This window comes from Dendrobates tinctorius, unplaced genomic scaffold, assembly GCF_039654945.1.
Source record: "Dendrobates tinctorius isolate UK_male_01 unplaced genomic scaffold, ASM3965494v1 ptg000145l, whole genome shotgun sequence".
In the NCBI taxonomy this organism is placed as follows: domain Eukaryota; kingdom Metazoa; phylum Chordata; class Amphibia; order Anura; family Dendrobatidae; genus Dendrobates; species Dendrobates tinctorius.
Genome location: NW_027361812.1, coordinates 5,841,398 through 5,913,486, shown reverse-complemented (window position 1 = coordinate 5,913,486; position 72,089 = coordinate 5,841,398). Strand labels below are relative to the sequence as shown.

The 72,089-nt window shown below is 43.8% G+C and overlaps 1 protein-coding gene across 1 annotated transcript; it reads left to right on the top strand.

Moving 5' to 3' along the window:
• The first annotated feature begins 17,448 nt into the window (after positions 1-17,448).
• Positions 17,449-64,064, top strand: LOC141049575 (aquaporin-5-like). The gene is made up of 4 exons (XM_073546138.1): positions 17,449-17,982; positions 21,617-21,778; positions 32,869-32,949; positions 63,168-64,064. The coding sequence occupies exons 1-4, from the start codon at positions 17,620-17,622 to the stop codon at positions 63,384-63,386; spliced, it is 825 nt and encodes a 274-aa protein (XP_073402239.1). The 5' UTR covers positions 17,449-17,619; the 3' UTR covers positions 63,387-64,064.
• Positions 64,065-72,089: the final 8,025 nt, after the last annotated feature.

Genomic DNA, 72,089 nt, shown 5'->3' with positions numbered 1-72,089 from the left:
TAGGAAAACTGTGAAAGCTGATGACAAACCACCACTGCATGTCATTGTGAGTCGACGTCCATAAGAAATGGAAGCCATTGATCATCTGAAGCTGGAGCCCGGCCAGCGGGACAGGGCATAGCTACGTCTTAACCATCATCTATCAGTTCAACAAATTTGTAGTGGCAGTCTCAGTGAAGGATTTGACAGCCCAGACTACACAGTGGAGGAGCAGGGAGAGGTAAACATTGCAAATGCTGTGGCCCTGCCCCAGCAAGGGGGGCACACTCGTGGGTGTCGGTACTGGCGTTGGGCCCCTCATAGTACGGCTGTGTGTCTGACGGCGGGTGTGCACCCCCACCGTCAGAGACACATAATTGCACTATGAGGGACCCTGTGCCTGTGCCCGTGCCTAAGAGTCGACCCACCCACCTGTCCAGGGGAGCGGCACTCGCACAGTTGGATGCGCTAGGTGGTGACCCCGGCCATAGGGGGGAGGCAGCCCAGTTAGGGAGGTTTACAAAATGGCATATGCTGATGTTGGACATTCAGCTGCTGCAAAAGGCGAAATTGGGCAAGTGCGAGGAAGAGGAGGACCAAAGCAAGTCATTTTTCTGGCAACTTAGGTGTCATCAGGGGAAGGTGGGACAAAATCCTTGGAAACCCATGCATGGTTCATTTTAATGAAGGTTAGATCATCCACATTTTGGGTCGACAGACGGGTCCTTTTTTCTGTCAGGATTGATCCAGCTGCACTGAAGACTCTTTCTGATAGCACACTTGCAGCTGGGCAAGCGAGCTCCTGTAAGGCATATTGTACCAATTCAGGCCAGGTGTCCAGTTTAGCGTCCCAATAGTCATAGAATCATAGAATCGTAGAGTTGGAAGGGACCTCCTGGGCCATCTGGTCCAGCCCCCTGCTCAAAGCAGGATTCGCTAAATCATCCCAGTCAGATGTCTGTCCAGCCTCTGTTTGAAGACATCCATTGAAGGAGAACTCACCACTTCTCATGGCAGCCTGTTCCACTCATTGATCACTCTAACTGTCAAAATGTTTTTTCTAATATCTAATCTGTGTCTCCTCCCATTCAGTTTCATCCCATTGCTTCTAGTCTTTCCTTGTGCAAATGAGAATAAAGTTGATCCTTCTACAATGTGACAGCCCTTTAGATATTTGTAGACAGCTATTAAGTCTCCTCTCAGTCTTCTCTTTTGCAAACTAAACAATCCCAAATCCTGCAACCTTTTCTCATAAGACAGGGTTTGCAGACCGGTCACCATTCTGTTTGCACTTTTCTGAACTTGCTCCAGTTTGTTGATGTCTTTTTTAAAATGTGGTGCCCAAAACTGGACACAATATTCCAGATGAGGTCTGACCAAAGAGGAGTAGAGGGAATTAATGACTTCACGTGATCTAGACTGTATGCTTCTGTTAATACATCCTAGAATTGCATTTGCTTTTTTTGCTGCTGCATCACACTGTTGACTCATATTCAGTCTGTGATCTATTAGTATACCCAAGTCTTTTTCACATGTGCTGTTGCTTAGGCCTATTCCTCCCATTCTGTATATGCTTTTTTCATTTTTATAGCCCAGATGTAGTACTTTGCATTTTTCCCTGTTGAAAACCATTCTGTTAGTTGCTGCCCACTTCTCCAGATTATTTATATATTTTTGAATCCTCTCTCTCTCTCTCTTCTCTAGTATTAGCTATCCCTCCTAGCTTTGTGTCATCAGCAAATTTAATCAGTTTACCCTCAATTCCTTCATCTAAATCGTTGATAAAGATGTTGAACAATACAGGGCCCAGGACAGAGCCCTGTGGTACCCCACTTGAGACATTCTTCCAACTGGATGTGCAGCCATTTATGACCACTCCTTGGGTCCGATCACTAAGCCAGTTATGAATCCACCTAACAGTTGCCTTGTCCATTCCATACTTAGTCATTTTTTCAATAAGGATTGTATGAGATACTTTGTCAAATGCTTTGCTGAAGTCAAGATATACTATATCTACAGCATTTCCTTGATCCACCCAATCAGTGATTCCGTCATAGAAGGAAATTAAGTTAGTCTGACATGACTTATTAGTTACAAACCCATGCTGACTCTGTTTAATCACTTCATTCTTATCCAGGTACTGACATACATGTTGTTTAATAATTTGTTCAAAGATCTTTCCAGGTATAGAAGTCAGACTCACCGGCCTATAGTTGCCTGGGTCCACCTTCTTCCCCTTTTTGGAAATAGGAACAACATTTGCTCTTCTCCAGTCTTCTGGGACTTCTCTTGTTCTCCAAGAATTTTCAAAGATTATGGAGAGGGGTTCAAAAATTTCTTCTGCTATCTCCTTCAGTACTCTGGGGTGTAATTCATCTGAAACTGGAGACTTGAATTCATTTAGGTTAGCTAAGTGTTTCCACACTATCTTTCTGTTTATAGATATCCTGGATTCTTCTATTCCCTTAATAGGACAGTGAAGAACAGTTGATGTCACATTTCCTTTCTGATAGAAAACAGATGCAAAATAGGAATTTAAAAGTTCGGCCTTCTCAACATCCTGTCTTACCATTTCATCATTTTCATCCTGTAAAAATCCTATAGCATCTTTGACTTTTCTTTTACTTTTGACATATTCCTTTTATTATTGCTTTTGACATCTCTTGCAAGCCTCAATTCATTGTCAGGTTTAGATAATCTGATTTGTGCCCTGCAGGTTCTGCAGACAGCATTATATTCTTCTTTAGATATGCCTCCCTCTTTCCATTTTATAAACATTTTATTCTTCCTTTTTAGCATGTGCTTAAGTTCTGTGTTCATCCATCCTGGCTTCCTTAAATGCTTCCTATTCTTCCCTCTTTTCGGAATTGTTAACAATTGTGCTTTGAGAATTTCATTTTTCAAGATTTCCCATCCTTCCTGGACATTTTTGTCTTTAAGGATATCCAGCCATTGGATCCCTCCAATTTTCTTTCTGAATCTCTTAAAATCTGCCTTTCTGAAATCTAACTTTGACGTCTGAGTCTTCACAGGTCTTCCTCCTCTAGTTATCCAAAATTCTAAAATAGCATGGTCGCTACCTCCTAGGGTCCCAGCCACTTTTACTTCCTCAACCATTTCCTCCCTGTTTATAAGGATTAGATCCAAGGTAGCAGTTCCCCTTGTTTTCTCCCCTACCTTTTGTAAAATAAAGTTGTCAGCAAGAGAGGATAAGAATTTCCTTGACCTGTTAGTTTTGCCTGTGAGAGATTCCCAACAAATGTCTGGATAGTTGAAATCTCCCATGACAACTATGTCATATTTTTGGGAGAACTTGGCCATTTGATGCATAAAGAGTTCATCCATATCTTCAGCTTGCACAGGCGGCCTGTAGTAAATGCCTACAATGGTGTCCTTTCCATTGTTCTGTCCTTGTATTCTTACCCAAACAGTTTCCACAGAACTCCCAGTCTCTGAAGCTTCAATCTCTGTGCAGATATACGCGTTTCTAACATACAATGCGACACCTCCTCCTCGTTTATCAAGTCTGTTTCTTGCAAATAAGTTGTATCCTTCTAGTTTTGTATTCCAATCATGTGTATTGTCCCACCAAGTTTCAGTGATTCCAATGACATCATATTTCTTTTCCTGTGTTAGTAGTTCCAATTCTCCTTGTTTGTTGCATTAGTATAGAAACATTTTAGTTTAGTTTAGTTTCTCTTTCTCCAATATTTTTATTAATTAGATTCTTTTGTCTTTGTTCTTCCTTTCCACTTCTAATAGTAGAGTTCTCAATAGCATTTGTCAGGTGTATGGCTTTTTCTGGTCTTTTGCTTCCCTTCCCATGTTGTTCTAGTTTAAAGCTCTCCTTACAAGTGTAGCAAGACGACTTCCAAATACATGTTTTCCAGTCTTCGTAAGGTGCACCCCATCTCTAGCAAGTAGTCCATCGTAAAGGTAACTCACTCCATGATCCAGAAATCCAAATCGTTGCTGATGGCACCATCGACGTAGCCAGTTGTTCACCTGCAGAATCTTATTCCACCTCCTTGTTCCATGGTCATCCACTGGGAGGATGGAAGAGAAGACCACCTGCGCTCCCAGTTCTTTCACTTTCTTGCCTAAGTCTTCAAAGTCTCTGCAGATAGTCAAATGGGAATGACCTGTGAGGGAGAACATCGATATGGGATGAGAAGTAGTTTGTAACCATAGTTGACAACTGCTGTCTCTTGTCACTTTCAATCGATGCAGTATTACCAGTCGTGTGAGCGGGACTTGAAAAATCAGTCCACAACATTGTCATGAAACCCCTGTCTCCAATGCCACTTCTGATGTGTGCACCACGAACACCTCTTCCAAGCCGCCCCCAGCCCCTACGGCTCGTGTGAGAACCATCACCGCTGCTGTGTGCTGGGAATGCCTCAAGCAACCGGTTTACCAGAGTTGCTTGTTTGTTAGCCAATATCAGGTCAAGGTTCTCCTGTGGCATTATGTTTTGGAATTTGCCTTTATAGCGTGGATCCAGGATGCTGGCCAACCAGTAGTCGTCATCGTTCATCATTTTGGCAATGCGGGGGTCCCTTTTTAGGATCTGCAAGGCATAAACTGACATGTGGGCCAATGTTCCCGGTGTCAATGATGCACTGGGAGTGCTGGGTGGAGGAGCACTTTCTGGCAAATCCACATCCCTCCAGTCACGCACAAACCCTGTACCAGACCTTGCCACGCCAACATTTTCTCTTGCCCCACGAGAAGCATCCTCCTCCCCTAAATAATCATCCCCATCATCATCCTCCTCCTCTTCCTCTTCTTCCTCCACCTCATCCAGGAGAGGTCCCGGAGCAGACAATGGCTGACTGTCATCAAGGCTTCCCTCCTCCTCTTCCTCCTCATCTACCTTGGCTGCAGACGCCTGCTCCTTAATGTGCGTCAAAGTTTGCATGAGCAGAAGCATAAGTGGGATGCTCATGCTTATGATGGCATCGTCTGCGCTTACCAGCCGTGTGCATTCCTCAAAACACTGAAGGACTTTACAGAGGTCTTTCAGCTTCGACCACTGCACCCCTGTCAACTCCATGTCTGCCCTCAAAGTGCCTTCCCGTGTATCCTCCCACAAATGCATTATGGCCTGCCTCTGTTCGCACAGCCACTCAAGCATGTGCAGGGTGGAGTTCCACCTTGTTGCAACGTCGATAATCAGGCAGTGCTTGGGAAGGTGGAGCAATCGCTGCAGCTTCTGCATACGACTGGAGTCTACCGGCGAACGGCGGATGTGCGAGCACAGTCTTCGAACCTTATGGAGCAGGCCTGTTAACTCCGGATAATTATTGAGGAAGCACTGCACCACCAGGTTCAAGGTGTGAGCCAGGCAAGGTATGTGTCTGAGTTTTGAAAGAGCTGTGGCTGCCACAAAATTCCGGCCGTTATCACTAACTACCTTGCCTGCCTCAAGATGTAGACTGCCCAGCCATGACTCAGTTTGTCGCTGAAAGTAGTCGGCCAGTACCTCCGCGGTGTGTCTGTTATCGCCCAAACACATCATCTGCAACACAGCCTGCTGACGCTTTCCACTAGCTGATCGATAGGGGGACACCTCGTGTGCAACACTGGCAGCTGCGGATGGAGTGCTTGTGTGACTGCGCTCTGTGGATGAGCTTTCGCTTCTGGAGGAGGAGGAGGCGGGTAAAACGCCTACAGCCAACTGTTTCCTTTACCGTGGGCTAGGCAGCACTGTCCCACCACCGCTGTCCCCTGTGGACCCTGCATCCACCACATTAACCCAGTGCACAGTGATGGACACGTAATGGCCCTGGCCATGCCTACTGGACCATGCATCAGTTGTGAGGTGCACCTTCCCACTCACTGAGTGCTTGAGTGCATGGACAATGCGGTCTTTCACATGCACGTGGAGGGCTGGGATGCCTTTGCGAGAAAAGAAGTGGCGACTGGGTAGGTCATAGCGTGGTACTGCATAGGCCATGAGTTTGCGGAAAGCTGCGCTTTCAACCAACCGGTAGGGCATCATCTCTAATGAGATTAGTTTGGCAATGTGGGCATTCAAACCCGCGGATGAGAGGATATGTACTTTCTTGTCCTACTCAGAGTCTCTGGTAGGGTGAGCTGGACTTCAGAGCTGCATATGGTGGAACTAGCGGTGGACATGGCGGACTGAGAAAGGGTTGATGATGGTGATGGAGTTGGTGTTCTTTCTGATGGCCTAGATTCAGTCTTTCGTTGATATAACATTGTGATTCCCTGACTGCTTTGGCCTTGCGATGACACCTCAACATTTGCTGCTGGTGGTGTGCTAACCGGTAGGCTTACAGTGGGGGAAACAATGTAGCGTTGCTGACTACCTTCTCTGGGAGCAGTTGCACATGTGGTACGTGAGGTTTGGTAGTCCGTCCTCGCTTGCAAGTGCACGGTGGTTAAATGTCTAAGCATGCAACCGGTATTCAAATTTCTCAGATTTTTCCCTCGGCTAAAGGTCTTTGTGCACTTCCTACAGATAACCTTTGCCTGATCATTAGGATTTTGTTCAAAAAAGTGCCACACTGCACTCTTCCTACTATGGAAGACATTTTGAGGCCTTGCACGCTGTGCTATTTTGACCGCCTGGCCAAGCTGTCCTGCAACTCTTTTGCTTTTTGTAACCCGTTTTTGGACTGCTCCGGGCCTGCCAGATAACAGCTGTTGCGATGTCGATGCCTGCTGCGGATGCTCCTCCTCTTCTGAGCTATTGGCAGCGGCACCCTCTTACCCCAATGGATGCCAATCTGTGTGAACAACTGGGTCATCCATCACCTCCTCTTCAATGTCATGTGCACCATGTGCACCTTCCTCTGTGTCACCGTGTATGGTGGTATAGTATGCGGGAAGGGGCACCTAAGTTTCATCAAGGTCAGATTCTGGCTCAGTACACTGCGAGGACAATGTAGTGCTCTGAGTGAATGTACCAGCAGATAAATCTAGCAGTGGCTGTGCATCAGGGCACTCCATGTCAGATTCATCTTGGACTGGGGAAGTCACGATTTGACTTGATTACCCAGGCATGGTATGAGAAAAGAGCTCCATGGAGTAATCTGTAGTGTGGCCTGCCGCATCCTTCACTTTTGGTAGGGGTGAAGGACACAAGGAAAGGTGTTGTTCCTGACCAGGAGCCTCCACTGACGACGCAGTGCTTTTATTTTTTGAAACTTCAGAAGAGGAGGCGATAGAGCTGGAGGCTGTGTCAGCAATGTAAGCCAAAACTTGTTCCTGAAGCTCTGGCTTTAAAAGCGGTTTACCTACTCCCAGAAAAGGGAGCCTACGAGGCCTTGTGGAGCCAGACAATGGCGCAGGCTCACCACCTCCTGCCTTAGGTGCTATTGTGCTTTTGCCACAACCAGCTGAAGCACCACCACCAACACCACCATCAGGACCAGCTGGCAATCCCCGCTCACTTCCACGGCCTCTTCCACCATACTTCTTCATTTTTTGAAAAAGGTACCCAAAATAACAACAGCTATAAGGTCTGTAAAACAAGGTAAAGGGTCTATAGAGTATTGGTGAGAGTTTGAATCTCACTGTAGATTGGAGGATGCTGAACTATTGTCTCAGGCCCAGTAGAGATTACACTGCAATGTGACAGGCAGAAATTGGCTGGTGTATGAGAAGACAGAAGCTGTATAGAGTTTTGGTGAGAATTTGAATCTCACTGTAGATTGGAGGACGCTGAACTATTGTCTCAGGCCCAGTAGATTTTACACCGCAATGTGACATGCAGAAATTGGCTGGTGTATGAGAAGGCAGAAGCTGTATAGAGTATTGGTGAGAATTTGAATCTCACTGTAGATTGGAAGATGCTGAACTATTGTTTCTGGCCCAGGACAGATTACACCGCAATGTGACAGGCAGAAATTGCCTAGTGTATGACTAACTACAAGGTGTATATAGAATTGGGCAGAATTGGAATCTCCCTAGAGTGTAGGTCTGTAAGAACGGACAAACTCCTCGGCTTTTTCTTACAGAGTTACACACGTAGATAGCTTCAATTTGGCCGTGATAACAGCCGGTACACGGTACTGTGTGAGGAGCGTACACCGCTGTACGATGTGTGAAAAAATGAACGCTCAGTAACTCACCAGGACAAAACAATAAAATTTGGATTGCTTTGAAAAAAGCAGTTTGCTCAGCAGTGTGAAAACAGCAATGCAGCTATCAGGGAGTCTTAAAAGGCAGCCTAATAACCAACAGAGCTGATGCACAAAAATATAGCCTCCCCTTGCACTGCACAGTAACTGGTGTGTTGTACAGGCAAAATCGCTAGCAGCAGAAGTAGTTTTTGGTATCTTCTTCCCTGCATAACGCTCTCCCTACAGAATCAGCAGCAGCAGCAGCTCTCCCTATTCTGAGATCAGCATAAGCAACATGGCGGTCGGTGTGCACACCCTTTTATACCCCCTGTGACACCACACAAAGCAAGCCAATCACTTGCATGCCCTTCACAAACATGGTGGTAACCGCTGCCTATGTCATCACGTTGCCCTCAGTGTCCGTTCTTCCTGATTGGCTGAAAAAGGGCGCAAAAGCATCTTTTGAAACGCGACTTTGGCACGATGGTAGCCGACCTCATGGCCGACCTCACGCTAAGGTTGGGTTTCGTTTCATGAAACCCGACTTTGGCGAAAGTCGGCGACTTTTGAATTTTTTAGACCCGTTTCGCTCAACTCTATTTACTACCTATTACCTTTAAGGAGTTTCTACATTTTTTAATAAAGGAATTTTCTCTGAACTGCATCTGATATTTCAGTCAATATATATATAGAGAAATATATAGAAGTATGAAGAAACAGAATGGAAGAAAAATCAATGCCTTTGAAATGTGGAAGCTGTCAATATAGTGGATGTCAAGCAGAACAAATAAATCAGTTTTGGAGCAAATCAAAGTGGACATGTCGCTGGAAGAAAGAATCACCAAGCGACAAATTATCTATTTAGGACATAACATTCAAAGAGTGAAATTGCTGGAGAACGACATGATGGTCGAAAGAACAGAAGGAACAAGGCGAAGAGGAAGATCAGCAACTCGGCGGCTGGATACTATCAAGATAATGGCAGAGAAAACTCTGGTGGATCTATCTAGGCTTCTACAAGATTTACAGTGGGGCAAAAAAGTATTTAGTCAGTCAGCAATAGTGCAAGTTCCACCACTTAAAAAGATGAGAGGCGTCTGTAATTTACATGATAGGTAGACCTCAACTATGGGAGACAAACTGAGGGAAAAAAATCCAGAAAATCACATTGTCTGTTTTTTTTCATTTTATTTGCATATTATGGTGGAAAATAAGTATTTGGTCAGAAACATAATTTCATCTCAATACTTTGTGATATATCCTTTGTTGGCAATGACAGAGGTCAAACGTTTTCTGTAAGTCTTCACAAGGTTGCCACACACTGTTGTTGGTATGTTGGCCCATTCCTCCATGCAGATCTCCTCTAGAGCAGTGATGTTTTTGGCTTTTCGCTTGGCAACACGGACTTTCAACTCCCTCCAAAGGTTTTCTATAGGGTTGAGATCTGGAGACTGGCTAGGCCACTCCAGGACCTTGAAATGCTTCTTACGAAGCCACTCCTTTGTTGCCCTGGCGGTGTGCTTTGGATCATTGTCATGTTGAAAGACCCAGCCACGTTTCATCTTCAATGCCCTTGCTGATGGAAGGAGGTTTGCACTCAAAATCTCACGATACATGGCCCCATTCATTCTTTCATGTACCCGGATCAGTCGTCCTGGCCCCTTTGCAGAGAAACAGCCCCAAAGCATGATGTTTCCACCACCATGCTTTACAGTAGGTATGGTGTTTGATGGATGCAACTCAGTATTCTTTTTCCTCCAAACACGACAAGTTGTGTTTCTACCAAACAGTTCCAGTTTGGTTTCATCAGACCATAGGACATTCTCCCAAAACTCCTCTGGATCATCCAAATGCTCTCTAGCAAACTTCAGACGGGCCTGGACATGTACAGGCTTAAGCAGTGGGACACGTCTGGCACTGCAGGATCTGAGTCCATGGTGGCGTAGTGTGTTACTTATGGTAGGCCTTGTTACATTGGTCCCAGCTCTCTGCAGTTCATTCACTAGGTCCCCCCGCATGGTTCTGGGATTTTTGCTCACCGTTCTTGTGATCATTCTGACCCCACGGGGTGGGATTTTGCGTGGAGCACCAGATCGAGGGAGATTATCAGTGGTCTTGTATGTCTTCCATTTTCTAATTATTGCTCCCACAGTTGATTTCTTCACTCCAAGCTGGTTGGCTATTGCAGATTCAGTCTTCCCAGCCTGGTGCAGGGCTACAATTTTGTTTCTGGTGTCCTTTGACAGCTCTTTGGTCTTCACCATAGTGGAGTTTGGAGTCAGACTGTTTGAGGGTGTGCACAGGTGTCTTTTTATACTGATAACAAGTTTAAACAGGTGCCATTACTACAGGTAATGAGTGGAGGAAAGAGGAGACTCTTAAAGAAGAAGTTACAGGTCTGTGAGAGCCAGAAATCTTGATTGCTTGTTTCTGACCAAATACTTATTTTCCACCATAATATGCAAATAAAATGAAAAAAAAACAGACAATGTGATTTTCTGGATTTTTTTTTCTCAGTTTGTCTCCCATAGTTGAGGTCTACCTATGATGTAAATTACAGACGCCTCTCATCTTTTTAAGTGGTGGAACTTGCACTATTGCTGACTGACTAAATACTTTTTTGCCCCACTGTATCTTCCTACAGATCGTTAATCCATCAAGTTGCTAAGGATTGAGATCTAGCCGAAGGCAGTTAATTAAAAATAATGACATATATACCATATATATATATATATATATATATATATATATATATATATACACTCACTGGCCACTTTATTAGGTACACCATGCTAGTAAGGGGTTGGACCCCCTTTTGCCTTCAGAACTGCCTCAATTCTTCGTGGCAGAGATTCAACAAGGTGCTGGAAGCATTCCTCAGAGATTTTGGACCATATTGACATGATGGCATCACACAGTTGGCGCAGATTTGTCGGCTGCACATCCCTGATGCGAATCTCCCGTTCCACCACATCCCAAAGATGCTCTATTGGATTGAGATCTGGTGACTGAGGAGGCCATTTGAGTACAGTAAACTCATTGTCATGTTCAAGAAACCAATCTGAGATGATTCGAGCTTTATGACATGGCGCATTATCCTGCTGAAAGTAGCCATCAGATGTTGGGTACATTGTGGTCATAAAGGGATGGACATGGTCAGCAACAATACTCAGGTAGGCTGTGGCGTTGCAACGATGCTCAATTGGTACCAAGGGGCCCAAAGAGTGCCCAGAAAAAATTCCCCACACCATGACACCACCACCACCAGCCTGAACCGTTGATACAAGGCAGGATGGATCCATGCTTTCATGTTGTTTACGCCAAATTCTGACCCTACCATCCGAATGTCGCAGCAGAAATTGAGACTCATCAGACCAGGCAACGTTTTTCCAATCTTCTACTGTCCAATTTCGATGAGCTTGTGCAAATTTTAGCCTCAGTTTCCTGTTCTTAGCTGAGAGGAGTGGTACCCAGTGTGGTCTTCTGCTGCTGTAGCCCATCTGCCTCAAAGTTCGACGCACTGTGCGTTCAGAGATGCTCTTCTGCCTACCTTGGTTGTAACGGGTGGCAATTTGAGTCACTGTTGCCTTTCTATCAGCTCGAACCAGTCTGCCCATTCTCCTCTGACCTCTGGCATCAACATGGCATTTCCGGCCACAGAACTGCCGCTCACTGGATTTTTTTTCTTTTTCGGACCATTCTCTGTAAACCCTAGAGATGGTTGTGCGTGAAAATCCCAGTAGATCAGCAGTTTCTGAAATTCTCAGACCAGCCCTTCTGGCACCAACAATCATGCCACGTTCAAAGGCACTCAAATCACCTTTCTTCCCCATACTGATGCTCGGTTTGAACTGCAGGAGATTGTCTTGACCATGTCTACATGCCTAAATGCACTGAGTTGCCGCCATGTGATTGGCTGATTAGAAATTAAGTCTTAACACACAGTTGGACAGGTGTACCTAATAAAGTGGCCAGTGAGTGTATATATATATATATATAGTCCTCAAGATGAAAGCAGCACACCAAAAGAGTTCCAGTCAAAGTGCTACTTATTAGCCCATCTGGTGTGCTGCTTTCATCTTGAGCACTATTTTTGAGGTTTGGTATATGCCTGGAAGGCTTGCACCCGTATTGTCTGTTCATTTTTTGTGCCGCTTTTTCCCTTTTTTCACACACACACACACACACACACACACACACACACACACACACACACACACACACACACACACACACGCACACATAGAGAGAGAGAGATGGATAGGTTGATAGATATACAGCTCTGTCAAAAATTTAGAGACCACTGCAAAATTATGTTCAGTTTGTCGCATTTTTCTCTTAGGTATATTTTTGAGTAAAATGTAAATTGCTCTTTTATTCTATAAACTACTGACAGCATGTCTTCGAATTTCCAAGCACTAAATTTTGTATTTATTTTCAGAAAATGAGAAATGGTCAAAATAACATAAAAAATGCAGTGCTTGCAGACCTCAAATAATGCTAAGAAAACAAGTTCAAAATCATTTAGAAACTACAATACTAATATTTTAACTCAGGAAGAGTTCAGAAATCAATATTTTGTGGAATAACCATGACTTTAGTCACAGCCTTCATGCGTCTTGGCATGCTTTCCACCAGTCTTTCACACTGCTTTTGGGTGATCTTATTCCACTCCGGTACAAAAATGTAAGGAGTTCTTCTTTGTTTGATGGCTTGTGACTATCCAGCTTCCTCTTGATTACATTCCAGAGGTTTTCAGTGGGGCTCAAGTATGGAGATTGGGCTGGCCATGACAGGGCATTGATGTGGTGGTCCTTCATCCACACTTTGACTGAACTAGCTGTGTGGCATGGCGCATTGTCCTGCTGGAAAAAAACAGTCCTCAGAGTTGGGGAATATTGCCTGAGCAGAAGGAATCAACTGTCATGACAGCATCTAAAATCTATCAGAAATTAGAAAGCAATTCTGCCACTTAGTGAAAGATAGTTGGAGCGCCCCGCCGGGCCTGGGGCTACTCGGTACCTGGCCCGTCGACTTCCATGGGGGACAGTGTCATGGCGGCGGCGACCCGGTCCGTGACCCAGGGGCATCCAGTAATAAAATAGGAGAAAGTTGTGTGGTATTTATGTGGTAAAAATGAAAATAAAGTTATTAGATGGTGAAATACGTGTCACCACCTGTGGTTTTCTGGTCAGAGGTGACCAACGCTGCAGTGTTGCTTCTCTGGGATGGATGTTGGGCGCAGCTATGATGTTGTAGCCTTCCACAGGTAGGGCTGTAGTCACAGGGCAAAGACGTTAAATAAATAGAAAAAATGGCTGTAAACGTTGGGGTGCAGATAAATGAGAGAAAGACACAGAGAGGTGCAGTTTCTTTACCTTTTACTGGTAATAGGTTGCAGTCCGGAGTACCACATACAGGTGATGGAATGAGTCCGGCTCGCCTGGAGGCATTCAGGGGATCCACCTTGCCAGGTGGGGATTTAGGACCTTCTGCGCTTTGTGTGTGTGTCTTCGCTGTATATAACTATGCTGTGACCCTCTATTCGTGATGGTTTCACTAACCTGTACGGCTGTCAGCGTGAGCCTATTCCATGGATACCGTTCTCTTCACCGTCGACCCGGGCTCCTTATCCGCTGCCGTGCCCTCAGGTGATTAATGTGCACAGGAATTTACAATCCCCTCTACTTTCAGATTCGGCTATCAGGGTGTACAGTTCCTGTCAGCCTAGGACTCTGATGTCCCTTTTCTCTTTATTAGCGCTTCACTCAGGGGTCTGCTATATGCAGTATTTTAGCTTCCCTAGAGTCTCCCAGTCTCTGCTCGTGTCCTTTTCCTCTTGTCAGATCAGCTGCCTGTCTTGAACAGACAGGATCTTCCAGAAAGATCCTTTAACCTCACATCCTCACGTCCTGCTTCGTTTCCATGACAACTCCCTCAGCTGATTTCTAGCTGACTCACCAACCCCCTCTGCTGGCCAGAATTTATAAGACATCTCCCTTTTCTTACTTGCAGCAGGAATTGTGATTTAATGTGTTACTTGGCATGGGGGTCCCTTTCTGCCTCCAAGCATGACCTTACCCATTAGAGGGAGGTAATGCCACTGTGACAACCGGACTCTGGGGTGTCACATAATATCAACAGGTTCTAATGATGGCCTATAAAAAGGTGTCTCATTAACACTGACCTACTGCTGGTCAGCAAGAGCAGTGTGTCGGTCACACTTGGTGCTAGCTGTCTCACTGCCGTTGCACCCTTGAGGGTTGGGTATACTCTTCACCCACCTCCTGGTCCTGGTAAGGGGGAACTTTAGCAGAGCCCTTCCTAGGCAGTGAGCAAAAAAATATTCCAAGTGAGGTGAAATAGCGAAAAAATGAAATTTTAACATTGTTTTTTGGTAATTGTTTTACGGTGTACATTGTATCGTAACAATGACCTGGCATAATGATTTTCCTTATCAGTACGATTACAATTAAGGTGATGTCAAGCTTGGCCAGTTTTTTTTACTAATTCAGTGGTGATAAAATGAAAATATTTTGTGTCAGTATTTTCAGAAATATGAAATGTGTCCATATATTATAGTGCCTAGTCACTTGAACCTGACCGTTTTAGTTGGAACAGACAACTCTCTCATGACAGACGATGGGAGAAAATGTGATTGGGAATTTTTAATTTCAACTTCCATTTTTTTGTTCTCAGTGGCGATAAGCTGATTCCCCTCTCTAACTACCAGATGCTCACACTGGGATAACATGTGACTGTATTTCCTGCATCTGTGTATGAGAGAAGCAGCCTTCTGTAGATGCTGCACAGAAAGAGACACACAAATGATTTATTCCTGATCTATTAAGCTTATCATATACTTTTTCTGCTTGTACCTGAATAAAGAACTCTATTGTCACACGATTGGAGAGTATCCTGAATAATCCGCTGCCAACAACTACTGATTTTGAGAAGGACACACTGCCCTGTTGCCTGTCAGAGTGCTAATAGTATCCATAATGTCAGTCAGTCGGCCCATCTTTTTTCTGATAGTGGTTACTGCTAGAGGACCTAACAGGAGTCAACACTGCACCCTTGTAGGCCACGTCATGTACTGCAGGATGCAGTCAGTCCCCTTTATCACGAACTTGTTTTGGCTGCCTGCTATCTCTAGAATTCAGCTCAAGTCCAGTCCCTTTCCTTTCATTAGGCCTCCTGACCTGCTGCTCACCAAAGCGAAGTTACATCTCTTTGATTAGGCCTCTTGATCTGCCGCTTATTTGAGCGAAGTTCCATCCCTTTAACTAAGATACGTGGCCTGCTGCTCATCCGAGAAAAGTTCCATTCCTTTAATTAGGCCTCCTTGCTTGTTGCTTACCTGAGCGAAGTTTTGTCTTTTTAATTATGCCATCTGGCCTGCTGCTCACCTGAGCAAAGTTGTGTCCCTTCAATTAGGCCTCCTGGCCTGTTGCTCACCCGAGCGAGCAAAGCTCCGTCCCTTTAATCAGATCTTTTGGTATGCTGTAAATTTATGTCCCTTTATTTAGGATAACAGTAAAATTCTTTGTTCCTTGAAGAAGATCCTGACCACTGTACAAGTCCACTACTGAACATTGTCATAAGTCTTTAGTCACATTTTAATAGGATTCAGCTATAAGACAGTTCACGTGACACTACATATGAAGCTTGATAAAAGTTTGGGCAATGATTGACTTCTGCCCTAGCTCGTAGGGCCTTTTGTATTTTTTTGCTGTGTCACAGCAAATCATGTGTCCCTGTTCATCTAGCGTTTCCCTTCCTTCCACGCAACCAGTCATTCTCCTTTTGGCTCCAATGTTGTATTTAGTTCTTGTGGAAACATGGGGGTCAGAGGGTGCTTTAGTCCGTTGTCCCAAAACCACGTGGACCAGGGCTCATCCTGCTGAAAGCCTGCTCTCTATGGGCATAATTCTACTCAAAAAACACAAGGTGAGTTTAAAAAAATGTGGAAATACTTTATTGAACCACCAAATAGGCAAATAACACATAGAACAGTCTCAGCAAAATACCTAAGATGATGCAGAATTACAGAGTCTCAATCTTCTGCTAACTCGCCGGCATTAGAGCAGCTGTAACTACAGAGCTTGTAGTGCTGAATAACACCACCTGTGACATGGACAGAGAGGAGGTAACAACAAGATTAGGAAGCTGACAGTAGACTGAGGTACAAGGCCAGGTGAGCAGAGGGTCACAACCTAGCTTCTGAGAACATTTCCATGGAGCCAGGTGACCGGTGGGTATCAATCCTGGCATTTCCAAATATATCCATGAGGCAGTATGATCGGTGGATCCAAATCCATCTCCCCAGATTTAAGCTGGCATCCTGTAGAATGTCAAATCTGTGTCCCTTGTGATGAAGCCATAATCTGGCCGCTATCCTGTAGAGTATTCCTGTCTGTCTTTTTTTAAGAGTCTTTGGTTCTTTGGATCTTTTAAATGTCCTGTTAAAGACTGAGGCATATCTCCTTTTTATCATTCACAGCTGTTCTATAAGCAATAATTCACAGATGAAGGGGAAGGGGTGATGAGATTAACTCGCATTGTTTGATTATTTATAGTTTGTCCTTCAATCTTTGCAAGTCAACAAACTGCATGGCCTGGCATAATGTGTAATCAACATATCAGCAAACATCATTATTTAGTGACCCAGCATCCCTGTTTTGCAAAGATAACAGTACAATAAACTGTAGGAGCTGATGTAAGAGGTAAATAACAACCATTCATCAATTTACAGTTATCAATTCAACGCAAGAAGCGTCAACATAAAGATAACAGTCTATGAATGCTGGCTTCCAGAAAATAGACATTTGAATAATAAAGATTAAATGCTGTGCTGTCACAGTTCCCTTTTCTATTTCTTTGAGTTATGGATCTATTTGACACCATAGAAGTGACAGCAGCATAAATTTAAAATTTTAAATGCTGCCCGTCCTCCCTGACTACAAACCATCAGCAGCTTTCCCAGTAGATTGTAGTGAGTAAATGAAGTTACATTTTGCAGTAGTGTATAGTAAAAAGTATCTGGAGTTTGGTGGTCAGTAATGGATACTGAAATCTCTGACTCAAGTAGAGTCGCTGGCACGTGCAGATCATGTGAATAGGGTATAATAAAAAAGATCTTTCTCCATTTTGAAAGCCGTAGTGACAAATGTTTCCTATGTTAGTTAATTGCACATTGTTGTCTTTAGCAAGGTCTATTAATAATTGTATTCCTCAGGAGAAACTTGGCAGTGAATGAAGCAATGTGAATGTCACTTTAACAAAGTGTGCTACATGGGTGTTGCCAGTTTGCAATTCATTTGTGAAAATTAGAACTTTCTATTTTACCATTATAGAAGGTCAGGATTCCTGTGAGCTGGAAACTTTTAAAGATGTGTCTTGTTTTTTGGGTCCAGCCCTTTCTGGAATGGTTCCCTACTCTTCCTGTTGATATATATATGCCACTGTAATGCCTCCTGAGTAAATAGCAGGGACCAAGGCAAAGAACAAACATCCTGATCCTGCTCCGATTTCTACTTCCAGCACAATGAGGAATGAAATTTGCTCCTTAGCATTTGTCCGGGCTGTATTTTCAGAATTTGTAGCCACTTTAATATTTGTATTTTTGGGATTGGGGTCTGCCCTAAATTGGCCATCAGCTCTCCCTACTGTACTGCAAATTTCCATAGCTTTTGGCCTTGCCATTGGCACCTTGGTACAAACATTCGGACATGTAAGCGGGGCCCATATAAATCCAGCTGTCACGATAGCGTTCCTGTTGGGGTCTCACATCTCTATTCTGCGTGCAGTATTCTATATAGTTGCCCAGCTTGTTGGAGCAATTGCAGGAGCTGGTATCCTATATGGAGTGGCTCCAAGTCACATCCGTGGAAACCTGGCCATCAATCAGGTATGTATGAACTGATTATTTGTGATTTTGAATGAATGCGTCCTTACAAATAGAAAAAACCTATCGAATCTAACCAAAGGTATCACCAGTGTCTGAGTGTGGAGGGAGTGGTCACAATGAGGGTTTCCATATGGGAAATAGCAGGGCAGGATTTTTCTTCGATTATTACATCTTTTTCTATTTTCCCTGTGGTAAAATATTTATTCAAGTGAAAAATATCACCATTCTTTAAATTAGCAAATGACCCTACAGATGATCTGGAAGATATAAATCATTGCAAGGATGAATACATAGATAGACAGATAGGTGGATAAATAGATAGATGGATAAGTAGATAGATAGATAGATAATGAAGAGATAGAAAGATAAATATATAGATAATAGATAGATCAATGATAGATAGATAATGAGGAGATAGATAATAGATACAGTATATAGATAGATAATAGATAGATAGATAGATAGATAGATAGATAATGACGAGGTACAGTATATGCTAGATAGATAATAGATAGATAATGAAGAGATAGATGATAGATAGATCAATAGATTGATAGGTAATAGATAGATAGATAGATAGATGATAGATAGATGGATAGATAATTAAGAGATAGATAAAGGATAGATACAGTATATAGATAGATCAAAGATAGATAGATAGATAATGAAGAGATAGATATATAGATAATAGATAGACAAATAAATAGATAGATAAATAGATAGATGGATAAATAGATGGATAGACAGACAATGAAGATATAGATAGATAGCCTGTAGACTGGGAGCCCTCGCGGGCAGGGTCCCCTCTCCTTCTGTACTTGTGTGTCCCTTGTCCTATACATGTTTATTGTACTTGTCTATATTTCCCCTTTTCACATGTAAAGCGCCATGGAATAAATGACGCTATATAAATGCATAATAATAATAATAATAATAATAATAATAAATCGATTATAGATAGATGGATAGATAATGAAGAGATAGATAATAGATAGATACAGTATATAGATTGAAGATAGATAGAAAGATAGATCATGAAGAGATACAGTAGATGATATATAATAGATAATTAATTAAGAGATAGATGATACCTAGATAATAGATAGATCAACAGATCGATGATAGATGGATAGATAGATAATGAAGAGATAGACAGATAAATAGATAGGTAAATAATGAAGACATGGATTGATAGATAATAGATTATAGATAGATAATGAAGAGATAGATAATAGATAGAAGAAAGATAGATACAGTGGGGCAAAAAAGTATTTAGTCAGTCAGCAATAGTGCAAGTTCCACCACTTAAAAAGATGAGAGGCGTCTGTAATTTACATCATAGGTAGACCTCAACTATGGGAGACAAACTGAGAAAAAAAAATCCAGAAAATCACATTGTCTGTTTTTTTTCATTTTATTTGCATATTATGGTGGAAAATAAGTATTTGGTCAGAAACAAAATTTAATCTCAATACTTTGTGATATATCCTTTGTTGGCAATGACAGAGGTCAAACGTTTTCTGTAAGTCTTCACAAGGTTGCCACACACTGTTGTTGGTATGTTGGCCCATTCCTCCATGCAGATCTCCTCTAGAGCAGTGATGTTTTTGGCTTTTCGCTTGGCAACACGGACTTTCAACTCCCTCCAAAGGTTTTCTATAGGGTTGAGATCTGGAGACTGGCTAGGCCACTCCAGGACCTTGAAATGCTTCTTACGAAGCCACTCCTTCGTTGCCCTGGCGGTGTGCTTTGGATCATTGTCATGTTGAAAGACCCAGCCACGTTTCATCATCAATGCCCTTGCTGATGGAAGGAGGTTTGCACTCAAAATCTCACGATACATGGCCCCATTCATTCTTTCATGTACCCGGATCAGTCGTCCTGGCCCGTTTGCAGAGAAACAGCCCCAAAGCATGATGTTTCCACCACCATGCTTTACAGTAGGTATGGTGTTTGATGGATGCAACTCAGTATTCTTTTTCCTCCAAACACGACAAGTTGTGTTTCTACCAAACAGTTCCAGTTTGGTTTCATCAGACCATAGGACATTCTCCCAAAACTCCTCTGGATCATCCAAATGCTCTCTAGCAAACTTCAGACGGGCCCGGACATGTACAGGCTTAAGCAGTGGGACACGTCTGGCACTGCAGGATCTGAGTCCATGGTGGCGTAGTGTGTTACTTATGGTAGGCCTTGTTACATTGGTCCCAGCTCTCTGCAATTCATTCACTAGGTCCCCCCGCATGGTTCTGGGATTTTTGCTCACCGTTCTTGTGATCATTCTGACCCCACGGGGTGGGATTTTGCGTGGAGCACCAGATCGAGGGAGATTATCAGTGGTCTTGTATGTCTTCCATTTTCTAATTATTGCTCCCACAGTTGATTTCTTCACTCCAAGCTGGTTGGCTATTGCAGATTCAGTCTTCCCAGCCTGGTGCAGGGCTACAATTTTGTTTCTGGTGTCCTTTGACAGCTCTTTGGTCTTCACCATAGTGGAGTTTGGAGTCAGACTGTTTGAGGGTGTGCACAGGTGTCTTTTTATACTGATAACAAGTTTAAACAGGTGCCATTACTACAGGTAATGAGTGGAGGAAAGAGGAGACTCTTAAAGAAGAAGTTACAGGTCTGTGAGAGCCAGAAATCTTGATTGCTTATTTCTGACCAAATACTTATTTTCCACCATAATATGCAAATAAAATGAAAAAAAAAACAGACAATGTGATTTTCTGGATTTTTTTTTCTCAGTTTGTCTCCCATAGTTGAGGTCTACCTATGATGTAAATTACAGACGCCTCTCATCTTTTTAAGTGGTGGAACTTGCACTATTGCTGACTGACTAAATACTTTTTTGCCCCACTGTAGATAGATAATATATAGACAGGATAGATAGATAGATAGAAAAGATTCACCAATTTTGGCAATTTTGTAATGCTTCTCCCACTTTGGACATGGTAAGTTATGCAAATAAGGTTTAAGACAAATTTATGAATTGCCACTTTAAACAAAATAAAATTCAAAAAATTGCAATCTCGCTCCAGTAAGGGAATGGTGTAAAAAGTGGAGCGATGTTTGTAGGCCGAGGTGTGGCATTATTAAATGTACCAAATGTATCCAACCCTGTGAAGTACTTTGATAAGTTTGGCACAAATTATGGCCACGTGGTAAATTAATGATTGTAAAGAGTCTTCTGGCAATAACTTCCCTCCTTGAAGTGTAGAATATTCTTACGTGTCTCGTGTCTTTGGAGATCTCGGGAACCACAATGAGAATCTTCCTTCTCTTGTTGCCATATGCTTTGTATTTGCCCCGAATCGTATAGATGGGACACGTGGTGAACGCTGCAAACATTACAGTCTTCACATAGAATGGACGGTGTCTGTCGGATGATATTGATGAGCGATTCATCAGAAGGAATTTGAGCGATTTACAGCATTTGTGTTACTCACTGATTAATTTTGTGCATGAGGGGAAATGTCTAATTAGAGTTATCTGGATGATTCCCTGAGAGATAATTGCAGTGTATTATATGAAGAGTCAATTAATTCTAATTATAGTTTATTCTTCTAATAGCAGAACGGGGCTGCCAGGATTAGTCAAGCCTGCAAGATCTATGCTAACAATTTCCCCCTTGCAGGTAGCTCTGGGATCCTCAGGTCTGGCAATGGTTGTGGAGCTGGTACTGACATTCCAGCTGGTCCTCTGCATCTTCGCCTCCACAGACAGCAGAAGAAATGACATTGTAGGGTCACCCTCTCTGTCCATTGGGCTTTCTGTGACTCTTGGACACCTCCTGGGGGTAAGATAACTGTGATTGCATTAACTATACGGTATTAAATATTTGTCCTAAAAAGGGAAAGTTTGGTTTCAGTAATTATTTAACATTGATATATTTATACACAAAATATAATAGACAAAATTCGTACTGCAGAAAAATGGGAAAAAAAGAAAAAAAAAAGCAGATTTTCTTTCTGCATGTAAAATAGAAAAAAGCAATGGGTAATATCTTTATTTGTTGTCTCTGGTTAATAAAGGTGGGCTCTGAGTAGGGGACCCCCATTGACATTTAGAAGTCTTAAAGGGAATCTGTCACCTATTTTTAGCCCTATCAGCTGCCGGCACCGCCATCAGGAGCTTATCTACAGCATTCTGTAATGCTGTAGATAAACTCCCAATGTAACCTGAAAGATAAGAAAAACCAGTTAGATTATACTTAACGGGGGGGGCGGTCGGGTGCAGTGGGTGTCGGGGTCCAGTCTGGCGCCTCCCATCTTCTAGCGATGCTGTCCTCCACCTTACTTCTGCCACGGCTCCTGTGCGTACTTTATCTGCCCTGTTGAGGGCAGAGTAAAGTACTGCAGTGCACAGGCGCCGGGAAAGGTCAGAGAGGTCCAGCGCCTGCGCACTGCAGGCGCCGGACCGTGACACCCATCGGACTGGACCACCGGGTGAGTATAATCTAACTTGTTTTTCTTCTCTTTCAGGTTACATTGGGGGCTTATCTACAGCATTACAGAATACTGTAGATAAGTCCCTGATGGCGGTGGCCACAGCTTATAGGGCTAAAAATAGGTGACAGATTCCCTTTAAAGAAGCTCTCCTATGAGGTTTTTTCCTTTTCATTAAATATGTGCATATGTGATGTAGAGTAGTTTGAGTGTATTAATATAAGCACCTACTACCGTCTTCTCCTGTATCTAGCGCCATTCTACTCCTCTTCTGAGTGACGTCACCGCTCTTCAGACTATTCGGATCACTCTATGCCTGAACAGTAAGTCTCTTTTTACAATGTAAGTCTTTGGAGACTCTTTCTGAGCCTCTTTCTGACTCACCATAGATTTCCATTGTAAAAGTCACTTCAGGGTCACACAGAGCGCAGTGAGACCCTAAGAGTCTGCAGAGTGGTGACGTCACTGACAAGAGGAGCAGAGCAGAGCTGTATAAGTGAGTAGGTGATTATATTATCACACCCTACACTACATACACATGTACACAGATTTAGTGAAAAAGTTCTTGGGAGGCTTCTTTAATAGGACGTATTTATTGAGTTGCATTCATGAGACAACCACTTTCAGTAAATTATTCTTAACATTTTAAATACAGAAAATATAACATACATATACAGTGGGGAAAATGTATTTAGTCAGCCACCAATTGTGCAAGTTCTCCCACTTAAAAAGATGAGAGTGGCCTGTAATTGACATCATAGGTAGACCACAACTATGAGAGTCAAAATGAGAAAACAAGTCCAGAAAATCACCTTGTCTGATTTGGCAAGATTTATTTTGCAAATTAATGTGGAAAATAAGTATGTGGTCACCTAAAAACATGCAAGATTTCTGGTTCTCACAGACCTGTGACTTCTTCTTTAAGAGGCTCCTCTGTCCTCCACTCATTACCTGTAATAACGGCACCTGTTTGAACTTGTTATCAGTATAAAAGACACCTGTCCATAACCTCAAACAGTCACACTCCAAACTCCACTATGGTGAACACCAAGGAGCTGTTGAAGGACACCAGAAACAAAATTGTAGCCCTGCACCAGGCTGGGAAGACTGAATCTGCAATAGGCAAGCAGCTTGGTGTGATGAAATCAACTGTGGGAGATATAATAGGAAAATGGAAGACATACAAGAGCACTGATAATCTCCCTCGAAATGGGCTCCATACAAGATCTTACCCCATGGGGTCAAAATGATCACAAGAATGATGAGCAAAAATCCCAGAACCACATGGGAGAGCTAGTGAATTACCTGCATAGAGCTGGGACCACCGTAACAAAGGCTACCATCAGTAACACACTACACCGCCAGGGACTCAGATCCTGCAGTGCCAGACATGTGTCACACTCGCACCTTGGTTGAATGGTGCGAGCTGGGGGGGTTGTGGCCCCACTGAGCCACAGACCATACTACCCTGGAAGGGGCGTAAATAAGACAGCTGCCTTGGTCTTCTCTGGAGCCTCCAATGGTGAGGTCAGGGTTGTGCGGCAGGCAGCTGCCAGGTGCCACTCCAGGGTGGTGTCTGGCTGTGACTGCTGATCCCACTTGGGGACAGGACAGCTGGTCAGGTGCGAGTGACAGGCAGGCTGAGACACAAGGCAAGCAGGCACGGCTGAGATGCAGGGCAAGCAGGCATGGCTTGATACACTGGCAGGCAAGCAGGCACGGCTTGGAGATACAGGGCAAGCAGGCACAGCTCGGAGACAAAAGGCAAGCAGGCACGGCTTGGAGACACAGGGCAAGCAGGCACGTCTTTGTGACACAGGGCAAGCAAGCATGGCTTGGAGACGCAGGGCGAGCAGGCACAGCTTGGAGACACAGGGCAAGCAGGCACGGCTTGGAGACAAAGGGCAAGCAGGCATGGCTTGGAGACACAGGGCAAGCAGGCACGGCTTGGAGACATAGGGCAAAGGGCAAGCAGGCTCGGCTTCACTGGGCAGGCAGGCACGGCTTGAGACACAGGGCAGGCAAGTGTGGTGTACAAAGGAACAGGTAGAGACCTGTTCACACAGCAGGAGCAAGTACTGACAGGAAGGAATGGAATGTGGAGGAACAGGTAGGGTCCTGTTCACACAGGAGGTGCAGGTACAAGTACTGATAGGAGGGCGTGGAATATGATGGGACAGGTTTGGACCTGTTCACACTGGAGGAGCAGGTATGGATACAGGCAGGAGTGCGGAGTAGGCGGAGCTGCAGGAGTCCAGAGTATGCGGAGCTGCAGGAGTGTGGAGTAGGCGGAGCCTCAGGAGTGCAGAGTAGGCAGAGCCGCAGGAGGGCGGAGTAGGTGGAGCCATAGGACTGTGGAGTAGGCAGAGCCGCAGGAGTGCAGTGTAGGCAGGAGGTTCTGCAACAGCAGAACCGCAAGAATACTGAGAACAGGCAGAGCTTACAGAGCAGGCAGAGTTGCAAGGGAGCGAAGCAGGCAGAGCTGCAAGGGTGCAGAGCACAGACAGAGCTGCAAGGGTGCAGAGCACAGACAGAGCTGCAAGGGTGCAGAGCACAGACAGAGCTGCAAGGGTGCCAAGCACCGACAGAGCTGCAAGGGTGCAGAGCACAGACAGGGGAGACAGAAAATACTAAGCAAGGCTAGGAGTATTCCTCTAGAGAAGGCGGAGATACACAGGAGATGACCTGGCAGGCTCAGTAGCAAGATACTGAGTTTAGACATTGCACAGGCAATGTTCCAGTGGGTGGGGCAGGCCTAAATAGTAGAGGGCTCTAGGTAATTCATCACGAACATATTAGCCAGGTGCACCCTGATTCCATAAGAAGCATAGAATTCAGGCGCCGCCTCCCTATACACTCAGTCAGGAAACATGAAGAGAGAAAGCAGGAGACAAGAGGCATAGCGCATGGAGCTGGCACAAGATAGAAATCACAGCATGACCTGGAGCAGTGAGTAAGTTGGTGTGTGGGGGATGGGAGGCCATGCAGTGATGCCAGCAAGGTTGTTACAATGTGTTCACCTGCTTAAGCCAGTACATGTCTGGGCCCGTCTGAAGTTTGCTAGAGAGCATTTGTATTACCCAGAAGAATATTGGGAGAATGTCATATGGTCGGATGAAACCAAAGTAGAATTGTTTGGTAGAAACAAAACTCGTCGTGTTTGGAGGAGACAGAATGCTGAGTTGCATCAAAAGAACACCATACCTACTGTGAAGCATGGGGTTGGCAACATCATGCTTTGGGGCTGTTTCTCTGTAAAGGGACCAGGACGACTGATCCATGTACATGAATTAATGAATTGGGCAATGTATCGTGAGATTTTGAGTGCAAACCTCCTTCCATCAGCAAGGGCATTGAAGATGAAATGTGGATGGATATTTCAGCACGATAATCCCAAGCACACCACCAGGGCTACGAAGGAGTGGCTTCATAAGAAGCATATGAAGGACTTGGAGTGGCCTAGCCAGTCTCCATATCTCAACCCCATAGAAAACATTTGGAAGGATTTGAAAATCTGTTTTGCCCAGCGACAGGTCCAAAACATCACTGCTCTAGAGGAGATCTGCATGGAGGAATGGGCCAACATACCACCAACAGTGTGTGCCAACCTTGTGAAGACTTACAGAAAACGTTTGACCTCTGTTATTGCCAACAAAGGAGATATAACAAAATGTTGAGATGAACTTTTGTTAATGACCAAATACTTATTTTCCACCATAATTTGCAAAAAAAAAATCTTGCCAAATCAGACAAGGTGATTTTCTGGATTTGTTTTCTCATTTCTCTTAGTTGTGGTCCACCTATGATGTTAATTACAGGCCTCACTCATCTTTTTAAGTGGGAGAACTTGCACAATTGGTGGCTGACTAAATACTTTTTTTCCCAACTGTAATTCTTTAAATTTTCCTATAATTGGAATGTTAATTCTTTGTAGACAACAATTTCTTTTTATTATTTTGAATTAATGTGAGATAATGAAGGGGAAGGGAGGCAAAGAAAAGATGCACTAATTATGCATTATTTATACAGAAATATACATTGTACCACAATACCGCAATTATTCCCACTATACTGTATGCACTTAATATTACTTGCAGGGTGTAACAGTGAGGAATGTCCGGAATTTTATATTTCTCTTTATTTGGTAATCTTAAGATGCTCTTCACTGCTCTTCTACATGTCCAGGAGGAATTCAGCATGTTCATTCCAATATTATGGCAATGATTTATTATTTTTTTTCTTTGTAAGCCCAAATCAGAAGAGGAAAAGTATAATAGAAACACATCACCACTTCTGTATTATTCACCCACTCCTGGTTTTGGCTTATAAATACTGATGTAAAACACTGATCAAGTACTGACTGTGTGAATGGGACCTTAGTTTCCAATTGTCCTATAATACAATTAGGCTGCGTTCCCACAATGGGCTTTGGGTGTGTTTTTGATATTGAGTTTCATTACACTTTCGTTGGTCCCGTCGGTGCATACATCCGAATTCCATTATGCGGGGAACTTAAATGTAAATCCCAATGGGAACCACAAACGTGTAGTTAAATGCAATGTAAAAGCGCCCTTACAGTTCCAGCAAAGCAGATGGGATCTATAGAGATCTCGTGCCCACTGTGACTTCTTTTTATCGCTGTGTAAACTGACCTGGGGGGGCGTTTTCCAAATCTGCAGCATGGGAATTTCTCTTGCAGGTACGCTGATTATTATATGCAGATTTTGTGGACAATTTGCAGCCAGGTATGGACTGGGACTGAAATTCAGCCCTGGAATTTGAAATCATACAGGCCTATGTAGTCCCTGTCCCCAGCACCAGATAGGATATATTACTAATATTACTCTCAATTGAGGAAAGGAAGATTTACTATAAGATCAATATTTCTATTTTTCTAATGATACCCGTGGCCGGCGACTTTGTGCTCTGTCACACAACTCTTAACAGTATGGGTGTCTTGAGAACAACGATTATGTTAACAACATAGCAGAAAAGGCAGCCCATGACCAGACAGGCCCTTTTGGCATTTGCCAGAATTGCCGGATGGCCAGTCCAGCAATGTCTGCAGCAAACAAACACACATGCATTATACAGTGGGGCAAAAAAGTATTTAGTCAGTCAGCAATAGTGCAAGTTCCACCACTTAAAAAGATGAGAGGCGTCTGTAATTTACATCATAGGTAGACCTCAACTATGGGAGACAAACTCAGAAAAAAAAATCCAGAAAATCACATTGTCTGTTTTTTTTTCATTTTATTTGCATATTATGGTGGAAAATAAGTATTTGGTCAGAAACAAGCAATCAAGATTTCTGGCTCTCACAGACCTGTAGCTTCTTCTTTAAGAGTCTCCTCTTTCCTCCACTCTTTACCTGTAGTAATGGCACCTGTTTAAACTTGTTATCAGTATAAAAAGACACCTGTGCACACCCTCAAACAGTCTGACTCCAAACTCCACTATGGTGAAGACCAAAGAGCTGTCAAAGGACACCAGAAACAAAATTGTAGCCCTGCACCAGGCTGGGAAGACTGAATCTGCAATAGCCAACCAGCTTGGAGTGAAGAAATCAACTGTGGGAGCAATAATTAGAAAATGGAAGACATACAAGACCACTGATAATCTCCCTCGATCTGGTGCTCCACGCAAAATCCCACCCCGTGGGGTCAGAATGATCACAAGAACGGTGAGCAAAAATCCCAGAACCACGCGGGGGGACCTAGTGAATGAACTGCAGAGAGCTGGGACCAATGTAACAAAGCCTACCATAAGTAACACACTACGCCACCATGGACTCAGATCCTGCAGTGCCAGACGTGTCCCACTGCTTAAACCTGTACATGTCCGGGCCCGTCTGAAGTTTGCTAGAGAGCATTTGGATGATCCAGAGGAGTTTTGGGAGAATGTCCTATGGTCTGATGAAACCAAACTGGAACTGTTTGGTGGAACCACAACTTGTCGTGTTTGGAGGAAAAAGAATACTGAGTTGCATCCATCAAACACCATAACTACTGTAAAGCATGGTGGTGGAAACATCATGCTTTGGGGCTGTTTCTCTGCAAAGGGGCCAGGACGACTGATCCGGGTACATGAAAGAATGAATGGGGCCATGTATCGTGAGATTTTGAGTGCAAACCTCCTTCCATCAGCAAGGGCATTGATGATGAAACGTGGCTGGGTCTTTCAACATGACAATGATCCAAAGCACACCACCAGGGCAACGAAGGAGTGGCGTCGTAAGAAGCATTTCAAGGTCCTGGAGTGGCCTAGCCAGTCTCCAGATCTCAACCCTATAGAAAACCTTTGGAGGGAGTTGAAAGTCCGTGTTGCCAAGCGAAAAGCCAAAAACATCACTGCTCTAGAGGAGTCTGCATGGAGGAATGGGCCAACATACCAACAACAGTGTGTGGCAACCTTGTGAAGACTTACAGAAAACGTTTGACCTCTGTCATTGCCAACAAAGGATATATCACAAAGTATTGAGATGAAATTTTGTTTCTGACCAAATACTTATTTTCCACCATAATATGCAAATAAAATGAAAAAAAAAACGGACAATGTGATTTTCTGGATTTTTTTTTCTGAGTTTGTCTCCCATAGTTGAGGTCTACCTATGATGTAAATTACAGACGCCTCTCATCTTTTTAAGTGGTGGAACTTGCACTATTGCTGACTGACTAAATACTTTTTTGCCCCACTGTAGCTACTGCAGTGATTTGCCCATGAGGAAAGAGACATAGCAAATCAAAAGAACTGTACTACATTTCTAATTAGAGATATTTGCTAATATTATTTCACCTATTCTATCTCATATTGGGATAGGATCTTGGAGATGGAAATACCTCTTCCACCGCTTTTTACAACTTTAACCTTAACGTAATTTAAACAAAATGGAAAACTGTTTCCCCACAAAAAAAAAAATGTTTTTGGAGCTTTTGGAACCTTTAGGCCTCATTCACAAGTCAGCATTTTTACATCAGTATTTGTATGCCAAAACCAGGAGTGTCCCCAAAACACAGAAAATGTGTCAATCCAAGGTAAAAAAAACTTACCAAATACTCAACATATGCAAGGCTATGTTGACACAATGAGCTTTTAGTTAGTTTTTGATGTTGTAGATTTGCTGAAGCATTTCTGTACCCGTAAAATAGGTTACTTACATTTTTTCGAAAATATGCAGCATAAAAAAATCACCAAAAACTTATTGTGGGAACGTAGCCTAATTAGTCAGATTTTATACTGGATTACCACTTCGCAAGAATTTGGCAACATTTCAAAAAGTCACAAATTATGAATTAGGCTAAAATATCTGTATAAGGAAAGCCATACCCACATTTACAAAAAAGACAAAAACAAGTAAAGTTACCTTAAAAAGGAGCAAATTAAATAATGAATATGGAGGAAATTGTTCTCCATCTTCTCCCCACATTGCGTTACGATTCTCTCATCCCCTTATCATATTATGATCACACTCTGATCACACTCCGATTCTCTCAAATTAGAAAATGTCTGCACCTGCCCCTTATATTAATTATGCAGGTTCATATTTTCCTTGCCACAACAATAAAAGAAACAGTCCCTCTCTGAAGGATGGACGTCTTGTGATCACTTGAATGACTTCTGAAACAGCCTATATAGTGGGGAAAAAAGTATTTTGTCAGCCTCCAATTGTGCAAGTTCTCCTACTTGTTAATGACCAAATACTTCTTTTCCATCATAATTTGCAAAATAAATCTTATCAAATCAGACACGGAGATTTTCTGGATTTGTTTTCTCATTTTTACTCTCATAGTTGTGGTCTACCTATGATGTCAATTACAGGCCGCTCTCATCTTTCTAAGTGGCAGAACTTGCACAATTGGTGGCTGACTAAATACCTTTTTCCCCGCTGTATACAAGAGTTGGTGCTGGGTTTTTTTTGGGTGGGGGAACCTTTCTTTCTGATCTCATAGAAACCCAAATTTCTTGTCAGTGAATAGATCTTCAAATTATTAAAGGGGTATATTAATCTGGTACATTTATGGCATAGCTACAGAATTTGCCATAAATGTATGGGAGATATGGGATCCACCAGTGGGACCTGCATCTGTCTTCAGAATTGGACCCTTATTACTGACTACTTCTTCACTAAATGCAGTGCAGCGAAGCTCCAATCTCATGGTAAATGTGTTTTCCTTGGTAGTACCTGCATCTGCCATAGTTTTACTCTTTTTTTCATTTTACGTTGGAATCTGCTGTCTTTCCAGTCACTGCGTTACAGGTTTGAGCATATTACATAAGTTCATCTGTCACTGCAGTGTGAGAAATAATGGTTGGTTGCCCAACTTGAGATCTGCATGGAGAAAGAGTGGTGTATAGTGTTTTGTTTTTTATGTGGTCTGAAGGTGTCTGCTGCTGTGAAGAAATTCGGAAACCAAAGCAGAGGACTGCTATCAAAAGTTTGTTGCATAACAACGCACATCTGCAAACCGCTGCCTTACTGTCAACACTCTCTAAAACCTTTGTTTTGAAGTGTGAAAACATCTTCCCTGTAGTCTTGATCCTGCCTATTGGACTATGTTTATTACTCCACAAAAATGCCACAGGGATGAAAATTCATGTCTGATATCGAAGAGAAAACAGCAGTGCTTTCATAGCTCGCTGCTCAGTCTAAAATGTTTTTTAATAAGGGAATAAGAAAGCTTGATGTCATATTGACAAAGTATATTCAAAAGCATGGAAATTATGTTGAAAAATGTATTTTCTGAAAATTGATTAAAATAAATTGTATATCTAAAATGTGGATAATCTAAATAAAATCAATATTTAGTGAATCATGGTGGAGGCCTTTCAAACAGCATCAAAACATCATTTCTTCTAACTATACTTGAACAAAGTCAGGGATTTTGAGTTATTATTATTATTTGGTAATCAATTATACCAAACAGATGATGAAAGCCATTATTTTCATATGTAGGTTGACCCAGTCACTAAATGAAAAAGAAACAGCTGTATAGAAGGCTTAAAACTTTGTGGTGAGGCTGTGGAAGAATGTTTCATATCACAGGTCATACACCATGGCAAGAATCAGCACAGCAAGAAACATGGTAGTTATACTGCATCATAAAAGTTTTTCCCAGGCAAAGATTTTAAAGTTGACTGGGGTTTCAAAATGGCTGTTCAAACTCATTTGAAGAAGCACCAAGAAATGGACAACGTTGTGAACTGTAGACACAGTGGTCAGCCAAGGATACTTGGTTCAGCAGATTAAAGATACATCATACTTACATCCACTCAAAATTGAAAGATACCTAGCAGTACCATCAGCTGCTAAGTGGCCAAAACCAGTGGGAATAAGCATGATTGATCTACTGTTTGGAAAAGTCTGGTCAATAGTAGTAGTATTCATGGAAGAATTATGGTCAAAAAGCTAAACCTTCAACATGTTACTCAACTATGCATGAAAACATAGTAACTGAAGTGCAGAAATATATCAGCAGATGGTCTTGATTGAAGAGACAAAATGTAAAAATTTGGCTGCAACAGAACGCAGTTTGTTCATGATGCAATAGTGAGAGTCTGCTAGCATCAGTGAAGCATGTCGGAGGTCCCTTGTAAGTGTGGGGCAGCATGTCAGCAAATGGAGTTGGGGATTTGATCAAGATTAATTTCTGTCCTCAATGCCAAGAAATTCAATCAGATAATTATCCATCATGAAATAGAAATAAGTCCAGCTCACCATAATAGACATCCCTAGGTGTTTAGAACACAGGAAACACTGTGTCAAGGCGTAGAGCAATCACAAAACAGAAGAAAATCCACCTCAAGAGGGTAAAAACTTTTTTACCCTCTGCTGAGCACTTTTGGTGACTAAAGAAAGAAATTTGTTCACAAGTTCAGTGAGCTGGATTTTCTTCTGTTTTGTAATTATCTATCATGCAAGGAGGCGTCTGATTGGCTCCAAATTTATTCTGCAGCATTACAATAACACCAAATATATAGCCAATGTCACTATAAACTCTCTTTAGCCTAAAGAAGAACAAGCAGTCCTGAAACTGATAATATGAGCAACATATTGAAACCTGTTTGGAATTACATAAAGAAACAACAGGATTTTTGAAAGCCTTAATCCATAGAAGATCGGTGGTTAGTTCTCCAAGATGTTTGGAACAATCTCTCTGCCAAATTCCTTCACAAACTGGGTGCGCTTGTGCCTAGAAGAATTGGTGCTGTTTTGAAGACAAAAGGCGCTCATAACAAATATTTACTTGATTTAGATTTATCTGTTGTTCATTCACTTTCCATTTTAATGCATAAAAAAGAATTAACACATCTCTTTTTTAAAGCATTCTTAACTTGCAGCATTTTTTGACAAACACACGCCCATATAAATAGCATTTATTTACCTACTTAAAGTCCAGATATAAGCATTGCAGCTTATTAAATGTATAACATTTATTGGCAGATTTACTTCACTGGATGCTCTATGAACCCAGCTCGATCCCTTGGTCCTGCAGCCATTACTGGAATCTTTAAAGATCAATGGGTGAGATATTAAAATAAATGTTTTAAAATGTATGATCACTTTAAATTGAAAAAAATATCAGAAAACCTATTGATTTCATACTGTACTAGACAAACCTGCCTCCTGTTACTTGACCCCCTTAGGCACAGGCCTACATTAGCTAGACACTATTTTTTTCCAGGCTTCTGAAGTAACAGATGTTTGTCCACCTCGTAAAGAATTTTATTCTAAGAAAAACATTTATTTAGACTGATGTTTTATGCACCAGTCTTGAAACTATATCTCGTGAGAAGGAAAACCAAATTTATATAAAGGTGCACACTTCTACATATATTTGGCACATTATTGGGCTAGCCTTGTGCTAGAAAATGAAATTTATGCCATCTATGAGTTGGCATAGATTTTAGCTACAATGTATGCAAGTTTTCTTTTGCACACCTATAGGCAATGCCAACCTTAACTATGACCCGCACACTCTTTGAAAAGGTGCCGGTGCAAAAATTGTCACAAATTACCACTTTTGACAAATTTTGCAACTTTTTGATTCCCTATGAGTGGCTCCATGCAAATCAGAAGTTGTAAAGAGCTGTAATAAGTTTGTGGGTAAAAAGTCTAAGATAATTATCTCATAGAATTAACCGCCATAGTGGTAGAGTAATTATTTTTAATTACTGTACTGTAGTTTATATCTCCTCTGCTTGCAAAAATACAGGCATAATAGAACAACACACAACCGAACAGCTAAAAGCAGGAATACAAAGGGATATTGCAAAAATGTATTAATAAAGCACAACATAATTATACACAAAAGATAAACATGATATAAATGTAATTACAAATTGCAACATATCATCAAGAGGAACTACAGAAACAGAACGTACCGCATACCTCACTGCCTATGCTGTACCTGCGTACATTATTTTAATAGCTCTGTTAAATTAAAGTTAAATACAGGGTTAAAAGGCATATTGACTTAAGTATATACGTGCCCATAATAAAGATATATTTTTCTTTATTACTTTTCTCAAATTGAAATCAACACCATTGTTAAAGTGATTCAGACCTACATCAGAGGTTCATAAAGCGAGTAATAAACGCTTTTATGTAATATCAGTTATTTTAGGTGACCTCTTTTTAGTTTTGTAAAATTTTTGTGATCCTGGTAGATCACACTTTTTACTTTTCTTAAAGGGAATTTGTCACCTAATTTTCGGCTTATCAGTAGAGTTGAGCGATACCAGCCGATACTTGAAAATATCGGATCGGAATGGATCGGCCGATCTTAAAAAAAAGTATCGGTATCGCCGATTCCGATACCGGGAACCAATGCAAGTCAATGGGGCCAAAATATCGGAATTAAAAAAAACCCTTTCTTTCCTTGTAGGTTAATTCTACATGAAGAAAAACAACTAAGAATAATGTAGAATGTATTGTGGGAGTTGGAGGAGACATTAAAGCCATAGAGGTTTAGCCCAATCAAATGGAATAGCAGGAATTAAACTTTTTTTTTAAAGACGTTAGGAGTTACAAAGATATTGACTATGTTTGCCTCATTTATATTTTGCCAGACATGTATGTCTACTTCTTCTTTCTTCTTTCTTCTTCTTTCTTATTCTTCTTCCTTTTTTTACCTTCTTCTTCTTCTTATTCCTTTTTTTACATTCTTCTTCTTCTTCTTCCTTTTTTACATTCTTCTACTTCCTTTTTTTACATTCTTCTTCTTATTCCTTTTTTTACATTCTTCTTCTTCCTTTTTTTAAATTCTTCTACTTCCTTTTTTTACATTCTTCTTCTTCTTCCTTTTCTTACATTCTTCATATTCTTCTTATTCAACAATTATTATTCTACATATTCAACTTCTTCATCTTCTTCCTATTCTTCTTCATCATATTCTTGTTTGTGTCAGGCATTCCTGTAGTTGTTATCTAGAAAAGTTAGAAGTTTACACCTTCCGTTCTGCCTGTCACAAAAGATTTACAACAGGATTTGTCCGCGTTCAGTTTGGCCTGCAGCAGCAGGCCTTTTCCAGGGGCACCACGAGGAGGAACGGACTCACCGCCATACACTGCTTAGTCTTCTTCTGCTTATAAATAAGATAATATCATTTGCTCAGAGTATTAGTCTTATGCTTAATGTTCTTCTGCTTTGTTTTTTTATGCTTCTTTGTCTTCTCTCTCTTGTTGTTCTGCATCTTGGTGGTTGTCTTCCTGTTCTTTGTCCTCTTGAACCAGCTGACTGTACTGGCACCCGGAGGGGCAGCAGAAGGAACAAGAGCCAATGGCACTACCGAGGACCAGCTGACGGTGCTGGAACCCGGTTACTAAGCAGGAGGTACCTGTGCTACAAAGCACTACCAAGGACCAGCAGACGTTGCTGGAACTCGGATACCGAGATGGAGGCACCTAGGCCAAAGGCTCTGACGAGAACCAGCTGACGGTGCTGGAACCCGGAGGGGTAGCATAAGCTGCAAGAGCAAATGGAAATAGCGAGGACCAGCTGACAGTGCTGGCACCCGGAGGGGCAGCAGAAGGAATAAGAGCCAATGGCACAACCGAGGACCAGCTGACGGTGCTGGAACCCGGTTACTAAGCAGGAGGTACCTGTGCTACAAAGCACTACCAAGGACCAGCAGACGTTGCCGGAACTCGGATACCGAGATGGAGGTACCTAGGCCAAAGGCTCTGACGAGAACCAGCTGACGGTGCTGGAACCCGGAGGGGTAGCAGAAGTTACCCCTGAAAAGCAAAGTTGGCATGCCGCAAGCTGGCCGCAGTTACCGAATCACACAGTCCTACAGGGGGTGCTTGTCCTACTGGCACTACGGAACAAGCCTTTCTTACCAGAACCCGCAGTTCACATAGGAAGCACCTAAACTGCTGGCACCCTAGCCTCGGCTAACCCAACCGCAACACGACATGGCAACTTGGGGTGGCAAACTGACATTGACACTTCCCGGAAACAGCAGGCAGGGCTGGAACCAAGCTGGGCAGGAGGGAGTACCCGTGCCAAAGTCAGTTATGAGCAGCAACTGGCGATGTTGGAGCCCAGGACAAGCACTTAGCAGGCTGAGGCCTGATGTGCTGTCAATTGGGAGGCAGCAGGACAGATTGCCATCAAAACAGCAGGGGAACAGCTGACGTTACTGAACCCCACAAACACAGGAGCTAGTGTTTTACTCTGTGAAGACGGCACTTCCAAGCAACAACTGGCTGTGTTGAAGCCCAGGGACAAGCACGGAGCAGGCTGAGGCTGCATTGAAGAAATTTTAAGATCGGTTGTAGACTTCTACTAATTTTAACCAAGCTCCACTTAGGCCTGTGGCTTCACTGATTTTCGTATTTCCCCTGTCCTCCAACCCCGCCAGTTACAGCTCCGAAGTGGCGTCTGCAAAATCCACACTTGTTCCTGTGTAACAGGTGTTCAGTCCGGTCAGTTAATCCCCTGATGTGTGTCCAGCAATGTCGCCTGCTCTGTCCACATTCCCATAGTTATGGGAATGTGGACAGAGCAGGCGACATTGCCGGACACACATCAGGGGATTAACTGACCGGACTGAACACCTGTAACACAGGAACAAGTGTGGATTGTGCAGACACCACTTCGGAGCTGTAACTGGCGGGGTTGGAGGACAGGGGAAATACGAGAGACAGTGGAGCCACAGGCCTAATTGGAGCACGGTTAAAAATCAGTAGTGGTACGACTGTGTAGGCAGCAGGAGACTTTGCCATCCACACAGCAGGGGATCAGCTGACGTTACTGAACCCCACTGAGACACGGGAGCAAGTGTCTCTTTCCGTGTGGACGGCACTTCCGAGCTACAACTGGCTGTGTTGAAGCCCAGGAAATAGGAGGGTGTAGGCAGAGGCCTACTGTATTTGGAATAAGGTGACAGCAGGAGAGACTGCCATCCACACAGCAGGGGATCAGCTGACGTTACTGAACCCCACTGAGACACGGGAGCAAGTATCTCTTTCCGTGTGGACGGCACTTCCGAGCTACAACTGGCTGTGTTGAAGCCCAGGAAATAGGAGGGTGTAGGCAGAGGCCTACTGTATTTGGAATGTGGTGACAGCAGGAGAGACTGCCATCCACACAGCAGGGGATCAGCTGACGTTACTGAACCCCACTGAGACACGGGAGCAAGTATCTCTTTCCGTGTGGACGGCACTTCCGAGCTACAACTGGCTGTGTTGAAGCCCAGGAAATAGGAGGGTGTAGGCACAGGCCTACTGTATTTGGAATGAGGTGACAGCAGGAGAGACTGCCATCCACACAGCAGGGGATCAGCTGACGTTACTGAACCCCACTGAGACACGGGAGCAAGTGTCTCTTTCCTTGTGGACGGCACTTCCGAGCTACAACTGGCTGTGTTGAAGCCCAGGAAATAGGAGGGTATAGGCAGAGGCCTACAGTATTTGGAATGTGGTGACAGCAGGAGAGACTGCCATCCACACAGCAGGGGATCAGCTGACGTTACTGAACCCCACTGAGACACGGGAGCAAGTATCTCTTTCCGTGTGGACGGCACTTCCGAGCTACAACTGGCTGTGTTGAAGCCCAGGAAATAGGAGGGTGTAGGCAGAGGCCTACTGTATTTGGAATGTGGTGACAGCAGGAGAGACTGCCATCCACACAGCAGGGGATCAGCTGACGTTACTGAACCCCACTGAGACACGGGAGCAAGTATCTCTTTCCGTGTGGACGGCACTTCCGAGCTACAACTGGCTGTGTTGAAGCCCAGGAAATAGGAGGGTGTAGGCAGAGGCCTACTGTATTTGGAATGTGGTGACAGCAGGAGAGACTGCCATCCACACAGCAGGGGATCAGCTGACGTTACTGAACCCCACTGAGACACGGGAGCAAGTATCTCTTTCCGTGTGGACGGCACTTCCGAGCTACAACTGGCTGTGTTGAAGCCCAGGAAATAGGAGGGTGTAGGCACAGGCCTACTGTATTTGGAATGAGGTGACAGCAGGAGAGACTGCCATCCACACAGCAGGGGATCAGCTGACGTTACTGAACCCCACTGAGACACGGGAGCAAGTGTCTCTTTCCGTGTGGACGGCACTTCCGAGCTACAACTGGCTGTGTTGAAGCCCAGGAAATAGGAGGGTGTAGGCACAGGCCTACTGTATTTGGAATGTGGTGACAGCAGGAGAGACTGCCATCCACACAGCAGGGGATCAGCTGACGTTACTGAACCCCACTGAGACACGGGAGCAAGTATCTCTTTCCGTGTGGACGGCACTTCCGAGCTACAACTGGCTGTGTTGAAGCCCAGGAAATAGGAGGGTGTAGGCAGAGGCCTACTGTATTTGGAATGTGGTGACAGCAGGAGAGACTGCCATCCACACAGCAGGGGATCAGCTGACGTTACTGAACCCCACTGAGACACGGGAGCAAGTGTCTCTTTCCGTGTGGACGGCACTTCCGAGCTACAACTGGCTGTGTTGAAGCCCAGGAAATAGGAGGGTGTAGGCAGAGGCCTACTGTATTTGGAATGTGGTGACAGCAGGAGAGACTGCCATCCACACAGCAGGGGATCAGCTGACGTTACTGAACCCCACTGAGACACGGGAGCAAGTGTCTCTTTCCGTGTGGACGGCACTTCCGAGCTACAACTGGCTGTGTTGAAGCCCAGGAAATAGGAGGGTGTAGGCACAGGCCTACTGTATTTGGAATGAGGTGACAGCAGGAGAGACTGCCATCCACACAGCAGGGGATCAGCTGACGTTACTGAACCCCACTGAGACACGGGAGCAAGTGTCTCTTTCCGTGTGGATGGCACTTCCGAGCTACAACTGGCTGTGTTGAAGCCCAGGAAATAGGAGGGTGTAGGCAGAGGCCTACTGTATTTGGAATGAGGTGACAGCAGGAGAGACTGCCATCTCCACAGCAGGGGAACAGCTGGCAGTGCTGAACCCCACTAACACTTGAACGAATGTGTTTGGCTCTGTGGAGATGACACTTCTGAACACCAACTGACGCTGTTGGAGCCCAGGATTATGCGAGGAGCAGGCTGGGGCCTGTTGCTTTTGGCAGGTGAAGGCAGCAGGAGACTTGCCATCTCCACAGCAGGGGAACAGCTGGCAGTGCTGAAACCCACTAACACTCGAACGAATGTGTTTGGCTCTGTGGAGATGTCACTTCTGAACACCAACTGACGCTGTTGGAGCCCAGGATTAGGCGTGGAGCAGGCTGGGGCCTACTGGATTTTGGCAGGTGTAGGCAGCAGGAGACTTGCCATCTCCACAACAGGGGAACAGCTGGCAGTGCTGAAACCCACTAACACTCGAACAAATGTGTTTGGCTCTGTGGAGACGACACTTCTGAACACCAACTGACGCTGTTGGAGCCCAGGATTAGGCGAGGAGCAGGCTGGGGCCTGTTGCTTTTGGCAGGTGAAGGCAGCAAGAGACTTGCCATCTCCACAGCAGGGGAACAGCTGGCAGTGCTGAAACCCACTAACACTCGAATGAATGTGTTTGGCTCTGTGGAGATGTCACTTCTGAACACCAACTGACGCTGTTGGAGCCCAGGATTAGGCATGGAGCAGGCTGGGGCCTACTGGATTTTGGCAGGTGTAGGCAGCAGGAGACTTGCCATCTCCACAGCAGGGGAACAGCTGGCAGTGCTGAAACCCACTAACACTCGAACGAATGTGTTTGGCTCTGTGGAGACGACACTTCTGAACACCAACTGACGCTGTTGGAGCCCAGGATTAGGCGAGGAGCAGGCTGGGGCCTGTTGCTTTTGGCAGGTGAAGGCAGCAGGAGACTTGCCATCTCCACAGCAGGGGAACAGCTGGCAGTGCTGAAACCCACTAACACTCGAACGAATGTGTTTGGCTCTGTGGAGATGTCACTTCTGAACACCAACTGACGCTGTTGGAGCCCAGGATTAGGCGTGGAGCAGGCTGGGGCCTACTGGTTTTTGGAAGGTGTAGGCAGCAGGAGACTTGCCATCTCCACAGCAGGGGAACAGCTGGCAGTGCTGAACCCCACTAACACTTGAACGAATGTGTTTGGCTCTGTGGAGACGACACTTCTGAACACCAACTGACACTGTTGTAGCCCAGGATTACGCATGCCGCATGCAGAGGCCAATGGGCAGCGGTTTTTATGGAGGTTGTTGACTACTACTGATTCTAACCATGCTCCACTTAGGCCTCTGGCTCCACTGTCTCTACTATTTACCCTGGCCTCCAACCCCGCCAGCTACATCTCTGAAGTGGCGTCAGCACAATCTACACTTGTTCCTGTGTTACTGGTGCTCAGTCCCGTCAGTTGATCCCCTGATGTTTGTCCGGCAAGTTCGCCAGCTCTGTCCTCATTCCCACTACTGGTTATGGGAATGTGGACAGAGCAGGAGACCTTGCCGGACACACATCAGGGGATAAACTGATGGGACTGAGCCACAGGAACACAGGAACAAGTGTAGATTGTGCTGACGCCACTTCAGAGATGTAGATGGCGGGGTTGGAGGTCAGGGGAAATAGTAGAGACAGTGGAGCCAGAGACCTAAGTTGGGCACGGTTAAAAATCAGTAGTGGTTTGAATGTTGATGGAGCTGGTGACTTTGCCGTCCACACAGCAGGGGATCAGCTGGCGTTACTGAACCCCACTAACACAGGAGCTAGTGTGTTTCTCTGTGCAGACGACACATCTGAGCGACAACTGGCTGTGTTGAAGCACAGGGATTATAGTTCAGGTGGTAGAAAAATGAACACACCAGCAGACCTGGATACAGTTGCCAACCACTAATTTAGTGTGTAAGAGGAATGGCAAAGTCTTTGGAGATCCAGGCCTTGTTCATTTTCAGAAAAGTCAGCCGGTCAACATTATCGGAAGATAGTCGCGTGCGACGGTCTGTTAGTACACCACCTGCGGCACTAAAGACACGTTCCGATAATACACTGGCAGCAGGGCAAGCCAGCACCTCCAATGCATACTGGCTAAGCTCTGGCCATGTATCCAGCTTAGAGACCCAAAACTTGAAGGGGGAAGAGCCATCTGGGAGTACAGTGACAGGGCAAGACATGTAGTCTGACACCATCTGACGGAAGCGTTGCCTCCTGCTGACTCGAGGCGTCGCTGATGGTGTAGACAATTGTGGTGGACACACAAAACTTTGCCACATTTGGGCCAAAGTGGTCTTGCCTTGTGCTGCGGCGCTGCCTCTGCTCCCTCTTCGTGCAGAGTTTCCTCCACTGCCTCGACGCACAGAGCTGCTTTGTAAAGCACTAGCAACAATGCTGTCGGGTGGAATGGAAAACATTATGGACTGCACCAGTGACTCTTCGTACTCCCGCAGTTTACGCTCCCGGTTCAACGTTGGTATGAGCCTTTGTACGCTGTCCCGGTAGCGAGGATCTAGGAGGGTGTACACCCAATAATCAGCCGAGACGAGAATGTGGGCGATGCGGCGGTCGTTTCTCAGGCACTGCAGCATGAAATCAACCATGTGCTGCAGACTCCCAACTGCCAAAGAACCGCTGTCCCCTGTTTGAGGCGTGACCTCGGCCTGCTCTGCATCACCCCACCCTCGCTGTACATACTGAGTAGAGGTTTGTGTACCTCCCTCCTCTGGAGAGATGTCTTCCTCCTCCATCGACTCCTCCTCATCCTCCTCACAAAGTGTCCCCTGCCTAGGCCTTTGTGAGGAAACACGTAGCGCAGACTGTCCAGAAGCAGATGGCATTTGGGACTCCTCATCCTCCACCTCTTCCGAAACCTCATCCCTTAGTGCTTGCAGTGTTTGTTGAAGCAGGCAGATAAGGGGGACAGTCATGCTGACTAGTGCATCATCTGCACTCGCCATCCGCGTGGATTCATCGAAGGCACGCAAAACGAGGCAGATGTCCTTCATAGAGGCCCACTCAATGGTGCTGAAGTGTGAACGGCGCACAGTGCGACTTGTTTGCGCCTGATGCAGCTGGTACTCCATGACTGCTGCCTGCTGCTCACACAACCGCTCCAACATATGTAACGTTGAATTCCACCGGGTGGGTAGGTTACATATGATGCGATGTTCCGGAAGGCCAAATCGTCGCTGCAGAGCAGCGAGGCGCGATCTTGCCGTGCTGGAACGTCGCAAGTTAGCGCACTCTATGCGGACCTTGTGCAACAGTGCATCAAGATCCGGATAGTCCCTCAGAAAGCTCTGCACGACCAAGTTAAGCACATGTGCCAGACATGGGATGTGTGTGAGGTTGCCTAGGCCAAGAGCTGCCACCAGATTTCGGCCATTGTCACACACTACCAAGCCCGGCTGGAGATTCGCTGGCCCAAACCACACATCGCTCTCCAGCTTGATAGCATTCCAGAGCTCCTGCGCTGTGTGGCTTCGATTCCCCAAAGAAATTAATTTGAGTACAGCCTGTTGACGTTTGGCCACGGCTGTGCTCATATCGGTCGTAACAGGCTCCTGCTCTGCTGTTTCTGAGGAACTTGAGTAGGAGGAGGAGTCTATGTGTACAGACTGGAGTCCTGCAATCCGTGGCGTTGGAAGAACACGTACAGCACCACTCTCCAGATCTGTACCCGGCTCCACAACATTGACCCAGTGGGCAGTGAGGGAAAGGTATCGTCCCTGTCCATGGTTACTGGTCCACGCATCGGTGGTCAGGTGGACCTTGCTACTAACGGCGTTTAGTAGCGCATGTTTTATTTTGCCCTCAACATGTTTCTGCAGGGCAGGGACGGCTCGCCTGCTGAAATAACAGCGGCTGGGCACGTATTGGTGGACTGCCAATGCCATTAAGTCCCGGAAGGTGTCAGTGTCCACCAGCCTGAATGACAGCATTTCAACTGCCAGAAGTTTGGCAATGCCAGCATTCAGAGACTGTGCTCGGGGATGGTTTGCCGAGTAAGGGCGCCTTTTATCCCATGCCTGTGCTACCGATGGCTGTGATGGATGGGAACGTGCTGCTATGGGTGGAATCTGACAGGGTCTCCGGACAACAGTGGCAGAGGTTCTTCCTTGGCGATCATGTGAGGAAGCCGAACCAGCAGTGTGTGAGCTGGAGGAAGAGGCCCCAACACGAACTGAAGAGGTGGTAGGTGGTGCTGTACGTTGGCCTACGTCTTCAGGGTGTCTCTGCAACTCCAACTCGTGCTTGGTGCGCACATGTTTCCACATATTTGTGGTATTGAGGTTGCTGACATTTCTCCCTCTTTTGACTATCTGATGACACAGCTTGCATTTGACAAAGCAAATGTCATCTGCAACTGTGTCAAAAAAGGACCACGCACTGCAACTCTTGGGAGCGCCCGGTTTGCCTTTGGAATGAGGAATGCTCCTAACGGTGCCGAAGTGGAGGGTACAGGCAACTAAGTCTTCCCCCTCCCTCTGCCTCCTGTTTTGGCCGGTAGGGGAATCTCTTCCTCCGAGCTGCTCCCACCACCTTCCTGTTCCTCACGCCATGATGGGTCAAGGACCTCATCATCTTCCCTCCCCTCTTCAAACAGCTGCTTCTCCGGGGTTGTCTCGCCAGCACCGTACGCACCAGAAAGTGGCAACTGAGTCTCGTCATCATCTGATGCGTACTGAGGTGTGCTGACCATAGGCACTGGCCCACTCGCCTCTTCAGATTCAGAGGGACAAAGAAGTTGCGCATCACTGCATACTCCCTCTTCTTCACATTCAGGAATGCTGCTTGGCTGGCCCCCTCTTTCCAAGCCAACAGATTCCGAGAACAGAAGTAGAGACTGTGATGGCTCCTGTCCATGTCTCTCTGACTGCCTGGGCACTTTGGCAGGTGGTGAAGAGACAGATGGTTGCTCTTCGGTGCTCTGATCCTGAGAGGATGCGGAAGTAATTGAAGTCGATGCGTTAGCTGCCATCCATCCGACAACGGCTTCAATTTGTTCCTTCCGCAGCAGTGGGGTACGTTGAGGTCCTACAAAGCTGCGCATAAAGGACTGTTGCCTGCTAAAACTGGGGGATGCTGATCCACTGGTGCCCGCAACAGGCCCAGAATCCCCACGTCCTCTACCTGCAGAATCCCCACGTCCTCTCCCTGCAGAATCCCCACGTCCTCTCCCTGCTGAAACTCCATGCCCACGCCCACGCGCCTTACTCCCTGCCTTCTTCATCTTGCCAGACTGCTTAAGATAGGCAGAAAAGTACAAAGGGGGGCCTTAGTGTGCTTATTCCTGAACAGCTGGTTACAGGTACAAGAAACACTAATTTTATGAAGTGTGTGTGTGTGGACTACACTTTAATAGGAGCTGATGTGGCCTACACAAGTTCCAAATGTAGTGTTTGGTGAACTTTTTTTGTGGTTTCTTTGTTGGAAACAAACTCAAAGTATGTGAACAAAGAATTGAAACTGATAGTATCACCAACTTTTTGGAGCTATTACAATGCAGGCAGGTAACCTACAATGCAAAAGATGAGGCTCCAAAAAAATTGGGTAATACTAATCTGGCTGCGCCGGCAGGGCACAAGCCAGAAAAAAAGGCTCCTCTATCTACTCCTATATAGTGTTTGCAACCAACCAATGTTGATGGATACGGATGGATGCACACTAATAGGAGAAGAAAAAATGAGCTGCACTCAAAGACAAATATGTGTGAGGCAGTGACGCACGTTGAGCGTCCTACAACCAGACGTAGCTGCAGGACACTCTACTCAGCGTGAGCTGCACTCACACACAGTCAGAGACCTCTCAGACAGCCGTCAACAGTGCAGCTAAGTGGGCACTGGCACTGACAGGCTGCAGAAAGGCTCCGCTGTGTACTCCTATATAGTGTTTGCAACCACCGTAGATGGAGACTGATGGATGCACACTAATAGAAGAAAAAATGAGCTGCACGCAAATAAAAATATGTGTGAGGCACTGACGCACGCTGAGCGTCCTACAGCCAGACGTAGCTGCAGGACACACTACTCAGCGTGAGCTGCACTCACACACAGTCAGAGACCTCTCTGACAGCCGTGAACAGTGCAGCAAAGTGGACACTAGCACTGAAAGGCTGCAGAAAGGCTCCGCTGTCTACTACTAGTGTTTGCAACCAACGTATATGGATACGGATGGAAGCACACTAGATTGAAATTATGTAAAAAATGCAGCTCAAAAAATAAAAGATGTATGAGGCAGCAGTGATCACACTGGGTGGCCTACAGCCTGACGTGGCTGCAGGACCCACTCCACAGCGTGAGCTGCACTCACACAGCCCTTGCAGACAGCTGTGAACACTGCTGCTAGGGCAAAGAAGGCTACAGTGGTGGTTTATGTAGCCTGGGTAAAGCACTAGATGTTTGGTGGAATCGCTATTTCTAACTGTCCCTCACAGTCTTCTACAGCAGCCTGTCCCTAACTGAATTCACAGCAGAGTGACCAGAAATGGCGGCTGCGGTGGCTTTTATAGTGCATCATGACATCATTTCGGCAGCCAATCACAGCCATGCCAATAGTTAACATGCCTACATGCCTAACAGGATGTGCCCACACTTCGGAGGATTCCCATTGGCTTAATCAAAGCAAGCAGGCTCATAGCATGATGGGAACTTCCGATTCCGATTCCGGAATCCGATATGACAAAAGTATCGGAAGTCCGTATCGGAATTCCGATACCGCTAATATCGGCCGATACCCGATACTTGCGGTATCGGAATGCTCAACACTACTTATCAGATAAAAATATCATTGTATTGAGAGTTTTCTATACATTTCTCACCTAGTTTTGAATTCCCTTAACTCCACATGTATCACCCAAAAATACCTTTTTCCTTTCACCCGCGCTGTATGTAAATTAGTTGTGTCCAGTCCGATGGGCGGTGTTTTTGCTCCTTCCCTCCACCCCTCCTTGGCCGCTGTCCACAATATTTCTGGTAATTTCCATAGTTCTCGTCCATATTTCGCACGTGCACATTACAATCTCCCAACTGCAGGCAAAGCCGGAAAAAAAGTAGTTTGCATGCGCCGGAAGTACTATGTCCCAGAAGTATTTCGCTGCCTTTTCTATGTTCCAGGACATAGTTCACCAGCACATGCTCACTAATACTTTTCTGCTTTGCTCGTAGTTGGGCAAAGCATACTGCGTATGCACGAGCGGAGATTGCAATGCGCACGTGCGAACTATGGAAATTACCTGAAATATTGCATACAGCAGCCAAGAAGGGGTGGAGGGAAGGAGCAAAAACACCGCCTATCAGACCAGACCCAATTTATTTACATACAGCGCAGGTGAAAGAAAAAAGGTATTTTTGGGTGATACATGGGGAGTTAGGGGAATTCAAAACAAGGTGGTAAATGTATAGAAAACATGCAATACAATTATATTTTTATCTGATAAGCCGAAAATGAGGTGACTAGTGTTGAGCGTTCCGATACTGCAAATATCGGGTATCGGCCGATATTCGCTGTATCGGAGTTCCGATACCGAGTTCCGATATTTTTACAATATCGAATACCGGAATCGGAAGTTCCCATAATGCAATGAGCCAGTTGTGTTAGCCATGTTAACTAATGGCATGGCTGTTATTGGCTGCTGAAATGATGTCATAATGATGCGCAGTCTGTGCGGGCCTGCCGGGGGTCTGTACGGGCTGCCAGGGGTCTGTGCGGCCTGCCGGAGATCTGTGCGGGCTGCCGGGGGTCTGTACGGGCCTGCCGGGGGTTGTGTGTGTGTGCAGACTTCGTCCGATGGGACTACTAGTCCCATCGGGCTATGACTGCTACAATGACAGTGATTGACACATTAGCCAATGATGGGACAGTAGTAGTCCCATCATCCGGCTAATGTGTTGAATGTAGAAAAAAAAAAAACATACATACTACATACTATAATAATAATAAATAATAATACATTTTATTTCTATAGCGCTGACATATTCCGCAGCACTTTACATTTCAGAGGGGACTTGTACAGACAATATACATTACAGCATAACAATAATCACATAGATCATAACAGATACCAAGAGGAATGAGGGCCCTGCTCGCAGGCTTACAATCTATGAGGAAAAAAGAGGAGAGACGAAAGGTGGGTGGTAACAGTTGCCCTGATTGTATGGACCAGCAATAATGTTAAGTGTGTAACAGTACGGATGCAGAGGGCTAATGGATGCATAAAGCATGTGGGAACATGATGTTGGGAACCTGGTTATGGTAAAAAACTTTTGGCTGTGCCACATAGGGATTAGAATAATGTGTTGAGGCGGTAGGCCAGCCTGAAAAAATGAGTTTTCAGGGCACGCTTAAAATTGTGGGGATTGGGGACTAAACGTATTGACCTGGGAAGTGCATTCCAAAGAATTGGCGCAGCACGTGTATAGTCTTGAAGACGGGAGTGGGAGGTTCTGATTATTGAGGATGCTAACCTCAGATCATCAGCAGAACGGAGGGCACGGGTAGGATGGTATACTGAAACAAGGGAGGAGATGTAGGGTGGTGCTGAGCCATGAAGAGCTTTGTGGGTGAGGGTAATAAGTTTGTACTGGATTCTGGAGTGGATGGGTAGCCAGTGTAATGACTGGCACAAGGTAGAGGCATTGGTGTAACGATTGGCGAGGAATATGATCCTGGCAGCAGCATTCAAGACAGATTGGAGGGGGGAGAGTTTGGTAAGAGGGAGACCGATTAGAAGGGAGTTACAACAGTCGAGGCGAGAATGAATAAGAGAAACAGTCAGAGTTTTTGCCGAGTCAAAAGTAAGAAAAGGTCGAATTCTAGAAATGTTTTTGAGGTGCAGATAACAAGAGCGAGCCAATGATCGGATGTGGGGGACAAAGGAGAGCTCGAAGTCAATTATGACCCCAAGACAGCGGGCATGTTGCTGGGGAGTAATAGTAGAACCACACACGGAAATGACAATGTCGGGTATAGGTACATTAATAGCGGGAGGAAACACAAGGAGTTCAGTTTTTGACAGGTTCAGTTTCAGATATAGTGAGGACATGATGTTAGACACAGCGTTTAGACACTTGCCGGTGTTTTCAAGAAAGGTGTCATGATCTGAAGTGATCTGACAGTTTTAAATCACTGGGTGAACTTTTTTTTACTTTGGAAAGTTCCAAGGTGTCTTGACTGTCCCCGGTGGTGGTTTTGATATTGCACTTTAGGTTTTTGTGCACTTAATCAGGTATCAGGTGTTACACCCTATAAAGGTGTGCTAGAGGTGTGCAATCACGGCCTGTGATATTGTGAGTTGGTGTTCACTCTGTTTTTGGAGAGCCTGGATGAAGGATGGAGCTGGTTAGGAGTCCTGCGCAGCTTAGCCAGGGGGGATGTGTTTCAGCTATGGTGTCTGGACGAAGGGCTGGCATGGCGTGGTGGAGTCGCAGTGATGGTGTCAGCGGGAAGTGTCTGCATGGGCTGGTGGAGTGGCGACTATGGAGAGTGGCACTCACCATGTGGGACTTGGCCGCTGAGCTGGACTCAAGCATGCTCGACTTCGTGTCAGCAGCTGAACTCATCCTTGGGACTCTGGTTCTAAGCAGCTGCAACTGGTGTTGGACTCTGCTCCGAGGCTGCACTAAGGTGAAGGATCCTGTTATGGTGATGGATCCAGGTGGAGGAGAAGATGCACTCAGGTGGAGGGCTCTGTTGCTAGGAGCAACAGAGCAAAGCTAAGTGGTGTTTCCCCTGTATTGTCTCTTTCCTCATGTGTGTTATTAGTGCAGTGGTGGGATTAGTCTCCGCACCGACCCATTCCCTAGTGAGGGTTTAGGGTCAGGGTGAGCTAGGGCGTTGAGGTACGCGTGCGGCGCCCGGTGCGAAACCGGCATAGGGAACGTTAGGAGTGCAGGGACACTGGCTCAGGGGAGCTCAGGAGGTCTCCAATTCCCTTTTCCCTATTGCAGGGCCCACCATTGTTAAAGTTTCCCAGGTTCCCCCTTTATTATTTTATTATTGTATGTATAACGTGTAATACCTAAATTCGCCAGGTGGAGGTGGCGTATCCACCTGCATGTTTTATTATTTAAATGCGCCCCTCTGGAGGCGGTGTATCCAGGGTCACGTGTGTTATGGGTCCGCCTTGCGGTATTATCTGCGTCCTGAGACACGTGACCATGACAAAAGGCTGGCGTGATGTCAGGAGAAGAAGCATATAATTGGGTGTCGTCAGCATAGAGATGGTACTGAAAACCAAATCTACTGATTGTTTGACCAATAGGGGCAGTATACAAAGAGAAGAGGAGGGGGCCTAGGACTGATCCTTGAGGAACCCCAACAGTAAGGGGAAGATGAGAGGAGGAGGAGCCAGCAAAAGGTACAGTAAAGGAGTGGTCAGAGAGATAGGAGGAGAACCAGGAGAGAACGGTGTCCTTGAGGCCAATGGAACGGAGCATAGTGAGGAGGAGCTGATGATCCACAGTGTCGAATGCTGCAGTGAGATCCAAGAGAATTAGCATGGAGTAATGACCATTTGATTTAGCTTTTAGTAGATCATTAGAGACTTTAGTGAGGGCAGTTTCAGTAGAATGTAAAGAGCGGAAACCGGATTGGAGAGGGTCGAGAAGAGAGTTTTCTGAGAGATAGCGGATAAGACCGGAGTGGACCACGCGTTCCAGAAGTTTAGAGATGAAGGGAAGATTAGAAACAGGTCTATAGTTAGCGTCACAGTTTTGGTCAAGGGATGGTTTTTTAAGTAGTGGATGTATGATGGCATGCTTAAATGAGGAGGGAAAGATACCAGAAGAGAGAGAGAGGTTGAATATTTTAGTTAGGTGAGAGGTGACAGCAGGGGAAAGGGTCTGGAGTAGATGTAGCGGAAATGGGTCACTGGTGCAAGTGGTTGGGCGAGAAGATGCAAGGAGCCTGCTTACTTCTTCTTCTGTGACTGGTTCAAAATCAGAGCGTGAACTAGATGCAGTGGGGGAGGGAAGACAGTGCATGGTATGAGGTGATTGGGAGATAATTTCCTGTCGGATCTGGTCAATTTTTTCTTTGAAGTAATTGGCCAGATTGTCAGCTCGAAGCTCCGTGGTAGGGGCTTGGGTTGAGTAGAGAATGAAAAGTGTCAAAGAGACGTTTAGGGTTATTGGACAGTGAAGTGATGAGGGTGTTGAAATAGGTTTGTTTTGAGAGGTGAAGGGCAGTGTTGTATGTTCGAAGCATAAACTTATAATGGATGAAATCTTCGGGTAGGTTGGATTTTCTCCACAGACGTTCGGCGCACCTGGAGCACCGCTGCAGGAAACGTGTTTGCAGGGTGTGCCAGGCTTGTCGCCGTCTGTGTTGTGGTGTTCTATGTATAGGAGGAGCAAATTCATCCAGGGCACTTTGAAGTGTTTCATTGTAATGCTTCAATGCAGAATCAGGACATGAAAGGGAGGAGATAGGGGCCAATGAAGACTGCAAGTTCTTCATAAGTTTCTGGGTGTTAATGGCCTGTATGTTTCTATAAGTATGGACAGTGGGGGTGACCTGAGCAGCCTGGCAGTTCTTGATAGAGAATGAAAGAAGGTTGTGGTCAGAGAGCGGGAGAGGGGAGTTTGCAAAATCATCTACTGCACAAAGCCAAGAGAAGACCAAGTCGAGGGAGTTCCCGTCCTCATGCGTTGGAGAATTACTAAGCTGCAAAAGGCCAAACGAGGAGGTTAGAGATAAAAGGTGAGTAGCAGATGGGGAGAGGGGAAGAGCAATGGGGATGTTGAAATCACCCATGATGATGGTAGGAATGTCACAGGAGAGGAAATGCAGAAGCCAAGTGGCAAAATGATCCAGGAACAGATGGGAGGGGCCGGGAGGAGGATATACCACCGCCACTCGCAAGGAGAAGGGGGTGTAGAGTCTGACGGCATGGACCTCAAAAGAAGGAAAGACAAGTGAGGGTACTTGAGGGATAACCTGAAAGGTACATTTTGATGATAGGAGCAGACCAACGCCTCCACCTGCTCTATTGTCTGATCTTGGGGTATGAGAGAAGTGTAGTCCCCCGTATAAAAGAGCAGCAGCAGCGGTAGTGTCTGACTGCTGGATCCAAGTTTCAGTAAGAGCCAGAAGGTTAAGAGAAATAGAAAGGAAAAAGTCATGAATGAAGGAGAGTTTGTTACACACTGAGCGAGATTTCCAAAGTGCACAATTATGGCATGCAGGGAATATTAATAAGATTAGAGGGTTTTCTGAGTGTAGCAGTTGGGGGGTTTGACTTTCTATAACATGGGGGACCAGGATTGGGAGCAATGTCTCCTGCGACTAGGAAAAGGAGGATAGAAAGAGTGAGCAGATGGTTAAGTGATTTGTGAGAGCATCCCTGATGTTGAATGGTGGGACTGAATGGATCTGTACAATTTAGCAATGTGAAAATAGCGTGACTGCTATACATAGGAGAGGAAAGGAGTGAGGGGTGTTGTGAGTTCATTCTCTGGTTTACCAGTTGTGAGTTCCCCTTCTGGATTCCCTCTGGTGGTGACGGGAGATGGTGCGGCTGGTTTGATCGGTGGAGATCTGCCACCTGAGAATGAGGATGACGATTGGATCTCAGGATTCTCAGATTGGAGTTAAGACAGCCGACGCCCTATTCAGTTGCTGGTGATTCCTTCTGGCTTGTCAGCTCTTGGTTTACAGCTCTGTTCCAGTCATCTAAAGCTAAGTTTTTCTGCTAATGTTCACACTTGATTTTGTTGGTCTATTCAGTTTTTTGTGTGGTCTGCCAGCCCCGGCTGGGGGCTGAGCTGAATTTCCACTCTTATTTATCAGTATTTTGCCAATTGGCTTTTTGTCCCTTACTAGTTCGGTCTCTTTTTGCTCTGTCTCAGAATATTTCAGAGTGCTGATATAGTGGGAGAAGTCTAGTGACTTCAGGGTTAATTTTGCTATCAGAAGTGTTGGACATTATTTTTGTAGGGTTTTTTGCAGGTTGCAGACAGTGTCTTCCCTTTCCTTTCCTGTCTAGTTAGTTTGGGCCCCATCATTTGCTCAGCCTATTTTCCTGCCTGTGTTTGTGCCTTCATCTTGTTTCACCATCAATACATGTGTGGGGGCTATCTATTCCTTTGGGGTCTGCTCTGGGGCAGTTAGTTTTTCCTTTTCTTGCTTTAGGCTTATGTAGTCCTCCGGCCATGACGAGGCATCTAGGTTCATCGTAGGCACGCTCCACAGCTACGGCTAGTTGTGTGGTAAGATCAGGGATCTGCAACCTGCATAGTTACCAAACACTCTGGTTTTCTGTGGCTTAGCTTGTTTTGCTATTTTCTCCTCGGTGACCCATTCATAACAGAATCACCAGCCATACCGCAGATTCTAGGGTACTCAAAAGCAGGAAAGAATTGTAAAAAAAAAGTAAAAAGTGTCAGAATTTTTTTTTTTATATGTATATTTTTTCCTCTTTTTCTCTGGGGCTGTAGGGGGATTTTTTTTAATGGAGATTAAGCAATTGTCTGATCGTGTGGAGCAGCTCACTGCTGAAGTGCGGGGAATTTCTGCCTATCTTGCTCATTCACATGCTGCTGAACCAAGGATCCCTACTCCTGATGTGTTTTTTGGGGATCGGTCTAAATTTTTGAATTTTAAGAATAATTGTAAATTATTTCTTGCCTTGAAGCCTAATTCATCGGGGAGCTCTGCGCAGCAGGTTAAAATTGTCATCTCTTTGCTGCGCGGCGATCCCCAGGATTGGGCGTTTTCTTTGACACCTGATTTTGAGGGAGAATTCCCTGTTTGTTAAGGGATCGAAATGCCTCTTTGGTGTACAGAGGATTTCATTTTTGGGATTTATCTTATCTCCATCGACTATTGAAATGGACCCGACCAAGGTACAGGCAATTTATGATTGGGTTCAGCCTACTTCTTTGAAGGCCCTCCAGAAGTTTTTGGGTTTTGCTAATTTCTATCGTAAATTTATAGGTAATTTTTCTGGTATTGTCAAACCACTGACTGATCTGACCAAGAAGGGTGCTGATGTGCTGAATTGGTCTCCTGAGGCTATCTCAGCATTTCAGGAGCTTAAGCGGAGATTTACTTCAGCTCCAGTTTTACGGCAACCTGATGTCTCACTTCCATTTCAGTTGGAGGTAGTTACTTCTGAGATTGGTGCAGGAGCTGTTTTGTCCCCAAAATACCCTGTGACTTCTAAGATGAATCTCTGTGCCTTCTTTTCTCGAAAGTTCTCCCCATCTGAACGCAACTATGACGTGGGGAATCGGGAATTGTTGGCCATGAAGTGGGCATTTGAGGAGTGGAGACATTGGTTGGAGGGAGCTAGACATCAAGTTGTGATCCTCACCGATCACAAGAAATTGATTTATCTGGAGTCAGCCAAACGATTGAATCCTAGACAGGCTAGATGGGCCGTGCTTTTCACGTGTTTTAATTTTGTGGTCTCTTTTCTTCCAGGCACTAAGAATGTTAAGGCAGACGCCCTTTCTAGGAGTTTCTTTGCCGATTCTCTTAGTGTGACCGAGCCTACTACCATCCTAGGTGAGGGGGTAGTTCTTTCTTCCATTTCGCCCGATTTGAGACGCTCCCTGGAGGAATTTCAGGAGGATAAACCTGAGCGTTGCCCTATGGGAAAATTGTATGTTCCTGACCAGTGGAGAAAGAGAGTGATGTCTGAAATTCATTGCTCCGCATTGGCTAGTTATCCAGATATTTTTGGTACCAGAGATTTGGTGAGTCGGTCCTTTTGGTGGCCTGCCTTATCTCGTGGCGTCAGGAATTTTGTACAGTCCTGTGGGACTTGTTCTTGGTCTAAACCCTGTTCTCGTTCTAGTGGATTGCTGATGCCCTTGCTGGTGCCCAAGAGGCCATGGACCCATATCTCAATGGATTTTATTTCTGATCTTCCTGTCTCTCAGAGAATGACTGTTATCTGGGTGATTTGTGATAGATTTTCGAAGATGGTCCATCTTGTACCACTCCCAAAGTTGCCATCTTCTGCTGAGTTGGTGCCCTTGTTTTTACAACAGGTGGTTCGGTTACATGGGATTCTTGAGAACATTGTGTCCGACAGAGGAGTCCAGTTTGTTTCCAGATTCTGGAAAGCCTTTTGTTCCAATCTGAGAATTCAGTTATCCTTCTCCTCCGCGTTTCATCCCCAGACCAATGGACAGACTGAGAGAACAAACCAGACCTTGGAGTCTTATTTGAGATGTTTTATATCTGCTGATCAGGATGATTGGGTCTCATTTTTGCCCTTGGCCGAATTCGCACTGAACAATAGAGCTAGTTCTGCCACTTTGATGTCACCCTTTTTCTGTAATTTTGGGTTTCATCCTCGATTCTCTTCAGGGCAAGTGGAATCTTCGTCCTGCCCAGGTGTGGACACTGTGGTTAAGAGAATGCAGCAGATATGGGACCAAGTGGTGGACAAGTTGTCACTCTCTCAGGAAAAGGCCCAGCGATTTTCCAACCGGCATAGGACCATTGGTCCCCGGTTTAAAGTGGGTGATATGGTTTGGTTGTTGTCTAAGAATATTCCTATGAAGGTTGCATCTCCTAAATTTAAGCCAAGATTTATTGGTCCTTATAAGATTTTGGAAATTCTTAATCCTGTTTCGTTTCAAGATCCATAACGTATTTCACAAATCTCTGTTGAAGAGCCAGTGGTTCCTATGGCGGCACCTCCTGACCCTGTGTTGGTTGAAGGCAATGTGGAATATGAGGTAGAGAAAATATTGGTTTCTCGTTTGGTTAGACAGAGACTCCAGTATTTGGTCAAATGGAAGGGTTATGGTCAGGAGGATAATTCTTGGGTCTCTGCCTCCAATATTCATGCCAATATATTGGTTTGTGCTTTTCACCGGGTCCATCCTGGTCGGCCTGGTGGCATGGATGAGGGTTCGGTGACCCCTCCTCTATCGAGGGGTACTGTTGTGAGTTCATTCTCTGGTTCACCAGTTGTGAGTTCCCCTTCTGGACTCCCTCTGGTAGTGACGGGAGGTGGTGCGGCTGGTTTGATCGGTGGAGATCGGTGGAGATCTGCCACCTGACAATGAGGATGATGATTGGATCTCAGGATTCTCAGATTGGATTTAAGACAGCCGATGCCTTATTCAGTTGCTGGTGATTCCTTCTGGCTTGTCAGCTCTTGGTTTTCAGCTCTGTTCCAGTCATCTAAAGCTAAGTTTTTCTGCTAATGTTCGCACTTGACTTTGTTGGTCTATTCAGTTTTTTGTGTGGTCTGCCAGCCCCGGCTGGGGGCTGAGCTGAATTTCCACTCTTTTTTATCAATATTTTGCCAATTGGCTTTTTGTCCCTTACTAGTTCGGTCACTTTTTGCACTGTCTCAGAATATTTCAGAGTGCTGATATAGTGGGAGAAGTCTAGTGACTTCAGGGTTAATTTTTCTATCAGAAGTGTTGGACATTATTTTTGTAGGGTTTTTTGCAGGTTGCAGACAGTGTCTTCCCTTTCCTTTCCTGTCTAGTTAGTTTGGGCCACATCATTTGCTCAGCCTATTTTCCTGCCTGTGTTTGTGCCTTCATCTTGTTTCACCGTCAATACATGTGTGGGGGCTATCTATTCCTTTGGGGTCTGCTCTGGGGAAGTTAGATTTTCCTCTTCTTGCTTTAGGCTTATGTAGTCCTCTGGCCGTGACGAGGCGTCTAGGTTCATCATAGGCACGCTCCACGGCTACTGTTAGTTGTGTGGTAAGATCAGGGATCTGCAATCTGCATAGTTACCAACCACTCTGGTTTTCTGTGTCTTAGCTTGTTTTGCTTTTATCTCCTCCGTGACCCATTCATAACAGAGGGGCCAATATGGACGGAGTGTAAAGAGTTAATACCAGGGCGGTGGATGTGTGTAAATGCAGCGGGCAGGATATAAATTAGACAAATGCATATGGTAAATATTTGGGGTTGTCCAAATGTACAGGGAAGAGATTTATTTATTTGTCTTACCTGTCTCCTGCCCTGTCTAACTGCCATGTTATAACTGCCAGCGTACTTAGATACATGTACTTCGATTACATGTACATAAATGCCACCCCTGCATAAATGCCTTCCCCAGGCTAGCTCTGAATTTATAGAAGGCCACTTTTAAGATCTTCCTTTTTTTCTGTCTCCTTACTCGTTAGCAATCAATCAAACTAAGTTAGGACAGCAGGACACAATAAATGTATTTAGCAGATAAATAAGTGTCCAGGCCTACATGGATCATAAACCACTTTGAAAAGTTACTTGACCTCAATAGCATAAGGGGACAAGCAGGGTGAGTTGAAATAACTATATACCATTATATACTGTATGCTGCAAAGATGAATGATAGAGATTGAACACATGCAGGATTCAGTGAAGTTGCTGTAAATAGTTAAATACCATTATATATGCTGCAAAGATGAATGATAGAGGTTGAACACATGCAGGATTCAGTGAAGTTGCTGGAAATAGTTAAATACCATTATATATGCTGCAAAGATGAATAATAGAGGTTGAACACATGCAGGATTCAGTGAAGTTGCTGGAAATAGTTAAATACCATTATATATGCTGCAAAGATGAATGATAGAGGTTGAACTCATGCAGGATTCAGTGAAGTAGCTGGAAATAGTTAATTACCTATATGAAGAGAATAGAGATGCATGTTAGATTCAGCCATGTTATAACTACTACATACATACTACATACATACTACATATATACAACATTCGTACAACATACAATCAGGGCAACTGTTACCACCCACCTTTCGTGTCTACCTCTTTCCTCATAGACTGTAAGCTTGCGAGCAGGGCCCTCACTCCTCTTGGTATTTGTTATAATCTACTGTATGTGATTATTGTTATGCTGTAATGTCTATTGTCTGTACAAATCCCCTCTGAAATGTAAAGTGCTGCGGAATATGTCGGCGCTATAAAAATAAAATTTATTATTATTATTATTAACATACATACATACTACATAATACATACATACTACATATATACTACATTCATACAACATACATACTACATACATACTACATATATACTACATTCATATGTACTGTATGTATGTATTGTATGAATGTATGAATGTATTGTATGTAGTATGTATGTAGTATGTATGTTGTATGTATGTAGTAAATATGTAGTATGTAGTATGTATGTATGCATGTTGTATGAATGTAGTATATATGCAGTATGTATGTAGTATGTATGTATGTTGTATGAATGTAGTATATATGTAGTATGTAGTAAGTATGTATGTTGTATGAATGTAGTATATATGAAGTATGTATGTAGTATGTATGTATGTATGTATGTTGTATGAATGTAGTATATATGTAGTATGTATGTATGTTGTATGAATGCAGTATATATGTAGTATGTAGTAAGTATGTATGTTGTATGAATGTAGTATATATGAAGTATGTATGTAGTATGTATGTATGTATGTATGTTGTATGAATGTAGTATATATGTAGTATGTATGTATGTTGTATGAATGCAGTATATATGTAGTATGTATGTAGTTTGTAGTATGTATGTATGTATGTATGTTGTATGAATGTAGTATATATGTAGTATGTATGTAGTATGTATATTGTATGAATGTAGTGTATATGAAGTATGTATGTAGTATGTAGTATGTATGTATGTTGTATGAATGTTGTATAATGTATATGTAGTATGTATGTAGTATGCATGTTTTTTTGTTTTTTTTACATTCAACACATTAGCCGGATGATGGGACTACTACTGTCCCATCATTGGCTGATGTGTCAATCACTGTCATTGTAGCAGGCATAGCCCAATGGGACTTGTAGTCCCATCGGACGGTGCCTGCACACACACAGACCCCCGGCAGCCAGCACAGACCCCCGGCAGCCCGCACAGACCCCCGGCAGCCCGCACAGCCCCCGGCAGCCCGCACAGACCCCCAGCAAGCCCGCACAGACCCCCGACAGGCCCGCACAGACCCCCGGCAGGCCCGCACAGACCCCCGAGAGGCCCGTACAGACCCCGCACGCACAGACACACATGCACAGTCTCGGTCCACGCACCACCCACACTCTTCCCCCCTCCCGAACTGGATGTGCAAGTAAAGAAAGGGTTTATTTTCATTCCGATATTTGTGCCCCATTGACTTGCATGGGTTTCTGGTATCAGAATCGGCGATACCCGATATTTTGGGGGTATCGGTCCGATCCAATCCGATCCGATATTTCCCGATATCAGAAGGTATCGCTCAACACTAGAGGTGACAGATTCCCTTTAAGGCTATCTTTTCTCAAGGCTTTGCTCACAAGTTTTTCAATCAGAAACTGCTTCACGAGAGTACTTTTTGGGGGAGTTTTTGGAGGAAATGTTTGTTTGCTTAAAGGGGTTGTCCTCTACTCCCGCAACATCTTTTCCATCCCTATGTTTCCTCCCAGTAAAATAATAACACATATGCTCTCCTCCAATAATGGCACCATTTCGGCAGTATCAGCACTGGATCTCCTGGGGACTGTATAACAATGCTATGTCACACGATCCCTGATCCCAATCACACGATCCCAATCCCCAGAGGTGAACATAAGTTTCATTAATCTACTCAGGACAAACAAAGGGGTTCAAAAGAAGATTTATGAGAAATGGGCAACCTCTTTAGGTATTACTTCAAGAGGTTTTCAAGAGTTTTGGACGTTTTTTCCTTAAAGGGAACCTGTCACCCTTATTTAGTGATGATATGTAAAGATATCACCCAATTGTTCATCCCATAAGGATTCTATTAGGGCTTTTGACTCCCCCGACCCCGCACCTTTGAGGCATAAATACCTTTTTTATCTTGTTGGGGATGTATGCAAATCGCCGCAGTCCAGTCCGATGGGCGTGGCATAGTCGCCTTCTTCCCCCCTCCTCGGCTTGCTGCACGTAATCTTCATCTGTGAATATCACAGATAACATTGGTTTCTGCGCTTGCGCATTGTAAAGGCCTCTGTCGCCTGCATAGTATGCTTTGCCCAACTGTGGGCGAAGCATATAATCGCTACTGCGCATGTGCTGGTACTTTCCAGCACGGTCTATGCCCTGTAAGTCTTCACATGCAGGACACACTTCCAGGGCATAGACCGCACTGGAAAATACTGGCGCATGCGCAGTAGTGATTATATGCTTCGCCCACAGTTGGGCAAAGCATACTGCGCAGGCGCCGGAGGCTTTACAATGCGCAAGCACGGAAGCCAACGTTATCTGTAATATTCACAGATGAAGATTACGTGCAGCAAGCCGAGGAGGGGGGGAGAAGGTGACTAAGCCACGCCCATCGGACTGGACCACGGCGATTTGCATACATCACCAACAACATAAAAAAGGTATTTATGCCTCAAAGGTGCTGGGTCGGGGAAGTCAAAAGCCCTAATAGAATCCTTATGGGACGCACAATTGGGTGATATCTTTACATTATATCACTAAATAAACTGTGTTCCAAATTATTATGCAAAAAGAGTTTAGGAGTGATAAGGTTAGAACTTTTTTGTTTGTCATTTAAACTCATTGATGGTGATGTGTGTCAGGGCTCTTTATATCACTGAAAGCAATTGCAGATACCTGTGCAAATTAGTTTAGCAGGTGTGTCCAAATAAAGGCAAGACTACTTAAGAAGGCTGTTCCACATTATTAAGCAGCCTACATTTTTTGCCAAATTGGAAAGAAAAAGGATGTGTCGGCTGCTGAGAAGCAACAAATTGTGGAGTATTTAGGTCAAGGCATGACTACAATCAACATTGCCAAGACACTTCATCGTGATCATCGCACAATCAAGAAGTATGAAGCTGATTCCCAGCACACACGTGTGCGTGCGGAAAAGGAAAAATTGAGGACTCTTTCCAACAGGCAATTGCATCAGGTTAAAAGAGCAGCTGCAAAAATGCCTTGTCATAGCAGCAGACAAGTTTTTGAAGCTGCTGGTGTCTCCAACGTCCCCCGAACAACAAGATGCAGGGTCCTTCAGAGGTTTGCAGCTGTGCGTAAGCCATCCTGTCGACCACCTCTATCCACTGCACACAAGCAGAAACGGCTCCAGTGGGCCAAACGATACATGAAGACTGACTTCCAAACTGTTTTGTTCACCGATGAGTGCTGTGCAACGCTCGATGGTCCAGATGGAAGGAGATGAGGATGGCTGGTTGATGGACACCCCATGAAAACACGGCTAAGGCGCCAACAAGGAGGAGGTGGAGTAATGTTTTGGGCTGGAATCATGGGGAGAGAGATTGTCAGCCCCTTTAGGATCCCTGAAGGGGTAAAGATGAACTCCATAATCTATGTGGAGTTTCGAAAACAGCACTTCCTGCCATGGTTCAAGAGGCAGAACCGTGCTTTCCGCAGCAAGATCATTTTCATGCATGATAATGCATCGTCTCATGCTGCAAATAACACATCTGCATCTCTGGCTGCTATGGGCATAAAAGAGGACAAACTTATGGTGTGGCCACCATCTTCCCCTGACCTCAACCCCATTGAGAACATCTGGAGCATCATCAAAAGGAGTGTCTATGATGGCGGGAGGCAGTTCACATCTAAGCAATAGCTCTGGGAGGGAATTCTGTCCACATGCAAAACAATTGAAGCACAAACCATCCAAAAACTGACAAATTCAATGGACGAGAGAGTTCAGAAGCTTCTTTCGAACAAGTGGTCTTATGTGCAAATGTAACATCACCTAGAATAAAGTTTTGACTTGAAAACTGTTTGATTTCATTTTGTAATAAGCTGATAATGCTTATAATTTCACAATTGACCATTTTTTTGTTCAAAATAAAAATAAAAAGGTTGAAAACTCTCCTGTGCATAATAATTTGGAACATGCATTTTGAGTGTTTCTTATTTTTAAAAATATACTGTTTTCATAGGCAGTTTGTTCAAAACCATTGCAATTATACTAGAATATTAGATGACTGGAAAATAACAATGACTGCAATTCATATAGGTAATTTAGAGAAAATATGAGGAAATATTTTTTGCATAATAATTTGGAACACAGTGTAAAGTATGGGTGACAGATTCCCTTTAACAGCTTTCCACATCCTTTTGATTTGACAGTGCGTACTTTAGACTAGATTTCATCAGACTTTATTTACTTAAAAAAGTGAGATGCAATTTTATTTTGGCCACCAAGTGTTTTTCAAGATCTCTTCAAGAAACAAAAAATGCTGAAAAAAGCTCAATATATCAATAGCAAAATGGATTTTCTACCAAAGAAAATGAATAGGAAGCATCTTCCAAGCATTTTTGAAGTGGCTTTGAGAAAGATTTTGGAGTAGATCCTCTTAAAATAATTCTTCAAAATATACATGTAAACATAGCCATAGAGAGCCGCAGACTGGAGTTAAACGTAATGGAGAGTTGTCTAGGAAGACATATTGCCCCATGATTTTTTTGGTTTTAATTCACTGCTTTTTAAGTAATCTCAAGCAATATAACTGTATACACGATATATTAATATTTACATTGATTCTCAGTAACAGCCTGCATTTACATTCAGAGCTGAATTCATGATTCAGCTGACAGCTGAGCTGAAATCTCCCAGCATTCCACTTTCTGCTCTCTGTAGCTACACTGAATTTTATCTGAAAAATAATGTTTTTTTTTAAATTATAGCCTTTTAAAGGCAATGTACAGATTCTGGAAAGAATAATTGTCTCCCTATATTGTTGGGTATTAAAACAGCGACTGCTAAGGGACCTTATCCCCTCATTGCCGTTTTAAAACGGTGATTGGGAATAAGGCTGTAGTATCTCTCAGTGTTGGAAATTCTCCAGAGTTTTAACTTAGACCCTGGAGAACATGATCAGGGTTGTTTTTTCCGATCCCGATCCCATGATCACAGTTATTCAATGTATAATGGCGATCACGTAAAAAAAAGTGTGCCCGCTATTAAAAACATTTCTCACTCGTCTGACATGATATATATATATATATATATCAGAGGAGAGAGAAATGATGTCCCCAAGCCCGCTGGGTACCTCCAACTCCGTCCTCGGCCCTCCACCAACTCTTGCTGGAAAAAAATAGCAGGTAGATGCGTAGTGCTCTTGCCGAGTTCTGTCTGCTGACACCCAGCAACAGCGAGGATTTTTCTTATTGTCTCATTTTGATTACTGTGATAGACCCTATCACAGTGATCAAAAGCCAATAATTAGTATGTGATCTCCCTTTGTCACCCCCCTTGTCATATTACATTTTTTTTTTTATAATTTTTATTTCTTTCATTGTTTGCCATTAGCTACCAAAATGTTGTCACTTGTTGCGGGATTCCACTGTCTACTCTTGATTCCAGCCATTTTTGAGTTTGAAAAGTCAAACGGTGCAACTTCCTTTCTGAGCCCTGCCATGCGTTCAAAAGGTATCAGCGTACTCAGAAAAAATTGCACAACAATTTTTGTGGTCCATTTTCTCCTTTTACTATTGTGAAAGTAAATAATTTGGGGATAAAACAAATTTTTTATGGAAAAAAAAATTAACCTGGGGGGTTGATAAACTTCTTGACTATCGTTTTGAGGACTCTGAAGGATGCAGTTTCTAGAATGGAGTCACTTTACATTAGAGTATTTTCTGTCATATTCTGTCATATAGACTCCTCAAATTCACCTTAAATGTTATGTGGTCCCAAAAAATGGTTTTGTAAATTTTGCTGGTCAACTTTTAACCGTTCTAACGTAATAGAAAAAAAATTATGTTTCAAAAATTGTGCTGATGTAAAGTAGAAATGTAGAAAATGCTATTTATTATTTTGTGTGGTACAGCTATCTGATTAAAAATGTAAAAATTAAAATTTCAAAAATTGCTAAATTTTCAAATTTTTTTGTCAAATTTTCAATATTTTCAGAAATATACCCAAATTATATCAACCAAAAGTTACCACTATCATGAAGTTCAATATTCTACAAAATAAAACAATGTCAGAATCAGGGGGATCTGTTGAAGCCTTCAAGACACTGGTCTTTTTTAAATATTTAAATATTTGACCTGGTCATTACGGTCTAAATTAGCTTAGTCACTAATGGGTCAACTCAATCTGTTTTGGGTTTGTTTGCAAGCAGTTTCCAATAACATCCAGCAGAATAGTGAATATGGCTCTGAAGTATACCATGGGCTCTATCAATACTACTGTGTAATTGTAACCAATTTTATGTATCATTTATCAAACGTTGCACTAAAATTATATCCATAAATACTGTGACAATTGTGCTCAAAAGTCATTAAATTTTCTATAAATGTTTCCTAAATGAAAAACAGAGGTCTCTATGAAACGCATTTAAGGTTTATAATAAGAGAATAAAAAAATAAACCAATAGATCAGAGTGCGGTGAAGATGGAAGACTCAACTAGTCACAATGAAGTGTTTTGAGATGAAATTGATTATTTGCATTTTTTCATCAGGTCTTCTGGATTGGGCCTCTCCTTGGTGGAATTTTGGCTTCCCTCCTATACAACTTTGTCCTGTTCCCATACAACAAGAGTCTTTCTGATAGGATCTCTGTCCTGAAAGGTACATATGAACCTGAGGAGGAAACGTGGGAAAACAAGCAGGATAACAAGAGGCAGTCAGTGGAATTGTACTCTGCCCACCCTTTGCCCAAGGTCACAGAGAAATTTTAAGCTTTTTGAATTTCCTGCCGACCTATCAAAAGTCATTTGGCCAAGCTTAATCCGAGGCTTTTCAGCAACCGCAGTTGGAGCGCACATAATTCTGCGCTGTAAATTCTCTTCACATGTAATCCTTTGTAAATTTACTCTTGTTTTGTAGTGCTCTACGGCATTAGTTGATATAATACCATTATCTTCTCTATTAATCTTTTGAGGCTCAGGAGCTTGTAAACCAGGAATGTCTGCCGTATCACTTTTTATGTTTAGCGCCTCTTCATAATATCAGTGGCATCTACTCACACTGGGCATCGATTCATCAATCATGCAAATAATTCAGCCTGACAGTAGAATATATTGATCTAAGAGCCATGGATTGTCTGCAACTAAAACATACGCGGCCTCCTAGGCTGATTGTAGTTACTCATCTCTGAATAAACAATGTCACTTTCTATTCTTCATCAGAGCAGCGGTAGATTTTACTTTTGTATTTAGTGTACAATAGAGTTATGTAGTATTAAAGCATAATGAAGGAAATCATTGCTTGTGATATAGAATATAGTTAAATAATATATTAAATCTATATGTAGCAGAAGAAATGGAAATAACATTTGGCATTTCTGTAGCCTACTTCATCTCTGTTGGGCACTTGCCATGTAAAATCAAAAGATATAAGTAAATATTCTCTCCTGAGTTGTCATCTTCTATGAATTTATTGGAAAGTGTTAAACACCATGGCAGCCACATTTTTTTCACCCAACATTTTCAGACTCGTGAATAATATATAAATATCTCTAGTTCTTCTTCCATATGACTACAAAATTAGACATGGGATTAGTTCAGGACTATCGAAAGGGTTGCTGATAACCAAAATCAGACTAGCCATTATTCGGCTTTTCGAGAAATAACAAAATAACTGAACAGAATCTTTATGAGAATTATGATGAGTGCACCATGATTGTTCACCATGATTGTCCACCATGACAGTCTGCCATGGTCGTCCACCATGGTCGTCCACCATAATTGTCCACCATGGTTGTCTGCTGTTATTGTCTACCATGATTGTCCACCATGGTTGTCTGCTGTGATTGTTTACCATGATGGTCCACCATGGTCGTCCACCATGATTGTCCACCATGATCGTCCACCATAATTGTCCACCTTGATTGTCCACCATTATCATCCACCATGGTTGTTCACTAAGGTTGTTTAACATTACTCTGGTCTGACTACTACAGAGACATCGGAAATAAAGAAGGCTCGTCTATGGCATCCATATGTCATAACAGGAAACATGGAAAGATTCTTTCAGGATGACACCACCATGTTTCCACACTGTCAGAACAGAGCAGTAGTGATTTCTCAATTTGGTGGTGGGTGGGATAATCTCTTAACGTTTTCTGAAAGTATTTAATATGTAGTTTGCATCTTTCATTTATTTTAAATCTGTCTTATTTGCAAAGTGAGATGTAAGATCATATTCTTTCTTCACAGACCCGTAGTTTTTACCCCCTGTACATTAAGCCTATAAACTATTGTTCATTGCTGCCATTTCTGTAATTCAAAATATGTTTAATGTTAGAAAGAATTATGCACATTGAACACTGTATGGAACGTTAATCAGTCCCCAAAATCCTGTATAATTTCTTTGGCATTTTGGCTCCGATATTGAAGGATATGCTGTTAGTTTAATACTTTGTATAGCTTTTCTCTTGTTGTATGTTTTTGGTCAATCTTACTGCATGTATTTATTAGCTTGTCTCAGTCGTCTTTAGAAATCATTGGGCAGGCTTTATGGTTGACTGTATATGTTATTGCAGGTTTTTCTATGTAATCTAACAGCAACATGATGTAGGGACTGAGAGCCTAATTCCAGTGATATATTACTTAAGACACTGTGTGCTCCTTTATCAACAGGAATTTATCACTACAGGACTAGTTCTCTTGTGCCTCCTTGTGCTTCTGCTTTGTGTAACCCTGTCCCCATCACTTATTAGCAGCTACCTGTCAATGTGCAGTATACACATAAAGCTGTGAATCAGTTTTGTGGGCGTGGTTATACAGAGCTCAGCATTCTGAGCACTGCTAGATCTGCAGCAGAAAAGCTGCAATTTTATCACAACTGCTGCACCCAGTAAACTAAGTGATATATTGATGGAATCAGGGTGTTTGCTCCTACATGATGCTGCTCTCAGGTGAAGTAGCATACACCTGATGACAGATTCCAGTTAAAGAGTCTCTGTGCTATTTTGTGGTCTTGTATGGTGCCTTCACAAGGAAGAATACCTCTGTAGCATTCAATGGACCATCGTTTGATTTGTTTTCTTGTGGTATAATATGAACCTATAGATTCCTGTAGGTGCCATATTACAGCCGTGATACATTTATATGCTTGAGGCCTTACTGTAAGGTTGTGTGCACATGTAGTGTATTCGCAACAGATTTTGATGCATCAAAACCCAGAGTCTTAACAGCAAAAACACTGCATTTAAAAAAACATGTTTTTGTTGCGTTTTTGATGCATTTTTTATGTGTTTTCGTGTTTGTTTGTTTTTCCCATTCATTTGGAAAAAACACTTTGGCTCAAATCTACAAGGAAAAAATAAGCAGCATGCACATGAGATGTCAGAAATTGTATTCATTTTATTGGTACTGTCAAATGCTGTGTTTTTTCACCGTAATGACAAACAAACAAATGGGGGCACCACCGAAAGGATAATTAAAGGGAACCAACCTAGACCTAAATAGTACATGTGTTTGACAAAAAGGAGAGAAAGAAATAGGCCATGAGCAGGAGATCACCCTGAATAGGACATAACATATATAATACAAATTTTATTAAACACAGCAAACAGCAAAAATTCTTAAAAACGTTAAAAATGGTCACAAATGTGACACATACACAAATAATACAATGCTCATAATAGAGCAACCCACCTGCTACCAACTATCACCCTCACCGAGAATGATGCCTATATCCCTAGGTCCATGTAAACAGGATTCTCAATAGGAGAATTAGTAAGCCCACACATAGGTAATATAGAGCATATGAGTCAGAAACACCAATAATATACAAATACAATGAAAAAATGATGCAATTCCAACCCAATAATGACAAAAAACAGTACAAGGGATAATGTAAACCCAAGAAGATGTTGATCAGTATGAGGTGTACAAAAAAGATAGAAATGCACACTAAATAGACCTCATATATGCGTAGAGGTACCCCAGCCCAAGATCAGTCATAGGGAACATCAAGGACCAGATCAGCCAGATCATTAGGGGCTAGAGAGGGTGTAAGTGGACAGAGAAAATCTCCATAACCACTCCAAATGATAACCACACATACAAATCAAAGCCCATGAGAAGTGAAGTGGGGCAGATAGAGCAAGAGACCCGACACGTGTCGCCACTCTAGGTGGCCTCGTCGACGAAGCCAGCTAGAGTGGCGACACGCGTCGGGTCTCTGGCTCTACCTTCCCCATTTCACTTCTCATGGATTTTGTATTGTGCTGATTTGTATGTGTGGTTATCATTTGGGGTAGTTATGGAGATTTTCTCTGTCCACTTAGACCCTCTCTACCTCCTAATGGTCTGGCTGATCTGGTCCTTGATGTTCCCTATGCCTGATCTTGGGCTGGGGTACCTCTACGCATATATGAGGTCTATTTAGTGAGCATTTCTATTTTTTTTGTACACCTCATACTGATTAGCATCTTCTTGGGTTTACTTTATCCCTTGTACTGTTTTTTGTCATTATTGGGTTGGAATTGCATCATTTTTTCATTGTATTTGTATATTATTGATGTTTCTCACTCATATGCTCTATATTACCTATGTGTGGGCTTACTAATTCTCCTATTGAGAATCCTGTTTACATGGACCTAGGGATATAGGCATCATTCTCGGTGAGGGTGATAGTTGGTAGCAGGTGGGTTGCTCTATTATGAGCATTGTATTATTTGTGTATGTGTCACATTTGTGACCATTTTTAATGTTTTTAAGAATTTTTGCTATTTGCTGTGTTTAAAAAAAATTTGTATTATATATGTTATGTCCTATTCAGGGTGATCCCCTGCTCATGGCCTATTTCTTTCTCCTCTTTTTTTCACAGTAAGAAACGCACAGACGAAAAGTTGTAAAAATGCAAAATGTGAACAAGCCCTTAAGGTGTGAGTTAGTGATTTGGGCATTAGCTCTCGCACGTGTACCTCTGTATGACTTGTTTTGGCCTTCCTAATGTTCCTGTATTTATATGTAATGGTACTTCCAATGTAATCTTCAAATATGTGTATAATTAAATTAAATGTTAAATTTGTTATAAATCAAAGGTTTCCTGTGCTATGTATAACTATTCTATGGTTCTCAGCTTTCAATGTGATATTTTTGTCATTATATTCCAGAATTGAGACTTATTGTTAGGCTCTGGCATTCTCCCTCTGCACAGGAAGGAGAATCATTATCCTCTCCGCCTTCCCCATCATCGTTCTCTCTCACATTCATCATTGTCCTCTTCACCACCCACATCTTTGCCCTCTCCCCCACCCCACTCATTGTCCTCTCCTCCACCCCATCACTCTTCTCCCTCACCACCTCTCAGTGTCCTCTCCACCACCCCATCATTGTTTTCCCCACCACACCTGTGTACTTTCCACCAGCTCCATAATTGTTCTACCCCACCCTATTCATTGTTCTCCCCCACCCACCAGAACTGTCCTCTGCACCACCACACCTTAGTGTCATCCCCTCACCTCATCATTGTTCTCCTCACCACACCTGTGTCCTCTCCCCCACCACACACCATATCTTAGTGTTTTCTCCACCAGCCCCATCATTGTTCTCCCCCACCACCTCTCAGTGTCTTCTCCCCAGTGTATTGCTTAAAAAAACCCACACCACCACTCACCTCTCCATTCCCCAGCAGCAGCATCGTCGTCTGTAGCTTTCTCTCTTTGACACATGTTTGCGCTGCTTGCTGACATCTTCAAGCCGCTTGCGTCTGTGTCAGGAGGAAAGCTGCAGGCAGGAAGCAGAAGATGGATCCCTGCAACTCCGCTCTACTGCCATTTTCTTCTGTAGGCAGTAGAGCTGCAGTGATATCTCCCTGCCCGCCGCATGTGAGGGCAATCTAGCCATGGGCGCCATGGAGCCTTGGTCTCCAAGAAACATGCCAGATTGCCCGCAGTATTAGTTGCCCTGCAGTACACCCCTCCACCTCCAGACCCCAGCTGCACAGGCTGTATATCCGCCCCTGACCCACACATTTGTAAAGAGATACAAATAAAGCACCGAGTAACAGCCAGTTCATTTAATGAAACATGCCAACTTCTTCAAAATATAGATCTTTCAAGATGTCAGTAAATTAGTCTGGCTTTAAAGTGCACTCTAAATTTCTGTATAAGTAGACGTGCAATTTAAGAAGCCACTTTTGACAAATGTGAGTGTATGGGTTTTTTCACAAAATATGAATCATATGTTATGAGTTAAAATGAAACCCTTCATCTGCTAAAATGCATGGCTGAAAGATGAGACTCCAACACCAGGCGCAGCTCCATCATTCTGGGAACCAGTAATGGTTCTGCTTAAGGATATCCACTGTGTCACTGTTAGATTTGGCTTGGGGCAGAGGAAATTGTGCTTGAGCAATTTTGCAGTTTTTATTTTAAAATGTCCCACACTAGGGGATCAACTTAGGACAGGGAACCACCAGGTCAGGTTCACAGAATATTGAGGAGTAGAAAAAGATGGACGTTTCCGATTGACCGTGTTGCTGCTGGAAAAGTAATCGTTACATGCTATGGCAGCATCAAATAGTAGCTTTATTACGCATTTCAAGCTCGTACCAAACTCTATTTCAAAATATAGACTACATGGTGTAAGGAATCTGGGTCAGTCCATGCTTATGCAGCCACCCAGATTCTCACATTTGTCTCCAGAGGCTAAGTCCTTTTTCCCTGCTACTGAGCATGCTCACGGGACGAGCTCTCACTGGAGTTCAGGAGTCAGGTGCTCAGGTCCTGCTCCTGATTTGATTGGTTATGCTCGGGGCTCTGGAGATTTCCGGCAGGTCCCGTACGCTATAAAAAGTGCGCATGGCCGCTATGCCATGCGCTAGTATTTTCTATACTTGCTGCTGTGTGCGTGGTGATGGATACTTGGTCTGGTGTATGACTTATTATGAATCCCCTTCCCTCGGATATTACGTTTGTGTGAGTGATTGGGACAGCCAGTATTGCGCTAGCGCCAGCGCGCTCAAGCATCATTTGTTACAGCAGCCAGCGTTCTGCATTGCGCCTGCTAAATTCGCGCTTGCAGTCGTTTTTGGCGTCCACAGTTGCAACGCCGTGCACACGGTCTGCCACGGTAAGTCTATCCAGTTGTAGTGTTGTCTTGAACTACTCCGATCCCTGGCTACCGCACGTGTGCGGCTGATGGTCTGTGAAGCCGATACAGACTCAGCGTTCTTTGTATTTTTGTTTTGCTTGCAGCTCTGTCTGTGAAACCGCCTGCTTCTGCATTACTTTTCATGTGCAGCTCTGTGATCTCAACAGAGCTACTTTTGTGCACCTGGTGCAGTTAAACCTTGTGCACATTATTGTCCCTGTGTTCTGCCATTTTAGCAGCGGTTATTTCACCTGCCGCACGGTGGACCCCGGGCGGCGAACACGTTTATTTATATTTTTTTAAGCGTGTTCCGCCGTCGTAACACATGGTATGTAGTCTATTTTTTTAAAAACAGTTTGGTATGAACTTGAAACGTGTAACAGAGCTAATATTGAAAAGTGAGATCCAGTTAGTACGTGTGGTGTCACCCTCTGACAAAGGGTCATACCGAAACATACGTCGGGGTGGGTGCCACACACACTAACTGGACATCACTGGTACAGTATCCGCAACTTTCAAGCATGCTGTGTTTTATTTAGCCAGCATATGTTATGCATTATCTGATATATCATTCCACGTCATTGAGGGTTGTCTTTTGACTGTAGTGTAGTATCTATTTACATGCATGCTTATTTTGTGACAATATATTATACTGTGACTGTCCACATACTTACTGTATATATGAGTCCAAACCTGAATCTGTGTCTAGCTATAATTACTTGTACACTTGTGCTTTTTACTATACTTGTATATATCATTGTGATGTGTGCGCACCTATCTTCCGCAGTGCCACCATTATACCTATCACATATTAAGGTTCTTTATCTTGATAATAATGGCATGATCTATGACTAAATAGTGCAGTTCATCTTCATTGGTATTTGATCAAAATAGTATTAGCCTAGTGTCCTATGTCATTTACATGTGCTATTACTATTTACTTATTTACTACTGCAGGGTATTTTCTCATTGTTTTTATACTAGGCTTTGGCTTTTACATAGAGGAAGTAATGTAGCAAAAGGCACATAATTTATGGCTTTTTTATGCCATTTTGAAAAACTATCTTTGATATTGTTTAAGGTGTGTTTACAAACCATAAAGAACTTTTCCATAGTAGGCGTTTTCTTCTAAAATTGGTGCTGAATCTAGATGAAGCCACTTCAGATGCAAAAAAGCTTATATAAGATATGTAAAGGTCTTTATAGGATGTTTTTATGGTAAATTTCAGTCAGAAAAATGTATTTCTACTAATTCCATACTCTGTTGATCAGAACTGGAAACCATGATTACCTTCTTGTCACAGCCGTAAGATCGGGGCTAGGAATATTTTGAACTGAGCGACATAAAGCATATGAGATGCATAACACCTATATCCAGGGCTGCCACTAGGAATTTCGGGGCCCCATACTGCCAAAATTTTCGCGGCCCCTTGAGAGTCTGCCCAGGCTCCACCCCAGCCCCGCCTCCACCACTCCAATGGTCCACAGTTTCACCGCTCTCTCTTGGAAAAACTCCACTTCTTCACCCCGTCCTCACCAATTACACATTTACAGTTCCCATCACCAGATCACATACATAGCCAGCAGCTTTTGTTTTGACTGAAAGATTTTTAAATCAGCCACCATGACAAGGTAGACTCTTTTGGCCATGCTCTACTCAACTGTAACTTAATAAACATTTGTGAAAATATCCAATGCAATTTCAGTATATTTTTATTTATTTTTCAATTTTTAAAATGACCAATGATATCAAATACATGGAACAAATACTGCCACACCATGTCCAGACCACATATTACCACCACAGTGACCAAATACTACAATACTGATCATTAATAAAAAAAAAACTCAGTACTAATATCACCATAAGTGCCATTATACAAAGGAGAGCTGTACTTCGCATGCAGTGCCCGTGTACAGGTAATATACAGTGATCACCGGTGACATTATATACAGGAGTTCTGTATATAGTATACAGTGTACAGTGTATAGTGTCAGTGTACAGGTAACACACTGACTCACCGGTGATGTCACTAGTTGAATTCCTTCATCTTTGCTTTTCGTCTTCATCCAGGTCACACCGCCATCATTTCTTCCAGCCAAGACTCGCATCTGCAGAAAATAACACAGTTATCTAGAGCACATTCCTCAATTTTTCTCCAATCTCTGTACTATGCCAGATGAAGAAAAAAGTGACCGTGTTGCCCTGCACAGTAACAAGACCTCTTCTCCTCCACACCGAAAACAGTATCCTCAAAAATAATTTCCTTTAATTAGCCCCCTACAGTATTAATATCCCACATTCTGGACCCCACATGTTGTCCCATTCTGGAC

Bases quoted from the DNA above. Each gene is read 5' to 3' on its own strand.
- LOC141049575 (XM_073546138.1), top strand. From the start codon at position 17,620: ATGAGGAATGAAATTTGCTCCTTAGCATTTGTCCGGGCTGTATTTTCA. The intron at 21,779-32,868 runs GTAAGATAACTG...ATTTATTGGCAG, and splicing joins CTCTTGGACACCTCCTGGGG to ATTTACTTCACTGGATGCTC. The intron at 32,950-63,167 runs GTGAGATATTAA...TTTTTTCATCAG, and splicing joins GAATCTTTAAAGATCAATGG to GTCTTCTGGATTGGGCCTCT.